This window comes from Ischnura elegans, chromosome 9, assembly GCF_921293095.1.
Source record: "Ischnura elegans chromosome 9, ioIscEleg1.1, whole genome shotgun sequence".
NCBI classification, from domain to species: Eukaryota; Metazoa; Arthropoda; class Insecta; order Odonata; family Coenagrionidae; genus Ischnura; species Ischnura elegans.
The window spans coordinates 14,066,590-14,138,678 of NC_060254.1; the positions used below are offsets into that span (position 1 = coordinate 14,066,590).

The 72,089-nt window shown below is 39.5% G+C and overlaps 1 protein-coding gene across 1 annotated transcript; it reads left to right on the forward strand.

Annotated features, from left to right (window-relative positions):
* The first annotated feature begins 46,413 nt into the window (after positions 1-46,413).
* On the forward strand, positions 46,414-50,694 carry LOC124165890 (uncharacterized protein K02A2.6-like). Its single transcript, XM_046543429.1, has 2 exons — positions 46,414-46,488; positions 46,841-50,694. The coding sequence occupies exons 1-2, from the start codon at positions 46,440-46,442 to the stop codon at positions 50,692-50,694; spliced, it is 3,903 nt and encodes a 1,300-aa protein (XP_046399385.1). The 5' UTR covers positions 46,414-46,439.
* Positions 50,695-72,089: the final 21,395 nt, after the last annotated feature.

The window sequence follows — 72,089 nt, forward strand, 5'->3', positions numbered from 1 at the left end:
GTAGAAGGTGTGTATATAGTTTTAAAATTAAATGAGAAACCATTATGTGGAAAAAAATTTGAAATACTTTAATTAAGACGTCTTCAAGTAGAGCTGGCCATATCCATACTCCAAGGCGCTTTGCGTTAATTTATTCGCGTCTCTATTCTCAAAATATCTGTGCTTTGCCGAGTTCATGGATATTTCATATGATGTCATATCATTTTTGTCATTAATATGAACTTATTACCAAATATTTCTGCGTAAATTATACTCAGTTCAAATATTTATTTAAAATTTAATGCCATCATTCAAAATTCCAAGCATATTCTAACCAAGATCATTTTACTAACATGATTTCCGGGTAATTTACTCCAAAACATAAAAATAAAGAATAATGTACGAGGATCATATGATTGACAATATGGTTTAATCCCTAAATTATTCTTTTTTCGATACATTGCATAAGAAGTGAAAAGTTATACATTTGAATGAAACGATAACGGTTCCATAAGCTTAAGCATACCAAATAGCGTGCAGGTTATCGACGTTTAGCACCTCGCAATGGAAACTGAAATCGCAGAAGAATTGAGGCAAGTTATTTCTACAAACACACGAGTTTTTGTGCTAGAAACATGGGGAAACTTGTGTGTCACCAAACTGAATCATTCTAACCAGCTGACAACGCGTAGAACCTAAAACGAATCACGAAACTTTAACTTATAAGCGGAGGTAACCCAAAAAGGAGGAAATGAGATGTGGTTGAAGTAAACACCAACGCCCCCTCAAGGCCGATATAAATAATTAGACATACAGTCACTGATAAAAAAATCCACCCGCGCAAAATCACCCGGGATGTGCCTTTAATTTATTTAATTAGCGACAGGGAAAACGCCGTTTCATTTTCAATCCGCTCTGTGGAGGCGATTGAGAGGTACTGAACTCGCCAGGAAAGGCGAGATTTATCACAAAACCCATATTTTGCATTAACTGGAATGGAAGCATGCGCAAATCTGAGAGGGTGTAAATATTTTCCGGGGGAGGCAGAAAACAAAAGAATTCCATTAAGGCATTTTCAATCCCATTTCATTGTCATTAGTGGCAACAGAAAATCAGAGCGAGAGAGGGCTATATATAACGTGAATTGGTTCCACGTACGAGTTCCATTGGTTTGTCACACCTACACGCAATCGGTCCCAAAAAGCCGTCTAATAAACAACTCTCCCTTCATCTCACTATATCGAGTTGGCCGGATTATACTCACGATTGATAATCATAGCATTCAAACTTGTCATACTTGGTCACGAAAAAATGTTGGGAATTACGCCATTATATGCACCAACGCTTTCCTTCTAGTGGGTGTGCGAACCATAACTCTATGAACCAGGTGGAAATAAATTGGTACATATACTCTTCACCCTAAATAATATCAAGATTATCAATAATTATACATTTTAGACCAAAAAGATATCATTCATTTCTTCCACATGCCCACGACTTGTGGAATTTATTTCGATGACGGCCACTTATATGTGAAAAATTAGTTTCATTAATGCCTAAATATCTACAGGAAGATTTAGAAACAGCTAGTGACGCTACGAAATATTAATTAGATGAAAAAAATGTATAGTTTTATTTAGCTCTCTTTTGTACCCCAAAAAAAACATCACAACATAATCATGGGTGAGCCTGATTTAAAAGTTTGCAAACATGGGTGACATCTATTTTGGTCATTAATGTATAATTATTAATGGCTGTTGGATTATTTAGGGTGAAAGAGTTCTTACACCTATTTATTTCCACCCTATTCTTAGACCTAATTGTGGATCCGCACCCATTGGAAAGAAAGCTTTGGTGATTTTAATCACGTAATATCGCGTGTTGAATGAACGTAGATTTGTGTGATGGGTCTCATTGGTAGGCTACGATGATTTTCGTTTCATATATTTATCGTCATTCCATAGTTAATTTCCATGTGATAAAATTCTCGTGAAGAAGTAGAATTATCTGAATTTAATACATTTCATTTATGAGCATGTAATCTGCCAACGTTATCCATAAACCCCAAAGTTGGGGGACCCGGTGTAGGCGTCAACTTTGGGCTATGCCGCAACCCCTTCATATCCGTTGAAAAATTCTGCCAGCTGTGTTTGAAGACCAATACCTCATCACGGGCAAATGGCAACAGTAAATCCCCCTCCCTAGCTCTTTTCGGTTGGCTTCTGGGGGTTCAAAGCGCTCGTTACCCGAAATAATTGTTAAAAGATATCGACTTTCCAACAGACTTCGTAAATAAATCATTAGCTGTTGTTTAACGACGAACTCCAGAGCATAAAGTCAGTCCAATCTGAACCGACATTCCGTCTGGTTCGTGGATTGGAAATAACAACTTATATTTACATCAATTTCTTACAATAATAACGAGTATTATATTATCAAACTTTATGTGGCTATTTTAAATGCATTTAGCTACAATATGAGGATAGAAGAATTGGATGTCTTGATCCCTTTTATCGCTGCCAAGTCATGAACGCGATGAATCAATGCGGCAACCAAAAAAATACGCTTAACCTCCGTTTATGAGCGCAATGTAAAATGAATATTATCATTAAAATGTTTTGCTTCTCACCAGTCGACGTAGAAATAATGGTGTGTATTTCTAAATTGCTTGAGCGGTCTTTAAGAAATTGGCCATCAAACTCGACGATATCAAGAGTCTCATTTCAAAAGAAGACTTGGTCAGCAAAAATAAGATTTACAAGAATAATATATGCAGATTTATACAGGAAACTCATAAAATATTAATAATAATTATTATTTTTATAAATTGTTACAAGTAGGCCAATGACCTGGTGGTTAAATGTACATATGATGCAAAAGCAATAGAAAACATTAGAAGAAACCCTTTGTCCCTACTTCTTCAACTGCTTTTTAAAAATATGTAAATTTTCGGGAAGGGCTCGAATAGCTTTGCTGGTAGGTCGTTCCAGTCCCTTATGGTCCTATTCAAGAAGGTGAACTGCTTTGTATTAGTCCTTTGTGATCGGCACTTTATCTTAAACTGGTGATCATTTTTTCAACAAAGCTGGGTTTTGAAATGTCCTTCCCAAATTTTTTCCATGCTTTTCCCCACTCATTATTCTAAACGTGCCACATAGCCTGCTTCTTTCTCTCCTCTCTTGTAAACTCTACCATGCTCGTAGACAAAGAATAATCAATGTTTCTTGAGTTTAAATTAATTACTGTGATAGTGTCATTCTTTCTCCATGTACACGGAAAAAAAAGATTTGTTTAAAACTATCGAACTGGTGTGATAGGGAGTATTTTTGTTAAATATACTTAAACTTTGATGCAAATTACTAAGCACTTCATTTATTTTACCAAACGCTAGCGTAAGCTCTTGATATATTTCATCAAACATTTTGATTATGCATAATTTGGTCAATTGTATGGAAGAGTTTCGTAAAAATAACCGAATTAGTTCAATAAGATTCTGAGTTTGCTAACTTTTATCGAAGTTATGCTTAATTTTACGAAGGTGATTGCTTGTTTGGTAAAAATTATCAAACTCTACATTGCTATGCAAATTTGGTTTGATAGAATTTACCAAGTGTTTCGTAATCTATCGAACGGTCTATCGTTCCTCTTATGTTTATACCAATACACATTTGTAGTTGAAAGATTCTTAAACAGGCCTTACATAAAAGATAGGTTGGTAGAAATGATTTTGTTTTCATTATTTGTGATGGCGATAACGTTTTAATTTTGTTTACGTTCATTTTTCTGTTTTTTCCTGCTTTAAATTGCAATACTATCCGTTAGCTGGTGCATCAAAGACATTGATTGAATAGCATATTATCTTAGATATTAATGCTGTAAGATGTTTGTGTATTTCGACACATAAAAACTTTAATAAGAGGTATTCCTGAGGTATAATAACTCGCGATCATGTTTAATAACATGTGATAAAAGTCGTCATACTAGACCCAACCCATGCTAAGGATATCACCCAGCACGTTAAAGCCATCTCTATATCGGATTAAAAAGCCTGCAAATAAAGTTTTCTTGCGCATCTGCACTGGATATTCATATGGAGTAACTACGTAATGCAATTGTGTGCATCAAGTATTCCTCTTAAGCATACAAAGGGAAACTGTAGTCACACCTTATTCACATTTCAAAACAAAGGTTAAATACTTACAATAATAATATATTACAGCGTTTAAATCAGCAATTATTATAGCAACCGATTTAGACTAGTTGTTAAAGTCCGTTGCTACCACGCGAGGGTCCCACGTTCAATGCTTCATGCAGGCTTGTTTTTATTCCACTTTTTTTTTTACTTCTTTTGCAGAAACTTACGTCAAACTCCTAACTTTATGATTTTCAATTAGAATAGTGTTTTCTGGGTTGAAAATCTTTCACATGTGCACGCTTCGTCGGTTTTATTACCCTTTCGATTTTGATTGTTTTTATCGAACTGCTGTGGCCATTTTGGTAACAATTACCAAATCAGTTTGATAGAATTTATGAAACTGGTTTGGTAATAATTACTGAATTTTTCAATGTGCCATATGAACCCAAAAGTTTGATAAATTTCATCAGAATTCGATAGTTCTAACTAAACTTTTTTTTCCGTGTACTTGGGTGACTGAGTTTTGCAACGGCGCACTACTGTACATAACTTGGGATCTACACTTCATTGCCATCGAGGTTTCTCCATCGCCACCATCCCCACCCCCTTACAACTCTCGTTCAACCACCCCATTCTACCACATCTGTCGCCTTCCACGTCGCCCCCGCGCGGGACAAAACACAACCAGAATGTAAACACGGCGATGGACCCTACACAAACACACACATATATCCACCCGCCTACCCACAGTCGGAAGCACTCGAAAAGTAATTCCTCCTGCCTTGCGGCCTCGTGGAGCACCACGGGAAGGGGTTGGGGGGTGGGAGAATATGAGCGAGGAGCATCACGGGAAGGTATGAAAGCACTATTGTGACTTTCCGCGTCGGAGCGGATACTCGTGTTATCAGCGCGGCCTTCCACGATAGCAGCGAGAGAGCTCCACTAAGCTTCGTCATTGGGATTGGACGAGGCAATTAGCGCAGTGGTGTCACACAAAGGGGGGAGGGATGAAGGAATGGGTGTCTACAAGGGGTGGACTCGCGGTTCGGAGTGTGGCAGGGGGTGCGAGGGGGACGGAAAGTAATGAAAATCTCACCGATTTAAACTCCATAAAAATTTGCAAATGTCATGTGCGTGAGAACATTACTAGTTACTTGTTTTAATCTGCAAACATTATTTAATTAGGCCCTTTTTTTTGACCGAGTATTCTCTTGAAAATGAGACAGTTGCTACGATGAGTGATTTCACTTTCAATATGCTATGTAATCGTCCAAAGGAACAGCATGTCATAGAACTTAAATGTATCTGCCAAAATTAAAATACCTACGCTGGCTGGGTGCTTCATCTTGCCCAAGTCCAAAAAACTGGCAAATCTCAGTATAAATAATGATGTACAAATTAGTAGAAATCCGAAATTCTTGTTACGTCACTAATGTGAATTCATTGCCTCTCTTGCTTCAGAGATTCTAGGCAGGAAATAGCTTTTGGGAGGGGGTAAGCAAGCTTTGATTGAGATAAAAAAATTCAGATGGCAAATAAAAGGTATTCCCTAAAAGGTTTTATAAAAAGGAACTCCAATAACGTCACCTAATCACGAAAATTGGGCCAAACTTTCACATTTTCTTATTTTAAACTTATAAGAGTATGGCTAAATTTTTTGTTCATCGCAACTTATCTTACCCTTCCATCTACTGAATTATTTTTATCAAAAGCGATTGCGAAGACATTTGATATTAAACCGAAATCGAAATTCATCTAAAGAATTAGATGGGTGGTACCGAAAAAATAGGAGACATAGAACCGGTCTTAGGATTATTAACCGGTGATGATGATGACCTCTTAATATTACTCTTGTTAATATAATCGGCCATTTTCATAAACGTAATTCAGAGAATTAGGTGAAGGAGCCCATTATAGCCTTTCTCAAACATATAACCCCACAAAGCCAGATAGGATCTGCATATATCACGTGACCGCATGACTCGGGCATTCCCACGACGCGTGTTCTTCGTTTGAGCGATTCAAGCCCGTTCGGGTGGCGACGGTGGCGTTGGAAGCAGCAGCGCGGCAGTGTCCTCGACCAGCAGGTACAGCTCTTGACCCTACGGTCGGCGGCGTCAAGAGATATCCCTCGCCGGCATGCACGGTGGCCGACACGAGGGCAGGGGTCAAATTTGCCCGTGGAGTGTGTTTGGAGTGGTTCGTTCCACCCGACACCGCCCCCTTCCGGCCAGGGCAACGGATCCTAGCGACTTCCTCTCCACTCCACTCAGAAATGCACCACCACTTCCGTCACTGCGGCAACGGACGAGAGAACAACAAACACTCGCAGCCAATCACTGTAATCGTCCTCCATTTCGTCGATTTAGGCCTCAGAGGAAACATTAACAAGACCGAGCATGATGGTTGCCCAGTGACGAGAAGCAGATGCCAGCTATGAAACCCAACTTCATTCTTAAATGCCAGTCGAATTCTTCGCTATGGAGGGGGATCTGATGCATAAATCCATTTACATAGATCTAATATTTTGATATGTTATTTGTATCAGTGCCTGAAATATAAAATTCAGATTTGCAACTCCGAAAGACCAGCGCGACCCTAGGGGAAGGGGGTGCAAAAACGGCGAAAATTTCAAAAAATGTTTGATATTAGCTTTTTTTCTCTCGAAATCTGCATTAGTTGAGGTACTTAGTTATTACATGTTTTAAATATTGTTTCAAATTGGAATAAAAACTTTAAAGTAAGAAAGAAATTCAATAGAAATTACATGAGGAGTATGCATCTTAATGATAGTGAGGCATGGATGATGACAACATTAAGGAAATGGGCAAAATCTTTCGATTTGTGGTGCTGCAGAATAATGAAGAGGACCTAAATGCTACATTATATGAGAGGCAGGAAAAAATGGAATTGTTTTAAAAACATTGGTAGCGCTACAACCTATCAGCGGCTTATGTCATGAGACACGATGGTCTAGTAAAAATTATCGTTGAAATACATGTGGGATGGAAGAACGACAAAGTGAGACCTCGAATGAGATGCACAGAGGAACCGATGAGGGATGCCAAACAACCCAGTGTTAATAGGCCTCAAACAATTGAGTGGAGAGCTGCATCAAACCAATCTTCAGTAACAATAACGAAAGGAAATAAATAGATTTAACTAATGCTATAACGCTTCCCCTTTAACGCAATTCCTTAAAAAAATATTGGAAATAAAGTTCCAAATTGAAATAAACAGCATGACAGCCAACGTAATCGTCGCAATCAGCTGATCGGATCCGTCATATGATCTAAGCATTGGTAATTTCAATCATGGTCCAATGCACACCAACCGAAGATCACTCAAGTATATATTTCCTCCTTTATTTCCGAAGGTGTACACACAAACCGCCCTCTCCTTTCCCCAGGGTAAGCACGGCTGATCTTTTGATACGGTTTTTATCGCAGACGAGAGACTTATTTCTATTTATAACAACACGTGAACGAAGAGCCAAAATTCAGCCTTCAACGGAGTTACCATCAAAATATTGCGAATATCTAGGATCAAAAACGCATATACAGTTACTTGATCCAAATAAAATCTGTGAGTGATGAGCACCACATAGTTAATGGAAATCTTGTCCTTCTCGGGAGCATAAATAAACGCTTAAAGTTGATATTTTCGACGAGATTTACCTATTTTAACTAGGTAAAACATTTTTCAAAAGATGTTTTTGGAGTCGTAAGAAGCTTGCGTAAACGGATTTAATAAAACATTAGGGAAGTAAAACCTGCGCGGACACTTTGCGTGAGATATCAATATCATGAAGTCAATGGTTCGTAGCATTTAAACCAATGTACGAGTAACTTAGATGAGTAAAAAAAACATAGATTGGGATTATCTCGAACTAGAATGGGTGTGCGATTTCTTGAGTGCATATTGCCGTAGTTGTTTGTTATAGCGCTTCTCTCCCGTTTTCCCTTAAAATATACCATGCATCACGGAAAAATGAAATCTACCGATAAAAAATAAGCCCCGTTGAAGAAAGCAAGAATGCAAATTCACTAATTCGTCTACTGATAAGGACAGTTAGAAACGGTTTTGCCGCCTCCATTTTATGTCATTTGCAAGTCGTCAAAACTGCATATACAGTGTAGAGTCCGCTTTGATTATTTTCCTACACGCCTTCTTAACAGGTTTTCCACTACGCATCCCTTCTGAGATTTGACATATCCGAATTTTGGAGCCTATCTCTGCTACATGTAAATCTTCAATCACTTCTCTCCCGATCCATTCCTTGCAGCAAAAAGACGACGGAATATGGAAGGCCCCGAGTCTTTCAGATGATCTCAAGAGTGACTGAGACATCGGTAGGAAAACCTAACTTTGACTTTGAAATTAAGGCAGTGCTATTGGAGTGGTGTTGATTAAATAAGAGAGCAGTATGCGTGGAGTGTTGTAGTCGCTTGTTTCGGCGTGCTTAAAATTTCCGTACATTTTGAGAAGGAGTTACCTCCGAATAATGAATAAGAATCTACTAGAATTTTTGAGGCCAGCTCAATTATAATTCTCACGAGTTCGGTAATTTTCTGCTACTGCCATTTCAGCTCATTATTAGTTTTAAGATAATAGATACCTACTGCAGTTTACGTAAATTCTTCTAATAATCAGTTATGCACCAAGTAAACGTAAATATTACATTTCATTTGAATTTATTAAACGGAATTATTTTCAATTTTTTTATATATGCATTACCCTAAGTAAGCAAGTAACCCTAAACCTCAGCACTTCTGAGACCTGCCCGAAGCCATTTCCGGAGCCGTCTCTCTGCCCTACACCTCCAATTACCTCCCTCTCACTTCATCCCTTCCGACAGGAAGACGACGGAAGAGGAGGATGGAAGTCCACGCGCCTTACAGATGGAAACTGCGAGACTCTAATATGGTACTAAGCGTGGGTTTTGTGTGTGGATAGAGGCAAGTTGCCTGAGACGTGGTGGAGGGTCCGCACGCTAATGAGGGCAAAGAGCGGGATAATTGGTCCGCTGGATAGGTTAAGGGCGGGCGGTGGCTGTCGGGCCTGGTTATGGGGGACGAGGGATATCTAGGGAAAGGGGGCGGGGGGGGGGGTAATTGGGGGATGGAGACACGGAAGTGGAGAGTTTGGGATTCCAGGGAAAGGAGGGTGAGTGGGAGGAGAAAGGGGTTGGGGGAGAATTCCCACGCAGGAGGAAGGTTGTTGCGGGTTGTCGTAAAATGTCCGGCTTGTCTGCGTCTCAGCCTATTAGTAAGGCGGCATACCGCTTGTGCCACGGGAAGTGTCAGAGCTTGTCTTTCGACGGTACCGAACGAAATGAAGCTAAACAGACTTTCTTGGGTTTTCCTTCCTTATTTTCCCGAGGGAAGAAAGAAAAGAAATATATCAAATGATCGCAAAATGCCTTTGTGGGTCACGATGCTAACAAATATCTCACACAGAAAACAAATAAAGAAAATATGATGTAAATAAAGGATACCAAGACCATGAAGAGGAAATATGTATACCTTTTGCATTGAAGGAATAACATTTACCCCCTTAAATCAGCATAGATGGTCAACAGTAGCTTTCCAATAATTGAAATTATAATTTCTTTCGTCATTAATTTTCTTAAGACGCTAAATGGTAAACTATATGAAGCTAAAGCTACTTTATCGAGGTTTTGCCCTCATTTTCTCCTAGTGGAAAGAAAATGATTATGAAAGTGCCAGGAAATAAGTCAAAAGACGTCTCAATATTGGAAATACTATACGTTCTACAAATAATATATTTAGCTGTATAGTTTGGCAAATCTAAAATACTAGGTTTTTCAAAAATTAATTCCTTTAGTATTGAAAATAATACTATTTTTCTTGTCATCACCTTCAGCTTTGAACTTCCTTTTCTTAAAAATAGCTTACTCAGTTCAGTGGCATAAAATAAGAAAAGAAACGCGATAAAAATTACAACAGTTGCTGCAGCTTATCACACAATACCCATATTAGCTACGCCATGCCCGCTATTGGCATGGCAGTAAACTATATTTTCACTAGCTGTGTAAGAACTTATCTTACGGACGAACGGAGCAATATAAAAATAAACAGATTTTCTCAGGTTTCATCCTTTGATATCCCCAGGATGTTGAGAAAAAGAATTTCTGCAAAATCTTTCTGTGATACACAAGCTAACAAATATTTCAAAAGCATGCTGAATAATGAAACATTAATTGTAACTAGGTATACGCGGTGACCAAATACGGAAATACACCTCATGAATTTTAAGCGAGGAGGAGGAGGATTTAGGTATTGACGTAAAATGTCCACCTTGGCGCTTCTAGTCCAATTAGAACGGTGGCGAACCGCCTGTGATAAAGGAACTGTCATATCTTTTATTTCGGTAGAAGGGAATGATATGAAGAGAAAATGACTTTCCAAGATCTCCTCCCATAATTTTCCCGGGAATAAGGAAAGTCATCATCGCAAAAATAAAATGATTTCCGCAAAGTAGGGTTGTTGCTGTTTGCCGTAAATGGCCCGGTTTGCAAGAGTCTCGTCCTATTAGAAGAACGGCATACCCCGTGTACCTCATACAGCATCAGAATTTTTCTTCCGATACAAGGGAACGACAAGAAGTTACATAGACTCTCAGGTTTTCTCCCTTATTTTGTACTGGATGGAAAGTAATCCATTTCGCAAAATTCACATACAAGTCGCAAAACTAACAAATATCTCAAATAACCTCCTCAGTTATGAGGATGAAATGTAAAAAAACGACAAGAAATATGTAAACAGCACATACTTATATACCACAAAGCTATATATTGACGGTATTTGGCTTCAAGGGAAAAACGAATTCAAATCAATAAGGACTGCCTAGCCCAGCTCTCTCGTTTGGATCTACTATACATAATTTCAAATAATAAAATTTTTGTAGCAAACAGTGAAACGAAAATATCTACCCTTTTTACCAACAAAGGTCCCCTTACGAAATAGTGTTAAACAAGCCAACTATGTTTGTGTTATGGAGACTTATGTCTTTCCCTGGAACCAAATGATTGAATGGTGAATGTAAGGCTTATACCCTCATTATCCGCAATATGAAAAGAAAAAAAGGAAGGAATATATAATACCTTACCAGTGACGGATCTATTAAGTTTCTATCGATTAGTTAAGGGGACTACTGGCCCCTTTTTGGGTATCCAATTTACACTAGATGGAATGGAAATGTTTCCCGACCCCCAATACTGCTGGAATTTCAACCCCCACTTAGCCCCTCTTGTCCCTATCCTGGTTCTATCACTGTACATTACTATGCATTTGTGAGTCTCAATGCAACCGAATTTATCTCAAATTGAATTTCAATGAAAATTCAATGACCATTAAAAAAATTACCCTCGAAATTATTATCATAAAGAGTACACAACTATTGAATAAATGGTACAACGAATTCTTCAATTGCACAGCTATGATAATGCCTAAGATCTATTGTCATCTAATTTTCTTTTGCACTTTCGGAGGAGTTGACAAGAAAATGATCGGCATTATGATCCACCGTTTAAAACAGGGTAGTATCAGATATTGCCTTTAGGTAGTACTAAACGAAATGAAGTTATGTGGAATTTGCTTATGTTTACTCCCTTTTTTCCCCCAATGAAGACTGGGGAAGACCCAAATCATTTGCGAATGTCTAAGATACCAAAACGATATATCAAAACAAAAAATAACTAGCAGTTATAAACGTGGAAAGTAAGAATTCGTTGACTTCATGAAACAAAGATTCCTTGAAAAAATCAGTCGTGACAGTTTAGACCAGTTGCCACCCTTGGAAGATTTACTAAGTTTTCCGCGCGTGTAAAGATACAATAACTAAACTAAATCACGGTCTTCCGCAACAGCACATCCAGCTCAAATTTTCCCAACGCTCTAAGAAGAGGAAAACAAACAATTAATCAATCCTTGATGCTAACAAAAATTTCATTGCAACCACGTACAAAATGGAAAAGTCACCAGTATTAAAAATATGCAATTTTGACCTCGATTGACCCTGAATACTTCGTTTGGAAGCCGAGTGATGAAATCGGTAGGTGATAAAGTACTCCAGTTCTTTCTCGCACTCTCTAATGAGACAATTAAATTGTGCACTAAGGGAATAACTTTTTCTAGCAAAACATTGTCCCAAACGGAACATCAAGGAATCCTACTCCTCACAGTCACTGCAAAGGATTTATGAAAGCAGATTCCACGGCGTGTGAAGCGGTAGAAAACATGATGACAAATCACACAAAAAGTCCTATATAGCAATTGAAATAAAAAACAACTGAGAACCCTGTTTGTAACACAGTGAAAACTTATTTTTTCATTAGTGAATAAATTATGCGTGGCCTGAGTCCTGAAGGGTAACATTCTGGGAATGTACCACACAGGAGGCGCACGGGCTACAACACGGTGATAAAAATTCAAGAAAACAACCTGAGATTTATTGCGTGCACTAATTGACAAACAAGCATGTTGTACTTGTACAAAAAAAACCTCGGAGAAATTTGTGAAGCAGAGAAAATTATATTAAAATGCCTAAAGTAAAATGAATGAAAACATGTGCATATTTTAAACGTAACCTTCTTTCCCCACGGTCATAAACAGCGTAGTCACAGAAAATCTTCCGCTACAGTCCGCAGTTTCAGTTCCGTACATGGCTGATAAAATAATCTAGACTGAACAGCGGGGAAAGGGAAATTTATTTTAAGATAAAAATGAAAAAAGCTACTTTGTTTCACGCAGACAAGGACACAAATGTTTCTTTCTACAAATTGGGCCGTAAAGAATTTTCAACAGCATAGACGCCACGGTAGAACTTTTTTGGTACCGCTGAGTAGGGCACTTTTTGTAAAATCTTAGCCAACTTATATTCCCACAGCATTATATTTTCCCACTCGGTGAAAGAACACAGAATAACGGACGGAGTGATGACGTGAGAAAAAAATCAGAACAGCACATATAGACGGCGGCGACTCTTTTGTCTCCCTCGTCGGATGTTGCGAAATCTGAATAAATTTTTCGTGTGTGACACATGAGGTTCAGCATGGAGGGAAGGCGGGAAAAAAAAAGGTTGTGAAGGGGTAGCGACGGAACACTATGTCATCGTTAGGGTCAATTACGAGTCAGCCCGCGAGAGGGCAGGCGCGAGAGCATGGTTCACAAGGGTCTTCAGGGGTCAGGATGACGCGGCCCTGTCAGGGTCTCTTGTTGACGGGGCATCGGACGTCGGCCGTCTCTAGGGGTAGGGGATGCTGCGACCGGACTGACAGTTTTGTGTGATCTGTGGTGCGAGGAAAGTGTGTAACGAGAATGAATGTTCCTCAGGACAAGTCCTTTGGACAAGTAGGACTTTTGGACCTACGCCCCACAAGAAATTTTGGATGCAAAAACAAAGGAGGGAAAAGATGAAAATAGCGCACCTTGAAAAAACAAAATCAAAGCGTAAGGTGTGAGCTAAAAGATACACCTTGGCACCTCGCTCTCAACGAACACCTTCTACGAATTATCTCTATTAATGCAATTGGTTGAGGTATAAGCTCTGAAAAGCAAACACCGATGGATTGTCTTAACAATAACTTTTTATGGCCCATTGAAAATGAAATGACATTTTTCATACTATTTCCCCAGGGGTAATTGGAAAAATTAATTCATGATACCCCTGAAATAAGCACTTGCGGACATTGAATTTGTGACTTCTTTTCAATTTCAATTCAAATTTCTAGGCAGAAAATTCATCCAGCCTAAGAAAATAAGGTAAGTACTTTGTCATCGAGCTTAATATTAGTACGTTACATTTCTCATGCCCATGGCATTATCAAATCATTTACACAGTTTAAGGAAGAGTACACATAAACAATCCAAAATTAGTTGATATTTTAAATTTTAAGAAACTTTGGGCATGCAACACTAAGCCAAGATAGTCAATTTATATTGGAATTTCGTTAATAATTTGAAGCAGCTAATTTAGCTGGCATTTTTTCTTTTTGACTTGACAGCAAAAAATAACGAATTTCTAAAAAAAAATGTCTGAAAAAGTACCCTGAATTTATCATGATGGGTCTCATTGCCTCCTTTCTTCCGAGAAGACATTAATCTTAATAATAGTATTTATTCCTTGTGAGCTTTGAAACCTAGAGTCATATGAGCACTTTCACCATCCCATTTCCAAAATGTAATTGGACGCATTTTAATTGGTTTTCATAATGTTCGAGCGCTATGGAGTACATTTACTCCCATTGCTTGCTTGACTATTTATTTAGAAATAAATAGCATCGAAAAGTTATGGATTTGATATTTTACATCACCATGAATATAAGTCACGTTCAACTCCCCAAATGATGTTTCTCAGTTAAATTCAAATCGCTCTAAACGCCATTGATGCTAGTTACGACATTTTTAGAATAATTTAAATGCACAATGAGTAAAATCACTTAAAAATGGTCGACTAGAGAATCCTATGTTGTATTATTACTGCATTCAAAAATCAAGTACAAAACTTTTTCAAAATTCATGGAATAGGTGCAAGCAAAACACATCATCTCTTCCGCGGGATTAGAACAGCATACACCACCATGTACAACTTCGTAAAGTGAAACCAACATCTCACCGAACGTATGGAGATTGTCGTCGCCGGACTGACCACTGTGTGTACAAGCGGACGGGTGCATTAGGACACGCGGGCGGAGGTGACGAATGGGCAAAATGAACCACAACAACACGAGGCGGGGGAGGGAGAAGATGGCGGTCACGTGGGTATCTCCAGGGCCGATGGACTCATCGCATGCAACAAGGCCGACGTCCGTGCACGTCAAAGCCTTCCTTATAACGTCCACACAGAACTATACTCGTCTTCCTCTCCTCCTCCATGCTCCCCTGGCCCCCTTCCTCAAGCAAGCATATCTGGTACGTTTCTTCTTAATCCTTTATCTGAATAGGGTGGTTTCAAATTATTTTTTTATTGCCTAAATTAAAAGATTATTACTTCTGAAGTACGAATATCACACTATTAGATTTTTAAATGACGATATCTATTTTGCACGATTAAATGAAAAGTGAAAGTTTTGAAGCGCGCGAAAACGCGACGGCCAAGTATGAATGCTGGGAAAATCCTTGGGGTGAGGATGTGTGCGCCGCTGAGATGCAGGCTGCTAGCAGGTAGCAGAGTACCCTGCTAGCAGGTAGCGCTTGGCTTAAATAAGGATTATTAATACCTTATCAAACGAAGAAAACTTTTCGACCATAGGCAGTTTTAATAGGTGATTATTAAGACATGTTTCCCTGAGCCCTGTGCCTCATGCATGCATTGGTAACCTCACACGATGTAAAACTCCTAGCTACTCGTATAGAAACTAGGTCCCAATGACTTCACGTGGAGTGGTATCGCATGGACGCCAAACTGGCCTTTTTCAAATGCGGTTAAAATTGACCATTGCCATTTGTCTAAACTGAGTTTTCTAAAACCAAATAATTCGTATATTATGGATACTATAATATTGGGTAACGAATCGCAACCAATGCCTTTCGTTTTCTTTGACGAAGGAAACTACCCTATTGAATATCAAGGTGAATATAATCATGTTTTAATAGCAGGATTTCGTCCTCCCATGTTTCGTCGACCCAACATTCTCGCATACTATCCCAGCTACGTATTATCTTTATGACACTAACTCCTCCTTTCTCGAGAGGGGCAGTAAGGAACTCCCTCATCTAACGCAAAAAGCAGCCACATCTGTCTTTATTCCCCATTACTTCGGTAATTTTCTCCCATCGATCAATTACACAAACAATTTGAATTAACATAGATAAATATTAACGGATTTTATTGGTATTTTGAATCGAATGAAACAAAGAATTACAAAAAAACGTATTACAGCACATAATCATAAATACCCGCTGGCTAAAAATTTGATCGATTTTCTTGAATAAACACTAACCCGCCCCTTAATAACCACAGCCTTCTGTGTGAAACCTCAATCAAAGAGACGAGAGGAGACTACAAGGGATTTGTACTTGGTTTTCTCCACTGAGAGACATGTCTCCTTCCAGTAGTATTTGCTCACACTGGAAGACGGGTGATAAAGTTCTGCAGTCGAATGGTTATGCCACTATGCCTTATGTAACACTGGAAATTCCTTTACGGTGAAAAATTACGTAACTCTCACATTCTGATACCAAAATTTACATAAATTTTTCAATAATTATTTTGATCAATTTTTAATGGGGAATTACTTTTTTAGCATTTAAAACTCTGTCAAAATAAGAAATGTGAATAGAAAGGAATGCATGGTGTAACTGAGAAAAACAAAAATTTTTACATTGAATGGCTCACAGGAGTACAAACAGCCAATAACCACGCGAGACTGATGCAAAACGAGGTCGAGTAGCTCATAAGCAGAGATCAGCCTCTTAGCAGCGCGTGACGACATTAACTCATCTCCGAAAGGGCGAAGGACGTTCATTAATTTCTCGTGTATAACTCAAAGAGAGGGCTACAAATCAATAAATGGAAAACATTTAGGTCTCTTTATTTTTATAACTTTAACACAATCAGCCAAAGAAATCGTGAACGACCGCATGGACACACATCCCTCACAGACTTAAATTCCTTCGCATTTTGGTGCATTGGATTGAAAAATCTCTAGCTATAACGTCAAAATTATTTTAAAATTTATGTAACTTAAACAATGGAACGCCACCAGATATCAAGTTATACTAGAAAATCTATCTCAGTTATATGACTAAATCTATCTTGGTGTAATATGATAATTATGTATTTATATTCCGCCTAATTACAAGAAAAATCAGTGCTTCACTGAAAATTTTTTTAATTGTAGTTTTATAATGAAACAAGCAAATTCCCCTTCACTCCTAGAAAATATTTTTTATATTTAGAGGAATAGAAAAAAATTATGATGCAGAGGATGAAAGAGATTTATCGGAGAAAACTGGGTCTGCATCAAGATATGACCATGAATTCAGAATATCGGTGAACAAAGATAATGATGCTGTATTTTCATTTAATTCCCCGCTGTTTCATCATGGATACATGCATTTGCAACCGTTACAGCTGAAATGGTTAGCCTCCACATCTGTCAGAGCCACTACAACGCGGCCACAGCCGCTTCACAGAGGGAGCACGGGGCATGGAGGGCACACCGTCGTGGGGACACGCCATTCCTAGTGGTCAGCGGCGGTCGGGCTGCTCGGGGGCATCATCGCCTGCCTGCCTATTGCACGAGCGTGTGAGATGCTGCCACCGCCCACCGCCGCGCCGCGGCAGGCGCTGCCTCCTCGACAGGAGGAGGTTTGCGGTTCGCGCCTGAGGGAGAGGCTGCTCGCTGGCTTTTGAAGTAATTCACGTTGCGGACGTTCACGGGGTAAGGACAGCATGTCCCATCGCGCGGAAGAGACACTGGCGAGTCCAGATGTGTCCGGCAGGAATGAGGGTGGAGTGGGCAAGGATGTTTGATTGGGAATGAATGGATACCGAGAGACAAGTCGCAAGAGGTCATAGTCCGTGTAGGGCCCCCGCCATTGTGGTGATGTACCTGTCACGAATCTCCATTAGTTCGACAAGACGCGAACTGCGACCGCGTTAGTTCAAACAGGGTAGTGTCAGGAATATGGGTCTTTGAATTAATGCAAAACTCTGTAAAATTGTCTGCACGTTTATTGATGATCATAAATCCATATTAGGGGATATATGACCAATATTTAAAACAAAATGGGCATATTAACATTAGGAGCTATTATTGATTCCTTTCCTCGTAATATGAACTGATTGCATACATTATTGAGACAAGTGGCCTGCAAAGATGTTGTCACGCATCTCCATAATTGCCTGCTTATTGACTGATAACCGTGAGGACGAAACCAACATCTGCGATACAAAACCATAATTTAGGACCAGAAGTAGTCAAATATTTGTAGCTGTTACTAATTTCATCCCTTGCAAGATGAAATAAATGCATGTATTATTAGAGAGAAGTGGCTACAAAAGTAACTAAAGCTTGAAACGAAAAAGACCGTATGCGTCGCAGTTAATTTTTTATTTGTGGCGCTCTACAGCCCTAAGGTAATATTTTACGAGCAATTCTCAGGTAAATTTGTAGTTAGGGAGATAAATAAGACTCTTCAAAGAGAAAAGTGACTTGAGTTAAAATGAAAGAGCATCATCTTCCCCAGGGCACTTAATAATTTTTTCCGGAAAAAATTAATTTATAATAGCAATAAATATTAAAATAGGCATAAAAACAGAAAATGAAATACAAGGACTTAAATTATCGGTTATACGAGATTCCACTCGTATTCCATTTTCCAGATCAAATTACTTCCCCCTGCCAAATGACAAAAATTAGAGATGTCTCTCTTTATTGCAAATATCCAGGAAACTATTTGACAACTATCTATTTTTCCTTTCTATACTTTATATTAATTTTATATTTCTATGAACAGAGTGTTGTAACTCTAAATTGGCTTAATTTATTATGAGGCCTCATTATAAAGGCCTTCATTACCTCAAGGCGTAGTTCGAGAAAATTCAGTCCATCCGCCTTCAGTGTGGTAGTTCTAACTCAACCACTCAACACACGCAAACCAAGGGCACCACCTAGCTTGCTACGTCCTTTTTATCATAAAGCAAGAATTATATGCAGAGAACAATAAAGATACTGAATGCTGAACTCGCCTCTATGTGTTATTACATCAGTGCGACACGGAGGGGACTATTTCTATTATATTCTAAATGGATGAATTCTCGCGGTTAACGGTTCTCTAAGAAAAAAGTTAATAATGCGGTGTCATGAGTTTTGACGGTGACTAATCAGTGCTGACTTTCGAAAATACCTCTCGGCGTGAAAGGTACTCTCTTCGTCTCAATGAAATAAGACCGCATTTCATAGTTAAAATATTCAAAGTGAAGCGCATTTTCTCTGAAATTCTATGATCCTGCATATTCTCAAAATAGACAAAAATGAGTAAACGGCTCAGTTATTTTTGATACACAAGAAATGCATTACTTATCAGTATTAGCTGACATTTTACACGGTGAACTAATAATTATTATTCGTTTTCACTGGACATCGTATCCGTTGGTGTTCCGTGCAATTATTACCTGTCTTCTGATGCATTCTACTGTTCATTCTACCATATGTATCTATTGGAAATTTCAATCATCCCCACTATCCTACCCACACCGTATCACTAGTGGCAACTTCTATAATATCCAATCCTAACTTCTCTTCCAAGAAAGAACTTTTCCTCGTATCGGAATTTTTCTTTCCTCACCACCATATTCTTCCTGCCTCCTTCAATATCCTTCCTTCCTCTCAATGGCATCCCTCAACCCAACTCTTGTCACTTCCCTGCCTGGTCGACATTCTGGACAGAGACGCTAAACGCGTTTACTGTCGTAATCCTTTATCGTCTCTACTTTTCTTTTTCCATGTTCATTTTTTCCGCATAAGGGTTCTTTCCACCTAGAAAACTGAAATGCGGTGATTACGCCTTGAGTTTCACGGCTATACTACATAAACTGTCGCAGAGTTTTTTCTGAAGTAATAGATCAGCTTTGCTTTGATAATATGAACTCGTTATTGGAGTTAGTGCCCTAGCACAGCTCAACAATACTCGGATATTTGTTCGTTTTTTTCCTATAAATTTCAATCGGGGAACGACAAAAGTAATGAAGGATAATTTGAGAGATTTTCTTTTCTCACGCGCGATTAAATTAAAAAGTTAAGAAACAGAAGCATAAAAAAATAATTAAACAGGCCAAAAGAGAGACAATCTTTTCGCGTAAAACTGTTACGAATTGACTCTTTCTTTATATGTAGCGTTGAAATACTCGTACAAAATAGACCTATACGATGTTAAAATAGATGACTCGTTTTAGCGACTTGGGTTTCTACGTGAGTTTACCGATTGAAATATAGTTTAGATGTTTAACTTTTCATTTACAATAAGGGAATAAGCAATCCTAAAATGTCTGAACTGCGGTTAATAAATATCTACCGAGACATTAAAAGACTATATTATTTTTTATGCCAATAATTCAACAAGTGTTTTCAAAATTGAAAATTGGACTCGTTAAGAGGGAAGGATACTTATTAATTACCATAAAATTAATGAATATTTGATCTCTATCATGATAAAATAAAACTTTCTATAAATTATACATAATAATAATACATCTTCATACATTCGCTACCTTTTCATTTTGCAACCATTGAGAATTTGTTTGAGAAGAAATTTTAAATTTCTTAAAATATTTAGAACCATGGTTTAACCAACTTTCACTAAGACTCGACAGGTGTCCCATGCACAGGAGAGCTGGCGCTTGGCGGAGCTAAATTGAGCCAAGAAAGTGCATGCATGCAGTGGCTATTTACAACTGAATCAATATATGAGCAACGTATAACAGTTACTGTAATAATAATGAATCGGTAGTAATTAGGATGATTGATACCAGGCAACTCCAAAAGAGGAATACGAAAATTGAACAACTAGTTTACTAGTTAATAATGGCCAATCAAAGGTTTCAGAACAAAATATTTTATTTTTCTAACATTATCCAAAATTAGCTAATTTTATAGTGCCTGGTAAGTTCTACCCTTGACACCACAAAGCCATAAGATAGACGGTAAGGAAGTTTGGATGTAATTGAGAAGCGAAATAGTCCTCAATAGCGTGTAATTATAGACACTAATAGTAACACACAATAAATTCCGTTAAAATCATTTTTCACTCCCCGCAATATTTTAACTAGATATAACTAAGTAAGCGCAGAGGGGATAAAACGTTCACATAATTTCTCTCTCAGTAAAATATTCACCCTTTGTCATCGTTGCGTCCAACCGGTTACGTAAATCTCCGATGAAAACGCACTACCACCTCGTGAACGTTCAATTTTTTTTCTTTCCGAAATAACTCCTGCAGAATTTCCTCCCCTGCTCTTCCCCGCTCACCCTTTCTCATCTTCCGCCCTTTTCATCCCTTTTCCGACATCTCGCAGCGTTCCTTGCTTTCGTCTCTCTCACTCTGCCACCAGACAGGCATCGTCCAACTCACAGGCACTTCCAACGACATAAAAACGCTTTCAATTACGACCCTGAGTTTTTTCTCACTCTCCCACTACCATTCTCACATCCCTTTTGCGTGGAAACATCTCACCATCATTTAAAGAAGAGGAAAAAAAGAAGAGAACGCCCTGACGCGTACATGAGAACAAGAGGGAGAGAGACACTTCCGCCACTTAGGGAAAGTGCCTTGGACACTTATCGCGGTCGATTTACATTGTTCCCTGTGAGTAATAAACGAGCTCAATACTCTCTCGTACACGAGTTAAGCTTCGTTTGAATAGCTATCTGCGTAATAACCCCGTAAGGGTTTATTTAATTCGCTTATGGTGGATGTTCATTTCCATCAACAAGATACCCTGCAAGCCGCCTTAATAGGCTTGTGGCGGGGGTCTTTAGGACAAGAGTCGTGTATAAAAAGAAGAGCTTATTTTGACCACCGAAAACTTTGTACGAGCATTTACTGAATTCCGCAATTGTTCGGAGAAAAGTCCCTACACCTAACCGTACGACAAAATATACCATAACATATAGTTAGGTTCTAATATCATGTTCTCCGTCTCAGTCTGAAAGATATTTTGTTAATAACTCAATTACTGTAAGCCTAGCACGCAGCCTCCGTGTCTCTAGCGGCACCCAGCCTCATTCGTGCATAACCTATTGAGCTCTCTGTTCGCACGTATCAGTTTTAGATGAATAGCGAAGGTTTATAATTTATTCTTTTCACGAAATGACTCGTTACGCGCTGGATATCTTATACTCAAAGCAAAAATTAGATATGACCTGACGACTGTAAATTAGTAGCTATCTTTAACTATTTTACCCGACATCGAGTGCAGCCCGAGTGCATTTCCAAACAGGCGCGTAAACAAAGATTGTGCGTCAGAATGAAGCTGACGATGTAGTAATCAACCCCTCGCGCCGTTAGATGCCACTTGAAATTTAGACCTTGTGGGCGAAGGGAGGAAGAGCCAAACATGAGATGGGTAAACATCAACGTCCTATCTCCTTACCCCAAAAACCAATCTACATCATCTGTTACTTCATACACATATTTTTTTCCTAATTAGAGCAACGCTCAATACGCCTAATCAGTAACCAGAAATTTATCATAGATCATGAGCCAAGAATAACAGCTCATTCTTTGAATGATATGCAGCCACTTACGTGTATCTACACTCGAATAGCACGAAGACGTGATCGCAAAAGTAATGATTGAAGAGGAATTGACGGCAACAAGGCCATAAAAATTATTTCCTCTGTGTAACATGGTTTTGTTCTTTCCCGGCATATGATACAGGTGAGATCATCTCGGGGTTTCTGGATGAGTTGCTTGTAGCTTGCATACCCTGAGGTTGATGGTAGAGGCAGCCCACGAAACGTAGGTCTTCCAGCAACCCACCTGGTGAAAAATCCGAGAACACTTCACCAACCTCTCTGTACATATACTGCGTGTTTCTGATTGCTAGCAGCATTCGATACAATCAAGTCGCAAGATGTCGTCGTATCCCCACATCCTATCCCCAGCCACTCACATTAAAAGTGGTTAGCAGGTTCCTACAGTATATAAGAGACTGAAATGTATTACCATCCTTCCCAAGATTTTCCGACACCATTTCCTCCCTTTCATAAATATCTGCCCAACGCTGCACTCAAACCAACTCGATCTGCTCTGCCATTCAATCATTCCCCCTTCCCTCCCGCTGTGAGCTCCAAACCCACGCCAATCTATTCCATTTCACCCCATGGAATGCTCCTACGTTCCCCCGCCTCCACTTCCCCTCTTTTAGCAACCAAGGAACCCTCGCATTGCCACCAGTATTCCATCCGTGGACATACTTAGACTAAAAATCTGATGTAACACATCCTCCTCCTACATCCATTACGTCGAAACTTCGTAGTCTCATTCCATTTAGAATACATTGCCAAGGCAGCCTTTGTTCCGATATCCTTACTTGAGGGTCATTCGCATGGAAATGACATGTTATTTGGAGGAGTTAACCAACAGCATAAATATGTGGGAAAAGGAAGGTAGCAGAGAAAACCGGCTTCTGAATTAGTCTAGTCTTAGCAAAAGGCAAAGAAGGGACCACGGCTTAACGTTCCATCCAACGGACTGTTTTATGTACTTAAAATGTCCTCCACACAGTCATCAATCAGAGAGCGGACGGTCTATGAAAATTCAACACCGCCGCACTTTCAAGATGTGAGAAATAAGAGCAAAGTGAGCTAGGGGTCCAAACCTCAGAAATATATGGGAGATACAGTGCTAGGTGCACCTGCCTCATTCTGAAATGGTATCGTCCTTCAAATAATTGTCTCCTAAATCATTTACAGACTGTTACCTATGAATAGAATACACTTCCCTAGTATTCAAAATACGAGTATATTCTTGTCTAAATTTAAGCTTTTGCTAGGCAACGAAAATGAGCTGATGGATAAAATATACCGACTCATTAAGGAAAGAAGGAGACTGAAGTTTTGAATGGAACGGATACCCAGTGGATTTGGTGAAGCTGTTACAGCGAAGAAATAAGAAAATAATCATGTATGGAATGGATTCCAACAAGCCAAATTGCGATTAGTAGAGTTATATCCTGGTTCACAAGCGAAATGTTCCATTCACACCAACCTCAACCAACATATTACCAACGATCATCAACATTCGGTAAATTCACGAATCTATTTTATCTATTATTCTTTGGAATGGGATCCACATGCCTTAGGTTTATTGTAACTAAGGATTTAAAATAGAACGCCTCCATTTTCAATGAATATTTCAAAAACAGAATGCATTTTCTAACCCCTCAAAATAAACGCTGACAGCACAATGTTTGGGTATAATGATTTCCAGATTCACCTACCACCCATTGGAAGCATCCGTGATATCCGCGCTTCAACATCGGATTCCTTGCCTGCCTTTCCCTCTGTTCCCTAGTTTTAGCCCTCTTTCCGCACTCTTCCTCAGAATCCACCTTTTCCCCGCCCTTCCCATGCTGTCTGTCCCTCATCATATGCAACACTCCCTACACGGGCCTTCTCATCACGCTAAGAGTAAATCCCTCACATTTCTCTCTCTCTCTCTCTCATCTCGCTGATTTCCCCAGCTCACATAAATCCCCCACCGCCTTTCTCCGCTCCACCGCCACTCCCATTATCGCTTTACACATTCCTCCCGCGTCATTTTCCCGCGCTGGGCCCACGACTGCCCAACCGAGTCGCATTTCATTTCCGATGATCACCTCCTTCCTTCGGACGGAAAATTCTCACCTCCTGTCGCTCCTTTTTCATCAAGCCATTCACCTCACGGAAGGCACTCTCTGCATCAGGGTTCCAAGAGGTAATTTTATAATTACGCAAAAATAAATTCAGGAAACAGCTTTCACACTATCAGTAATAAATATCAACCAAGTTAAAGTGGGAAAAAAATTTCTGTTTGTTTAACTCGCAAAATCACGAATACGCTGTCCTGTACTATATTTAACACGTTGCACAATTACATATGCCCATACACTGGGTGGTATGGACTCACCCTGACTTCTCCCTGCCGTTACCGAGGTCAGCAAAAAAGTGCTTCCATATAGCTTCGATACCGGGTCACGGCTCAGGAGTAGGCTATCGCAGCCGCGGTAGTCTGTTCAATTATTTAATTATTTGATGTGGAAATTACAGATATTTCTGTGTCAGTCCCACTTCATATGTGACACTTCCAACAATTTTTAGCCTCATTCAAATAGGAGGTTAATTTGCGAGAGTTTCATGTTAGACGCCGTTGCTAATTGGTACTGTACGGCTGCTGACCTTTTCTTAAGTAGAAGTTAATTCCACAGCTTAAAAGTTTAATTAAATTTATCTTTCAATATGCAGGGTATTCCCGCAGAGTTGCCCTTTGTAATACCGTAAATATTGATTGGAATTGCATGCTTTATGAAATAATTACTTGCCACATTTATCGGTAAAAAATGACGCAATATGAAGCTATAACTATCTCGGTGGTAATATTTTCTCGGATAAAATCTGCCGATACATGCTGAACTGGTGTTTTGATTTAGTTTAACAATGTTTCCGAGTAGTTAGCTCCAAATATTCAAATAACAATCAAACTCCTTTGATTTTTTGTAAATTCCTCGTGTATTTTATATGAAGTACATTACACTAATATAGCATTCGCATTCATCACTGGTATGATTTTCCTTGGCTCCACATTCAATGCCATATTATCTTGGAATCATCTCAAGATCCAACTCTCACCAGGAATTTCAATAAATGAACTTTCCAAACAGTACACAAATCTACTCATAAAATGTCGACCGACTTGTATCAACTGCCTGCACATCTCAACAAGGCCGAATAATTAATCGGCGTCGCCAAGGCCGCGAAGAGATTAGGAAGTGTTGAAACAGGCAGTTGGTTAGTGGGGCACTTGGAGGAGTTTGTCTCCGAGAGAAACGTTGTATAATTGATTATGATTGATGAAAATAACATTGCCCGCGAGTTCACCCTCTTCGTCGCAGACCTCATCGTCAAACACAGCGCGTTAATTCCGGCGACAAGACGCCATCCTCCCCACAGTTTCATTTCCAAACCAACTCCGCACAAACACACAAACTCCGCGCCCGCACCTGATAATAATCCACCCCCTCCCCTACCAACCGCCATCCTTCTCTAACGACTCGTTTTCTCCGCTTCCAGTCCCATCATCGCCGACGCAATATCTTCCCGAAATAATCTGTCAGAATGCCTATATTTCCTCTCGCTCCCGCCTCGAGAAACCTTCACACTCCGGCCATGCCTCAATCTCGCGTCACATTAACCCCTCATCCGACGTCGCTGTACCCTGAAACATTTTTCCACCCTCAGGAACACAACGGTTCGCCCCACCTTCTTCCATTCGCCCACCTCTACACCACCCAAATCAACCCACATCCCATTTCCACGACATCAACAACACACATACAAACCACGGATCCTTTCACCAACGCCTCTCATCACACTCGCCCAAGTTCCCACTTTCCCCGCCGACGTCGCTCATGTGCCCCATTATCTTCCCCTCCCCTTTCCTCCCTCACCATGGCAACGCCCTCGACCCACACTCGCATTTAAAGTTGCATTCAAAATCTATTACGCATGAAATTCACTGCGGTGTACACATGAACACTTGAACTTTCACTTATGGGCTTAAATTCATTTTTACCTATTAGCTTCAGTTTTGAAACTTCAACTATATTATCATCATCAACAGTCATTATACGCGGGATTAAGGAAGTTAAGTCCATTTTTACCGACTAACTCTGGTTTTTAAACTTTAGCCACATTATCATATATTTCAATAGTCACCTATCCTGAGATTGCTTCGACGTAGGCCTTCATTCAAATCTACTCTTGGCTTATCTTTTAGTACCAACAAAAATCTGTTTTACATCCTTCATCATCTGCTATTTTTATTTCATCCAAGGCCTACCTCTGCCAGTTTTCCTCCCATTCATCCCTCGATGACAATTCCAATTATTCTATCATATCTCATGATAAATCCGATTAGATAGTCCATTCCGTTACTCAAGTTTTTCAAAAGAGTCCGCTTCTCTTCTCTCTTCCTAGAGCTTCTGCATTACTGTAGTATTAGAGACTTATTAATTTGTTTTTCTCTAATTTTCACTTTTCTTCAACCACAACCACACTTGGAACCACTCGAGGCTCGTCAGGAATAACGTTATGATGCCCAGAAGAAATTCAGATAATAATTACATATGTTTGGACCAGCTCTTTAAAAAAACCTAATGATTGATATACCGAAAAATGAGATGAAGAATATCCTGATCTAACGCATCAATTCCCAAAAGAAACACAGAAAGACTCTAACTTCCTTGAAAAAAGAACACCGTGAAGCTAAATATTTGGTGTATGGTATGTCGTAATAAAAGACATATGAGAATTTAAAGTCCGCCCAGCTCATCACATTTTTTTAATAATTCAAAATAACTTGTAAGTATTAATTTTTATGAGTAGCAGAAAAATCTTGACTACGCGAGCACAATTCAATCGTTTACACTTAGAGCATTTTATATCATGAATAAATGACTGATTTACGATTAAAATAAATCGATTAATCAAGTACCTACTTTGAAAAAAATACAAATTAAAAATTAAAACTAATGGTAGGGAGGCAGACAGCAGTAGCTGAAAGCATGAGCCAGAAGTAAGTAACTCTGCCATCAGCTTATGCGTTCAATTCAATTCTTCAAAAATCTAGCACCCGCGCACACACAGGTATAAACCCATCCCACAAAGCACACTCAGCTTTCCCTCCTTGAAATCCCTCATCTGGACCCTCAAACCTCCCTCTCATTTCCCAGCTTAAGCCTAATCCCTCCCTCAAATCCAATACACAGCCATGCCACTTCCCTGCACATACCCACGCGTCATAATTTTATGCTAGTAACATTACCAATCATTTCATATTTTTGCATTTTTTCACTAAATGAATTTCGTGATTAAATTTTTCTAATTTAATTCCTCGACTTTTCTAGGTTTTCGAAGTCTTCGGCCAGGAATGCGAGGCCTTTAAAAAAGCAATATTGTTCGTAAAAAACAAAAATTAGACATCAATATTTACCTTGAGGGGAAGAGATTTTTTGGTGCAAGATTCTATTTTCCTCCACGTACATGGAAAATTTATTTTATCACTTATTAGGATTTTTAAAGGAAAATTTAAGTTAATAGCTGAAGTCTTGACAACTAGATAACTGGTAAAATTGCTCTTCATTCGGTAAAAGAAATGTAATGCGCAATATTATTTATTCCCGTTATTACGATTTCCGCGGGATACGTTAGATAACCACCGGGTATTTCAAGCTAGAGGTCAGAAATATAAGAATACAAAAAGAATAAACCAACATAGTCAAACAATGAGCAGCAAAAAGCTGTACAAAAAAGGCTTCCCGATTTTCTGGGCATAAGAAATGTGTGAATAAGTATATGAAATAGATAAATACTAGCTGATAGGTGCATTGAGAGGAAAGCTGAGTAAAACCAACAAACCTTAGAAACACTGACCACTGATGATGAAAAAAAAATACTTATTTTGAAACACATTGACGCGGCCCTACATTTTTCCATCCTCAAAAATATCTCAAAACGCACGACTTTTTCCCCTCCAATTCCGCATTCTGAGGATTCAAACTTATCCCACCTCTCTTGAATCCAACAGACAACGCCACTTCCCTCTCTGGAGTTCTCGTAACCGCCAACCCAATCCTGTTTCCCAGGATCACGGGCTATCTCCTTCCCCCGACTCCCCTCCCTTTCCCCAATACACTTCCCCATTATGTCCTCATACTCTCGCGTCGTCACTGTCCGTGGCAGACCAACTGCAGCGGTGCGGAGCCCGTCCCTCCATCTCCTTTCGGAGACCAATCAAATTACGATGTGCGACCGGAATTGCTTCCGAGGTTTGACGGTGAGTGTGTCACATCAAAATAATCCCAACCCCTACTCCACGGAAAGTAATTATGCCATTCTGAATGATTTACCTACTGAATATACCCGCTCTTTTTCTCATTGCACAAATTTGAAGGAAGGATGGACTTTTTTTCTGAAGTTGTTTTATCACATTCACAGCCTGGAAGCAAATTCGTAGCGGTAAATAATTACCGATAGAAATTGTATTAACGAATGTATAAGTGGATAAATGTATTGCTGCAGGGTATGTAGCCTCTCTTGAAAGAGTTATTATAAAATACAGGGGTTCGCGAGAGTGAAACTGGAATATTTCGGTACCTGAGAATTTGCTATAGCTATAATTAAAACATAACGTAAAAATTATGATTACTCGGCTAATTTATACTTTTAGCGCCCAAAACACTTGAGCAACTTCTTCGTTCGCGAGCGCAAAAAGTAAAACTAGAGTGCAAGGTTTTATAAGCAATAATGAGCAAACTAAGGAAAAGTTCTGTGTTACCTCACCGGGGATTATTGAAACAAGTCACGAAGTTTAAAAGAATGTGTGCTGCTGTCATGACAATAAAAATTCATTCATACCTATTTAATCACTTGATCATTGTACTCTTGAGGTCAATGACAGATTTGTCCTTTGTGATAACTGCGTCAAATTTCAACGGTACTCTGCGGGGAATCCGAGATATTTTCCTGCAATTATTACACTGGAAAAATCAATAATATTTCAATTGGATATGGTAGCATAAATGCTCGTAATAGGAACAAATTAAATCAGCGTCCTCATTTACGAGTAACGTTTTCACTAAAAAAAAAACAATTTTTTTATTTCAAGGGAAATGTTTATTTTGTGCATTCTTAATGCTAAAAAATGGTATTAGCTTTATTAAAACAAGGCTTAAATATATATCCTTGTGCATCAAGCATCACTCTTCTTTTAAATATTTCAGTATGGAAGAATTGGGGAGTTAAAAATTCCCATATCTGTGAACTAACTGGTTACCACTATCACTTATGAACGGATCGATTTCGATGGTGTTGCATTATATGAGTGACGGTTTTATTACATTATTAAATGCTAGTATTTACGGGATTAAAATTATATCGCAGGAATGCAACACAGCATATTCCCGTGCGTAAACGGGAGATGAATACTCCCACCGCAGTAATTTGATCGGACAGGAAGCTTCAAATTACTGCGGCGGGCTATAAACTGCATATTTTACAATGAAAAGCACCCTTCGGAAATTATAATAGGTGGCCACGCATAATAATGCATGAATTAGGACGTATATTATTTTTTATTCCAATAGCCGTGGTCGGGACGATCAGTAATAGCATTAAAATACTTAAAATGCTTAATTTAATGCAAACAGCTACCTATCCAAGACGAAAAAAACTCAATGATATTCACCAGCTTAAGGGCATGATTCCCTAGCACATAAGCTAAATCACATTATTAGCCATATTCGGAACATAAAATACAAACAGATCAAACAACAAAGACTTTTGGGGTCCCTAATAAATAGAATAACACTTGCTTCCAAACAATTCGACAGAAATGTAAAACCACGGCTTGATGAAACTATTACAGTAATTTCGCACATCACGGAATCCTCATGGATTATCAGTTTTAATCTACGACCACAGCACAAAGATTAACATCCAATGACGTCCAGATGAAGGGTATAAGGAAATACCGGGAAGAGAGTAGCGCTATAAAACGCGTAAGAGCTGATTTCTCAGGGAATTTGATATTACTAAAGGTGGAAACTCAAATCATAACGATTAGGTAGCACCGTGGATTGCAATTAGTAACCATCAAAATACAATAAACCCCAGATTCATTAACTCAAAGAGGACAGTTTGGTAGGTCTGCGCGACGTAGTAATATTATAATTTCTTTCATGAATTAAGGTTTTGATGACTTTTAGGCACCTGAATATATGGAACTAATTTACCTGATCATACAACAAATTATTCAGTACGAAGATAGAAAGTGTAAATTTTCCTTATGACGAAAAAAGAAAGCTAACTTAAGGCTTGTAACAGTGTTCATAAGTACAGATTGGAATGCTTACGCTACTTTTGGGTAAAAATTGCAGGTTCTATATTTGACTCATCTACATTTATAATGATAAACAGGTGAATCACGGTCGTCAATTATACTTTGAGAATTTAAATTTGAGGTATTTCTTTGTTGAAACTACTAGTTTAAAAAAAGAAAACTGCCAAACTGAATAAATTTAAACATTTTTTGAGGAAAGGTGAAGGTAGGCCTCTCCTAATTCAATATACATATCCTTCACCCAAGATTAAACTTCGGATCCACTAGATTAAACTTCGGATCCACTATCATTCAAACAGCTGCGAAATGAAGCTTTAAAAAAAACAAACTAGCCAAAATCGTACCATTTCATAGTAATCACTCCGTAGTCAAACTAAGAGTGCCATAATGTTTCGTTCAAGACTGGTATAATATAGAGAAAGCATTTCATTCTCTGAAGTAGTGGTCATTTACTGAAGCTCATTTTTTAAGGAAAACGCGCAGCAAAATTTACATTAGTAGTCAAGTCCCAGGATAGAAGCCTGGAAGTATAAAGGATTGGTAATTATGTTAGTTAACACCAATATTTTATATATCAGAAGGGCTTTATAACAAAAAATATGAACAAATTAAATGATATTCACGTATGACAAAAAATGTTAAATTTACATTTAGTAATTTTCAGTATAGAATTAAAAGATACTACGTTCTCAACCGAAGACTTTACGGAGCGTGATCGTATGTAAATAAAGAGTAGAGAAAAAAATAACCTAGCAGGTCATGAGTTGTAGTTACTTATACAGGAGTTGATATGAGCGGAGAGAATAAAAGAGTAAGTTATGAACATAGTTGTTGAGGTACCTACTAAGAGGGAGACAGAACGTGACCGAGGTGAGTTCTGAGGAAAGCGGGGATGATGAAAACAGCACTAGATAGAAGGATATTGCTATGGTATTTGAAAAAGGCGACCAACATCTTAGGCCATTTGCATCGCAGGGAAGGAAAGGTGGAGATAAACCCAGGCGTCGGAATTAGCACACTCTTATGGTCGTTTTACACGGGGCACGTAATTTCGCAGGCTAGAACTACATTTATTTCTCATTATGGCGTGAAATTCTGCGAATGCACGAACGATATTAGAACAGGTGCTATTTAGTCATCTTACGTACATACATTCTCGTATGCGTTCTAGCATGTCACCGCTTTACACAACGCAATATTGGCAGCGTCTTCGTACTCACGTCAGATTGCGCAATTCCGTGCCCCGTGTAAAACTGCCTTTACAACGAGAAGCGCCGGCGGAATCTTGGCTTACCGTCTTCAAAAATCAATAAAGAAGGACATTCACAAACGCCCATGTCCTGGATAAGTGCAAATTAAACAAGTAGGGCTCGAACCCGCGACCTTTGGTTTGGAAGGTGAGGACTTTACCCCGAGGCCGGCGATGTACTAAGAGAAGAGGACAGACCGGGGTTATGAGAAACCTCTATAAATTATATCTACTCTAAACTGTAGATGAAAATTAATATACCTAATGATGCATGAACAATGGAGATAACAAATTGGATAAACATGAAGAGAATACTGCATGTAGGGGTAAAAATTTTGAGGTAAGGACGAAAGAAGAGTTAGGGAGCAAACGACGTCGTTCTAGCTTCTAGTATCTCATACTTCACTCCCTCGCCCTAATTTCCGGAGCATGATGATAACATGATAGCTAGTAGAGAAGCGTTTGTTTGTGGGGCTCCGATCTCGTTGAGCGGTTCTCAGGAATATTCTTCCTGAGCACTCAACACCCACAGCCAAGAAAAACATAATGCCCTACATTACCCAATATGCATTTTAAAAATTACATCGAGATAAGAGATACCATTTCTAAGTAGATATAGAGCCTTTAGAGCTTCCACGCACGGGAGAAAAATAAACATTGGCGTTTCATTAGCTTATGCCTGAATCTTAAGCACACTTTATAAGTTCACTCCCACAGTATTCATTATCATATCTCTTTTATTGAGAATTAAAAATTTCTCCAGCAAGACTGAGAATACGAAACTTCCTGACAAAGTCAAAAAGAAATTGTCATTTTCCCCAAATTTTACACAAATACATTGATAAAAATTCGTGAAAATCCACATAATGTCTGACATTATGCCAGGATTCTAAAGAAAAATATTACGATCAAAAGTAAAAAATGATTACGTACGCCTTATGAAAACAAAAACATTTTCTGAACAACATATTCCTATTGCTTGAATTTAAGAGAAGATAGTTGACTGAAATGTGAGTGGTGAAATTATGTACTGTATTTTTTTGTTTACATACAAAATAATATTTATTTTTCTATATACTACTATATTTTTGAGAATTCTATATTCTTACTAAGCCAAAACTAATTCCTTCTAGACTTATCCTCCAAAAATTTGGTGGGTAAAAGAATATATACTCTATGTTGGAATATAGTTTCCTTTGGAGGCATTTCTAACTTCAGGACCTAGGAAAAATTTTTTCGACAAAATCCATATAGTTACTTTGAAAATATTCCCTTCCGACTAAGTTCCTAGCGGGATCATATGCTTAGAATATATCGCAAGTACTAATTTAAGAAAGGCATAGCATCATCTTTGAACTTATCGATTTACGAATTTTTTTTTCAGTTTGACCGCGGAGCGTATCCGGAAATTAGAGAGGAAAAAATGGGTATCTTGACTCTTACAAGAGAGTAGGGATGATAGCTATTTTTTCTCTCCTCCAGGCAGTACAACCGATAGGTCAGACTCCATTGGCTATCGGCCACAGCCGCGCAAACAGTAAAGGGTGCACTGAGCACACACACCGCAGGGAAAAAAAGGTCACCGGCAACTCCATCTACTGAGGTCGCATAGTACTAACAACTAACTATCCCTCTGGTACGAGGGAAAGGGGTTGGAGGCACAAACCCATGCTCAAGCGATAGCTCCCTCCAGCGGAGAGATGGGAGTCTTCCTTTCAGGACCAAACAGCGCGAGCGTTGCCTTCGGCGACCAGGGTGATTACAAGCACAGGAAATTGCTCGGGAACAGGGGCAGGAGGAGGAGTTGTTGAGGAAAGTCAGAGTAAAGAGTACAGGAATGGGAAAAAATAAAACTGGGGAGGGTGAATAAAGGAAGAAAATTGTCTGAGCTAGAGGTGCGCGCAGATAGCAAAAATCGATAGCGGCGATGTCTGAAGATCTTTCAAATTAAAATAATATGCAGAGTCAAGAGGTAATTCTTATTTTTTTGCTAGCCAAATTTATTTTTTAAATATTCCTAATGTTAGAATAATTTACACTGAACTCCTATGAATATGTCGGCGTTCACAATGATCGTCTCAACGATAACTAACTGTCACTAACGATTAAAAATTGATTTCCAAGAATAATAGTCCAAAATTAAGGAAAAATATTAAAAGTGAATCCTAGTGTTGAGTATATTTTAGGATATTCAGGATGTTGGACTACTAGTTTGAATTAATAAACGGTATAATTTTATTAGCATGACGCTCGAGTTTCCTTGCGCCAAAAGTAGGGGAGTTATGGTAACTGCTACTAATTGCAAGAAAAACTATAAATCTATATATATATAAAAGAAAGTCGAAAATCGTGTTAGTTAGAACACTTATAACTCGAGAACGGCTGCATCGATTTTAGTGAAATTATGCTCTTTGGATTCGTCTCAGCCCCGGAAAACATATAGGACATTAAAAAATAGGAGAAGTTAAAAAAAAATTCAACTTTATCTTAGAGATATGTTTTTAGGAGTTGATTGTTAAGACGGTCAAAAAAATAAGATTTCTTTTCGTTTTTACTAATGTATTGGCTGATCTTTTAAACAATATAAAAAAATTAAATATTCAAACATGTTAAAAATATTAAAGTAATATTAAAATAGTATTAAAATAATTTAATTAGAGGTAAGCTTAACTCGAATTGAGTTGTCAACCAACACATAACTACCGTGTGTGTAAACAAATCTCCAAGCAATTGTTGATTATCAGTAATGTCCGTGTAATCTGCATGAATTCAAATCTTTTTACTTTTTAATAAATGAATACGAAGTCACCAACTATCTATCTGAATATTTAAAGTCCTTGGACGCACCTGGCTTACCACGACACGATTTACAGCTAAAGGTAGGCTCGGTGTTCATGATCTTCCGAAACCTAAACCAACCAAAACTATCCAACGGAACGTGTTTGGTAATTAAAAAAACTGATAATGAAAGTGATTCACGCCACTATATTCAAAGGAAAATTCATAGATGAGGAAGTTCTCAATCCGAAGATTCCATGATCCCAACTTATATGCCCTTTTGAGCTTAAACGTATTCAATTTCCAATACGTGTTGCATTCGTGATAACGATTAACAAATTGTATGGTCAGTCTTTCAGTTTTTGTGATGTTTGTTCTCATGTGTCAGTGAAAACCCATGATTTTCTCATGGTAAATAATATGTGGTATGTTTACGAGTCGGTAAACCATCCGCTGTATTCCTTCCTTCGCTTCAAGGGCGCAGCTAGGAATTAAGGGTAGGCGCAGTTAATACTGGCGGGTCTGTAGGGTATAGAAAACTCGCCAAGGTAAGCGAGAGGTGTGGGGGCCCTCCCCAGACATTTTTTAGGATAAAAGGTTCAAAATGGTAGGTTTTGCGGCTGTGTGACAAGTTAAATGTTTTGTGACTCATCCGTTCCCCTAATATTAATAACCAAATGTTTTATAAAAAGATTCTCTGAGCTTCTGGGGGGGTTTTAACCCCCAAGAAAAACCCCTCGCTGCGTCCCTGCTTCACTTCGCTATTTTTATTTAGCTTCATTCGCTTTATCTTGCGCCTGATAACAAAACAAAAACTGTTGTTTATCAGAAGGCGCTTGACGCAAGACATGTGTGGGGCACCCGAATGTATAGGGCACACCGTGGTGTGTCTACGCATGCAGCACGTTACGCAGTGTATTTTTTCCAAACAGAGATACTATAACTGGCGCGCCTAAAGCCATTTGATACGAATGCTGCTTCATAGGAGCTTTTCTTACACTATTTTGAGCATCAGTCAAGCGTCGGTCTAGCGTTGCGTTAACCTGCCCCGTGAACGAGCCAAGTTTACGCTACGGACTTAGACCTAAAAACATTTTTTTAACGGTTAATAACACAAATAGCCAACAACAGAATGCGTATAATTTTTATTTCATCAATGTTTTCTCATTTAATTTATAAAAAATCAAATATGATTAAAACGATACAGCCGCTCTTTATTTATAAATGGTGCAACTAAACTATCAGTTCATTGAATGTTAGGCGGTACGAAGTTCGCCGGGTCAGCTAGTAGGAAATATAAATGGCACAGCTCTGAAGAAGTATGCGTGCTATGGGGAGGTCCTTGAATGAAAAAGTGAAAAACAGACTTATTTAAGTATACCGGGACTAGCCACGGTGATAATTAGTCTCGCTAGAGCAGTCTAGAGCGAACACCTCTCGTGTTCAAAGTTCGGGCTTTGCTCTCCGGCTGTGGCGCCATGCGCTCAACCTGGACAACTAGTCGCATAATATGCTCAGCAATCCATACCACCTTGTCCGGTATAGCCCACAAATATCCACAGGGGAAAATGACGCCTCGGTAGCTTAACTGGTTAAAGTACTAGGTCGGAAATCGAGGGATCCGGGTTCGAATCCCGGTCATGGCGAATGATTTTTTCCTCTGAGGATTTTTCGCACTGAAAATCAGACGTTAGTTAGAAATTCATCAGGCCCCAAATCACATAAGCATCAAGCACGTAGGGTACAGCGTAGGAAGACTAAACCGTTTAAAAAACAAAATACAAAGGAAAACAGCAACATGCGTCAAAACGTGATGCTATTGAACAGGTAGCATTACTCTTCTTTACAAGCATCAGGATAGGGGCCACTAGAAACTCGGAACCAGTTGCTTGGCTTATACGGCTTGAGAAATTAAGATCAGATTTCAGAGAAACAAAAGGAACCTTCTTGGACCTTCAAAGGAAGGTCTTGGACCTTCAAAATTTTCCACGTCCAACATAGAGGAAATTATAAGAGAGATATTTTGCCCAAAAGATACGTTTAGGAATTTATTTCCCCCCAAACAGTAATGTACTGTATGCCGTAGCCAAATCATTCACTATAAAAACCTTAATTTGATAGCACATTCATTGACTTTTAGGTAACGGCTTACCTATGGAATACATCTCTCACCGAAAGCATACAAAGGAGGCACGCGGGTAGGCATGGACGAATGGATGTGAGATATTTATAATAAAAAAAGCTCTCCCTATTCTTTTAGAGCGTTTTTTACCTCAGGCCAAACCATTGGAGTAAATTAATTTCACTTTACCCTGCAATTTTCCTCTGGATGTACCATGGGTATAAGCATCAGCCGAGCGCAGTTGAGGTTCTAATCCTTCCTCGCTATGCGTCGGTGAAAGTAAACTCTTTTATTGTTCGGATTTCAACGATCAAGTTTCATTGCGTAAAATAAGCGGAAATAAGATGCGAAACAATTCCTGGAAAGTAACCGATGAATGATTAATTATTTAATGACCAAGCGAACTGACTAAAATAACTCCTGCAAAACTTTGCGTAAAGATGCTACCGGATGAATTGATAATGAAGAATTTCTATCCCAAAAACAGAATAACAAACCGATTTACCACTTTAAGGGCAAGCGAAGGAATATTTTAGCCAACGTAGCATGTATTAGAGAAAGGAAACGGAAGTTTCTACGAATTTCATAATCAAAGAGGAATATATTTTACATGTTACTTTAAGAAAAACTTGAAATAAATTTTACCACTTCATAAAGCTTGAGATATTTCACTTTCCATAAAAATTGAAATGAAAAATGACTAATTCTTGAATTTATAAGAAGCTGACATTGCATTACTTTGTCATTGGCCCCACCAGCCAGTATTTTATTTCAATTCTTTCTGGCCAAGAGAGCTTATTACGATGGCGAATTCAACATTATTTATTAACAGCTTTCAGAAGTGTATGGGCCACTGACTTTTATTAACGCGACGGTAATAAAACATGTGTATTGGTAAATAACTGCCAAACGAGAGCGACGGAAAGATATATTTGCTTCTTGAATGCGAATTCCTCACTTTCATGGGCTGAAATCGAGCAGGAGACAGGCCGGCACGCGTGGAGCGCACTATTCGACCAGATATATTTACCCGCGTGATTGCACCCCCATATAAAATATAAAGCGTCCCCTCTGTACCTCTACCCTCCTCCCTTCCCTTTCCGCCTCGTGGATTTTCTCTCCCTCACAAAACTCCTCTCTTTAAACTTTCGCATCATTACCGGTTGGTTCTTCTTAAACCTCCTTCCTGCCCCCCAACTCTCGCTTCCTTTCACCCCAAAGGTATCCCCTTCCCCACATCCTGATTCCATAGGGGGGGTTTAGTGCCCCCCCCCCTTTAACCTCGTCCCGCGACCAAGTCCCTTTCCGTTTCCTTCTATGGGACAGGGAGCGACTCTTCACCCTCCAGCGGCAGCCAATAGGTACCTTCTCCACCTTCCCTTGATGCCTGAAACCCGCATAGTCATCGAAATGTATGTACAGGAGACCTTTTTGAAGAGCCCCACCCCCTCCCTCAGAAACACGACCCCCTATTGAGTTGAGGCGATCTTTTTACCCTCTTAGCCCCTTCTATTTTTTTACTCTTCAGTTATTATCGATCATCGTTCATACTATATAATGGGAGATGGAATAAAATATGCTGAAAACTACATACATATAAAATCTGACGAGAGGCTAGGAATGGGCTATCAAATATAGGCACTGAATTTTTGCAAGTATCCATTATGAACAGTTAATTGAACAGTTTTTCCTAATTTTAATATAGTCTAATATTATAAATTACTTGTACATAGTTTTTGTAGCTTTATGAAGATTATAGAGACGAACATTGTTACTGAAACGAACTCAATTCAGTAACACCACTCGCAAAAAGTCCCAATACGGTGCTAAGTACCTATCTCCCTGTTTTTAATATTTCCTTCCGGATCTAAAAAGGTAGAGAGTTTCAAAAAAGATGCTATTCGATGAGTTCAAAGGCAGCTCCGTAATAATTTGTCAAGAGTCGTGTGAATTTCTCACTTTTACGCAAAGAAATCACTTAACAACGCCAGAATTTCAATTTTAACGTGCCTGAAAATTTTACCCGTTTAAACCAAAAATTATGCTGAATTCTCAAAGTAATCATGTAAAAATGCTTTGAAACTTTTGAACTATATCGCTTCCAATTAATGAAGCAAAGATAATAACAATACATCAATGTCATATTAGTTGTAACCAGGCTGAGACTTCGTGGGCTACCTAGGAGCTAGTGAGACATGACAGACAGGTATTAATTATGGTGTGGCTTTCGTTCCATGAAAAAAAGGACGTAATCGCTGCAGAAAAATCAATTTTTTTGACCCTGTGAAAAAGAGATAATAACCACTCATCCTCCTCTACCAATTTCACTCATTACAAAATTTCATAGAATTCCTAGCAGGATTAAAGGAGTAAAATGATTAAGAAATAAAAAATCAGTTATTGTTTAGTTAAAGGAGGAACTTAAAACTTGAATTACCACATCAGTCATGTAAAAACGAATATTCAAACTTAAGAATGCATCATTTCATTTAATTATACCAATCTATTATGCCTAACATCTTTTCCGGTTGCATGACCCACGTTTCACAGGTTTCTCGGAGGCTCATGGGATATTTTACATGCTAATACTCATGGTTTAGCGTCCAATGCAAGAAAGCGCTTCGAAAAACCTCAACGCTCTTCGACCGTTCGAAGTACCCACTGCCCATCCCACTGTACCAGCTTCACCGATTGCGGGGAAGACACGTTTTATTTGCATTCCTCGGAGTGGAAAATTGGCCGCCTTCGCTCACCCGCGGCTGGGCACACAAAAGCAGACGCGTGCGCCGACACGCCTTCTTTTTTTTCTTAGGAGACTTCCGCCGTCGTCTGAACGGCGACGTGTGTTTAAACAAAGATGTGCGGGTGCTCTCGGTGTTCCTCCCCATAAGGCTGGGGAGATCTCGAATCGCAGGGGAGGCAGGAATTTAACCTACCGCGAGTCACATGCAGTAACTTCATTCTCGCGAAAAAAATACTTCAAGTAAATTACATGATTATTTATCTTCCTAACTAGTTTTTAACAAATATAGGTAGTCACTATCAAGAGATACGAAAAATTCATCTTGAAATAATCAATTACAAAGATGACAAGCTAAATTTATTAAAGCATAGGTAGGAAAATAGAAAAGTGTGGAATTGAAGAGCAGAATTATTTTTCGCTACAATGCAGACATCATAATCCCAACCAAGATACGCCGCCTGTTCTATTCTTGTATTCGCATGCAGTAATATGTGCCCATGAAATTTGGAATCGAGAAAATAGCAATAATAGTAGCACCACGAGGATTTTAATAAATGGGGTATTTTATGTAGAATTTAAAAAGTACCATTTTCCTCGGTATTGAAAAAAGAAGACTTTTGCCCGTGAATTCCATAGAAACACATAATTTACATGCTAAATTTCTATGTTTGGATAAGGTTCTTATGTTACTTGCTTGAAGGAGAGGAAAGCCTACACGCACACGTTTTCCAAGTTCACGTATTCACTGCAAATGTTTTCAGCGAACAAGTTCAACACCACCAATTAAGACAGAAGAGGAAGGGTGAGCTCTACAGCCTCAATAGGAAACAGAAAATTAGTCTCTCGGCCATAACGTTATGGTAACGCCTGACTCTCATTTAGGCTGTCCAGGTGGGAAACATGAAACCCACAGACGTGAAGATGGAAAAGAACCATATCAGAGTTCCTCCACACGACTGCAGGTTTAATTTTTGTTGTTGTGCAATTCATGTTGTAGCAACAACTTCATAGTGGATGTAGCCGCCGAGAGGGAAATATTTACCAATAATATTTTTACCCATACGCAGCGCTAAGAAAAAGTAGAGAAAGAATATTGGCATAGTATATTATACTGCTTCTACTAATATAAAATGGACCTTGTGCGAACCTAGACGAAAGATAAATACGGTAATTTTAGTTTGCAGAACAAGTGTATGTAAAAAGCTATAAAGGTAATATGTGTCAAATAAACAGCATTATTTCTCAGACGAGGATCTTATATCATTTCGTAAATATTGATACCATTACTCGTAATATTCACAGAAACAATACAAAATCACGGAAACCTGCGGTAAAGCGGCCACTTTGCGGTCAAACATTTTTATTCCCTCGATAATCTGTGGAAGATTCCGATTTTTAGCCGCCAGATGTGATAAACTTAGCAAGGATTTTCGAATAGTGTATGAATCCATGACTGAGAGAAAACGCAACGTCCGACGACTTTTAAGACTAAACACATAAAGACATCGGGGAAATATCAATGTAAGGACACCATGGTTATTTATAGATGATGCATCTTTTAACTGCACAAATAATTATATATTTTGCTAAATATATTAACTTATCTTTTGATTGCTCAAATGAGATAATGACGAGCTACGCAGTGCGGGAAAATATTATAGCAAGCGAATCGCATGCTGGATATAACTTATCCGCTGGCAAGCAACATAGGAACGGGTACCATGTAGCTGAAGATGAGAACTTCCACCCTTACTCCTTTCACCAATTTCACGACGGCAAAGTCCTCGGGAGGAAACGGCCGGGACAAACAACGCGGAACAAACTCACAGGAGGAGCATATCAACAGTTCTCGGGCAAAAACACGGGCACGGAATTAAGATGTGCTCTTGCAGATGCGTTCCTTAGGGGACCATTCGTGCCCACGTAGCGACGGGAGAGGGCAAAAGTGCGGGGAAGGGTGGAGGGAGGCGGGTGGAAAAGTAGCGGGTGATATGACTGCATGGGCAAAGACGCTCCCGTGAGGAAAACCTCCACTGCAACGACCGACTTAGCCCCTTCCAAATGTAAAACTTGGAACTTGACCTAGTCTATCTATAGAAGCAGGATAGATATGCATTGCCAGTATTCATCGCTCGCTACTTTCCTAAAAAAATCTGAGAATCTTCCCACGTTTAAGTAATCTAAATTATCCCGCGCCAAATAAAAATTACGGGTTTACTCAAGCACTCCCCGCTATACTAAAAAAAATCAGAGAATCTTCCGACGCTTAAAAATTAACCTAAATTATGCAGCTCCAACGGATTTACGCAAGAAAAATGACAAAGGAAGTAATACACTAATGTGGTTAGTCTACTCTAGTCATGTATGTGCAAGTAGTGAAATATAATTTCAATATAACCATTCCCATTCCTATTTCTTCCGGAGCAGGGGTGAAAATTTCGTCAAATATTTTAATGGACAATTGGAAGGCACTCAATATATGCGTCCATTTTGATGGATACATGAGTGTAATAATGAGTACAGATGATTAGGTTGGTGTTCTACTGGGGAGGTATCGTTGTTTTGTATTAAAAAATCCACTTTCAGACTTTAAGAGCGAAATTTAATTTTTACACAAAAACAATAATTATATTGAACACTAGAGTGACTCATAACCACATATGGGCCCTACATGGTGCCTTATCTGGTCCACATTCGGGGACCAAATCGACTTCACTCAAGGAATATATCTATTTTATGCAGGGAATAGCATACATGGGGAATAGGTGAATATGTTCATGAAAAACGGTATTAAAAGCGAGAATGATCTATGTAAATAGCTAGAGAACACCGGTAGGTAAAGGGGGCGCGAATCCAGTGCAATAAGAGAAGGTAAGAAGGAAAATGTGAAGAAAGAGACGGTGTGCAGCGGAGTGGTGCGGCGTATGGCAGGGGATGCGGAAGGAAGAGAAGGGAAGGCCACTCTGCGGTTTAAAGGTTGCAGTGAGGGCACGGGATCGGAAGAAGAGGGAAGGAGGGTGGCGGGTGGTACCTGCAGGAGAGACCGGGACGGATGGGAAAAACGTGTAGACACGGGAGGCCGTGGGAATTGACGGCGGAGGGCGTGGGAAGCGACAGCATCCCTGAGAATTGGGAAGAGAGTGGGAAAGTTAGACCGGGAGAGGACAAAAATAGAACGGAAAAAACGACGTGGAGGTCAAAGGACATCAACCAAGGGGACAGAAGTGCATTTTAAGATGGCTGGAACGTTAAGAGGGGATAGCGCATCTTACAAGCCCCTAACAACGCTAAAGAAATATTATGGTAATATTTTTGCACAGCTTTTTAAATACAGTTCAACTAATCTTGATGTTACATAATCACATATGCACTAATATTGCATGTTCCACAAATGTTTTAGTTAGTGCCTTTGATGATGACGCAGTATAGAGTGTCAAAACCTGAGTCAGACTAATAAGTATTTCGGAATATATAGAAATAATATATAGAAATAATAAGTATTAGTGGAACATCCAATATTAGAATATCTGTGATTATAAATATTACATGTTACATAGGTCCATCAAATAACGCAATCCCCCAGTAAGATGGTAATCTTCATGGAATAGATGGAAAAATTTCATATCACATATTTAGTATTAATCGGTGCAAGCAATGACGCAGATAGACTCTTGAGAGAGACAGTAGTTAATTTTAAGATGGCTGGAGGATTGAGAGGGGATCGCGAATTTCACAAGTCCTGAACAACGCTAACGGGATGCAGTGGTAACAATTTACAAATAAACACATTTTTAAAAGCAGCGCAATTCATCTTCATAGAATAGATGATAAATTTAAAACTGCATATGTTGCATTCATCGGCGCATGCAATGATGCAGATAGACAATATTCTAGAATGCTTTAAGATTCTTTTGAAATTATATCACGTATTTTTGATACATTCATTGATTGTTAGAGAAAACACGGAAACTAAGTACAGCTACTTTACAAAAAATAAAGAAAAATAACGGAGAAATATCAAAACGAGGGTGACACGCTCTGTGTATCACGAATAGCATAGCATAAAATATTGTAACTCGAATACATTATTTTGTACGGAAATTATGTGGGACCGAAAATATTATATTATGTGAAGCGCTCTTTTAATAAAACCAATCTCAAAGCATCTTAGAGATGGTACCATGTAGCTGAAGGAGATACCTTACTTCCACCGTTTTTTTCTATAGTCCTTTTGGTGGTTCACTACGTCTCAGTCCTTCCCAAAAAAATGTATGAAAAAATATTTACACTAAATATGTTGTCTTACTTTGTACGCACAAAGAAGTATACTTGGTGATATTTAAAACACATCATTGTTCTTTTATCGATTATGAAATCCAAATTTTTTGACCTACCTGATAGCATAAAAATATATACCAAAATAAAGAGTTTTCATTAAAAAAATGCTTTTCTCAGAATGCATGTATATAGACGCACTTAAGCCTGAATCACACTATCATTTTTTCCGTCGCGAAAAGTGATCACTCTAGTGATCATTTTTCTGAATCACACGGTCCCTCCCTGCGTTGGCTTTCATATCACTACATATATCACAGCTCGTTGTCATGGGACCCGCATAACGAAAATATACAGCGTGTTTGTTTATCTATTCCGTTCCCACGATTGTCAAAAGTTGCGCGGGAATCGCTCCATACGGGCATGCGTCCTGATTGGCTGATATGGGGTTTTAGAGACGGTTTTAGCGACGGAAAAAGCTACCGGACGAGTGATGAAAAATAGCGATGGGAATCCTCATCGCGATCGCGAAAAACGATTCCCGGCGACGATCATGTTGCGAGTGATCACTCTAGTGATCGCGATAGTGATCAGTTTACGCGGCGAAAAAATGATCGTGTGATTCAGGCTTTAGGCAGCGGTAAGGGATGCGATGACCGACGATAAGCCCCCAAGGTTAGTTAAATCAAGAATGACAAAGTACAGAATTATTATCTTCTCTTTTTAAGTCATAATATTCATTTGATTAATGCTTGCTAAATATCCCAGGTGGGGGCCTCATATTAACGGTTTTCTGTCCCTACTAATGGAAGAAAGTTCCATATAATTCCTCAATTGCGTTTCATTGTCGGAGATTATTCCCTAAAAAAGAAGTTGCCCCGAATGTCCACGGGTCTAAAGAATTGAAATCTGCTGTACTGTAAATGAAATTCATACTGTAAATTGGAAGAAAACTCTTAGATGCGCAATGTAAGGCCAATCTTGTGATATCTCTTTCAGGCAGGGACCTGGAGCAGCAGTGGAGCGGAGCGAATTTTCATTGTTGCTCCGGGGTGCTCCACTCCGCTCCGGCCGGAGCGGAGCGGAGTAGGTCGGAGCAATGTCGGAGCGGAGCACTCGGGTGGAGGGCATGTCGGAGCTCCTCGGAGCGGAGCGAATTGCTATGATGCTGCTCCGCTCCGGTATTAATTTTGTGTTAATTTTGTTTCATAAATTCTTTTGCCACCTGGAAGTGCGTATTTTCCAAAGAGAATTAACCATAATTAATTATTAATAGAAATACCCACAATAAAACTTAATTAAATATAATGAAGGGTTACCCGCACGTGATGGCACAGCGATATTTAATAGCAATTCTCTTCGTGACATTTTTATTTAGAATACATCATTTTGTAAAGAAATATCGGATTCTTAGCATAATGATACCCTTGTAAAATTTGGCTAATATTCATCAATATGTCCATAGCCAAATCAACCATTATAACGAAAATTTAATTGGAAATCAAAATTAAGTGATGCACTAGTTTCCGCTATGTTTCAAATTTTAAGCATACGTTTAAGAATACGTAGGTAAAACCTTTCAACATATTATATAATGTCTTCACAGCAATTACGCCAACTGCGATTTTTATCTTTCACGTGTATAATGTAGATTTTTTCCTGGCCGCAACAATAATTCACAATGATTATTATTTATGCGGGTTTTAATGGCATTGGAGAAACATAATAAACTAATAAAATAATTTAATTTTGTGAACATGATTTTTATAGTTGATTATTACATGTTTTACATACTATTCTTAGCTATCAATAAAATTCAGAGATGATAGATGGAATATTTGACAATACTGCCATATACCTGGCCTTAACTAACTGGCCTTGTAGGGTATAAATAGATATTTTATCTTGTTTTTTGTTGATGTTTTTCACACTTATGAGCAAGAAAAAGAGCGTATTCCGAAGTTATGCGCTCGTGAATCTAAACTTTATTTTATTGTGATCCTCTCTGTTGAGTAAAAAATCAACAACTGATGGTTACCAAGGCCGTTTCATGCCATAATTTTTACGATATTTTCATGAATAAAAGTCGTCTGAAATTATGAAATTATGCTATTATTTTTCTATAGTTATAAATATCAATTTTCCATCAATTTACAATCTAAATATTATAATTAAAATTAATTAAAGATTTATTACAAAGGTATTGAAAATTTGTGTTTCCCTTGTATTTTGCCTTTTTATTACAACTGAATTGCGAATCATCTGTATACAAAAAGTTTAAATACAACTTGTGGCGGGTTCGTCGCGGAGGCCCCATTTAATGACAACCCCGGATAGACAGCGGGCGCCGAGGTCGCGGAGCTGCGGGAGCGACGGATATAAAAGGCCGTGTCTTGCGGCAGACGGGGGTTATTTTGCTGTAAAACCAGACAGTGTAAAGTTGCTTGGTGGCTACTGAATAAAAAGGCCGAAACCCGGATCGGAGTGTACTTATTTCTACGGCAACAACACATGGTGTCAGGTGTGTTATTATGTCGAATAAGCAAGTCGAAGGGATAGGAGGTCCTACCTGGTCCATACCCCAGCAGTGCGAAAAATCCACAGGGAAAAAATCATTCGCCTTGACCGGGATTCGAACCCGGATCCCTCGATTTCCGGCCGAGTGCTTTAGCCAGTTAAGCTACCGAGGCGTCATTCTTCCCTGTGGAAATTTGTGGACTATTCCGGTATAGTCCACAAATTTCCACAGGGAAGAATGACGCCTCGGTAGCTTAACTGGCTAAAGCACTCGGCCGGAAATCGAGGGATCCGGGTTCGATTCCCGGTCAAGGCGAATGATTTTTTCCCTGTGGATTTTTCGCACAATTGTGCATTGCGGGTGACTCCCGTAAAGTTATCACCGTGGCTAGTCCCGGTATACTTAAATTCATACCCCAGCAGTTTTCCTTCGTGGCGGAAGATTGGCCAAGATGGAGTCGACGGTTCGAGAGGTACAGACGAGCTTCTGGACTCGCCAAAAAGCCAGAAGATGAGCAAGTCGACGCATTGATTTATGCAATGGGTGACGACGCGGACGATATACTATCATCCTTCAACCTATCGGCGGAAGAAGAAAAGAAGTACAGTATCGTGTTTGGAAAGTTTGAAGAGCATTTTGTCCCGAAGGTAAATATAATTTACGAACGTGCCCGTTTCAACAAGCGACTGCAAGGAGAGACCGAAAAGGTGGAAGAATTCGTTCGTAATCTGCATATTCTCGCTAAAAACTGTAAATTTGGCACCCTGCGTGAAGAATTGGTGAGGGACCGTCTGGTAGTTGGTTTACGGAACGCCAAGTTGTCCGAAGCCCTACAATTGGATCCGGAGCTTACGCTGGAGAGAGCCGTTACAAAGGCGAGGCAAGCAGAAGACGTGCACAGGCAACAGACGCTGATAAGGAGTAACTCAGGGGAAGATAAAACAGTCCACTCGCAGGCACGAGGATCTGAGGTGGACGTGGTGCGGAAGAAGGCTCCACGGCACCAGAAGGCATCGACGTCAACAGCCGCCCTACCCGACCAAATGAAGGTGAGTGGTCGCAAATGTCCACGGTGCGGGAAAACGCCGCAGCACGCTTTCGCACGATGTCCGGCGCGTCAATCTGCGTGCGCCCTTTGTAAAAAGAAAGGACATTGGGCAGCAGTTTGCAGAACGAAGGCGGTTGCTGAAATTGACAAGCGGCTACCGGGTGAAGACGACCATTTCTTTTTGGGAAGCATTTCGACGGGAGAAGAACCATGGAGGGTCTCACTCGTCATCGGTAACCAAGAAATCCCCTTCAAAGTCGACACAGGCGCGGATGTCACTGTCATCGGCGCCGAATTATTTAAAACGTTGAAGGGAATACAACTCGAAAACACCACAACATTCCTCCGCGGCCCAAATCGAAGCAGATTGCAGGCCAAAGGAAAATTCCGGTCACTTCTACGTTGGAAGGATCGCGTGTACGAGGACGAGATTTTCGTGGTGAATGGAGTTGAAGATGCGCTCTTGGGACGTCCAGCTATATCATCCCTGGGAATTTTGACTTGGCTGCGAGAAATAACAACTGGCCATCCGGAAGAAAATTACCAGGAACTTTTTCGTGGGCTAGGAAGAATGCCGAAACCTTACGTCATTCGCATCAAGGATGAAGCCGTGCCCTATGCGGTATCTACGCCGAGAAGAGTGCCCTTGCCATTGAGAGATAAGGTTGAGAAAGAAATCAAGAAAATGGTGGGGGAAGGAATAATAACGGCGGTAGAAGAGCCGACGGAGTGGTGCGCGCCCATGGTAGTAGTGCCTAAAGCAGACGGAGGAGTTCGAATATGTGTAGATTTCACTAAATTAAATAAATGCATTCGGAAAGAACAGCACGAACTGCCAACCGTGGATGAATGTCTAACACTGATGAAGGCTTCAGAAGCGAAAATTTTCACAAAATTGGATGCTTGCAGAGGATACTACCAAATACCGCTAGAGAGGGAATGCCGTCCGCTGACTACTTTCATTACCCCTTTTGGAAGGTATTGTTTTAACCGGATGCCGATGGGATTATCTTCAGCTGGAGAGCATTTTCAAAGACGAATGTCTGAAGCATTGACGGGGTTAAAGGGAGTAGTCAACGTTATGGATGACATACTCGTATTTGCAGCGACGCAGCCGGAGCACGACGTGAGATTGAACGCCGTCCTCCAGCGTCTTAGAGAAAATGGGATCACGTTGAATCGCGAGAAATGCCGATTTCGGGTCGCAGAGACAAAATTCTTAGGTCATGTCATATCGGCCGAGGATGGAATCAAGCCAGATCCTGAAAAAATTACGGCAATAGAGAAATTGCCGCAGCCCGAAACGGTAGCAGAAATACGTCGATTTCTTGGAATTGTGCATTATCATCTGAAATTTCTCCCTCACTTGGCGGATGTTACCCAACCGTTGAGAGAGCTGATGAGGGAAAAAGAGCCTTTGCCATGGGCTGCTACGCACACCAAAGCTTTCCAAGAAATCAAGCAAAGATTAACTAGTGCCACATCATTAGCCATGTACGAGACAAATCGACCGACAAGAGTATTAGCCGACTCATCGTCATATGGATTGGGAGCTACACTAGAGCAGCGGCAGTCAGATGGTGATTGGAGAGCGGTATGTTTTGCGTCACGGACGTTGACAGATACCGAAAGACGCTACGCCCAATTGGAAAAGGAGGTATTAGCGCTTACCTGGGCGTGTGAAAAATTAGCAAATTATTTAGTAGGCAAGAAATTTCTTCTATGTACGGATCATAAACCACTCGTGGCACTATTGGGAGCAAAACCCCTCAGCGAATTGTCCGCCAGAGTGCAGCGTTTCCGTATGCGCCTCATGCGTTTCGACTATGAGGTAATTTATGTTCCCGGAAAGAAATTGTATACGCCAGATGCTCTCTCACTATCACCAATCTCCAAAACCCCAAAAGAAGGCGATATTCTCACCGATGAAGACGTGGAATTGTACGTCGAAGCTGTGAAAGCGGATTTACCAATGAGCGACAAACTCATGAAGGAAGTGTTGAAAGCGCAACGAGAAGATGAAAGAACTCGACGAATAACTAAGTATGTGAAAGAAGGCTGGCCACGTAAAGAGAAACTGCTGTTGGAGGATACCAGCTTCTACCACGAACGAGCAAATCTTTCCCTCCTTGACGGGCTACTAGTCAAGGGGACCAGGGTTTACATCCCGGAATCATGGAGGAAAGAGATATTGAGCCGTATCCACGAAGGTCATCTAGGTATTTCAAAGTGCCGGAGGCGGATGCAGCAGTCGGTGTGGTGGCCAGGAGCATCCCATCAAATACTGGAAATGATAAGCAAGTGCCCGGAATGTCTCGAACGTCGTCCATCGCGAGTAGAGCCGTTGAGACCTACGGAGACACCGGCACGGCCCTGGCAGATGGTGGGAATGGATATTTTTCATAGCAGAGGGCGTGAGTACTTAGTCATCGTAGACTACTTTTCAAAATACCCTGAAGTCGCGTATTTGGAAAATACGCGGGCCACGAACGTGATAGCGAAAATAAAATCAATATTCGCACGTCACGGAATCCCACAAGTAGTCCGAACGGACAATGGGCCACCGTTTGGAGGAAGAGAGTTCCAGGAATTCGCGAACAAATACGGAATGGAGGTCGTAACTAGCAGTCCCTACTACCCAAAGAGTAATGGACTAGCGGAAGCAGCGGTGAAAACGGTAAAAAACATACTGGCGAAAGAAAGAGACCCGTGGTTGGGGTTTCTTGCATACCGTGCATCGCCCATGGAGTCGGGGTATTCCCCAGCGGAACTACTAATGGGACGTAAGCTGAGAACGACTTTGCCATTTCATCCTACGAAGTTGAATCCCAAATGGCCCAGCCTCACGGTCCTACGGGATAAGAATAAGGTCATCGCGGAGAGACAGAAGAGGAACTACGACCGACGACACCGGACGAAAGAACTACCCCTATTGCCTGCGGGAGCCACCGTTTGGGTGAGAGATCGTCGGGAGTATGGAACGGTTGTCGGAGAGTCGGGCCATCCCCGGTCCTATCTCATTGAGACGGGTAGTGGAGTCATCAGGAGGAATTGGGTGGCGCTGACATTAGCTGAACGGCAGCCGAGTATTTCGAGTGATTATGAAGCATTTTTTCCAGACCTCGAGTCTACAGCGAAGAGCCACAGCCCACCAGGGACGGGAGTATTCAGGACGAGATACGGACGACTTGTGCGTCCCCCTCAACGATACACTCCTTAGACCCGTTTCCCTGTTCCTTTCCCTGTTTTATTCAGTGTTTTTTCAGAAGGAGAGATGTGGCGGGTTCGTCGCGGAGGCCCCATTTAATGACAACCCCGGATAGACAGCGGGCGCCGAGGTCGCGGAGCTGCGGGAGCGACGGATATAAAAGGCCGTGTCTTGCGGCAGACGGGGGTTATTTTGCTGTAAAACCAGACAGTGTAAAGTTCCTTGGTGGCTACTGAATAAAAAGGCCGAAACCCGGATCGGAGTTTACTTATTTCTACGGCAACAACACACAACTGTTATGCAATTGTATCACAAAAATCGGTACATTTGTAAATGTACAAAAGATATACCATTTGTAAATAAATGCTTGCATTGTTTGGGAAAGAAAGACTACATTTCAAAATAGGTGTTATCGCGGAATTCAGTTTAACAGACAGACATAGCTCAGAAGAACCTCTAATTACAAAGCATGTTATTCGGAAAAAAATCATGGGCTTTGGTTAAAATATATATTACTTTTAAATCCAAGTACTTATGTATTGTAAAATTTCATTAGAAATGCTCTTTCCACCCAACGAAGGGCCACATCCTTAATATTTTAAACGTACTACGTTATGGCATCGTAAAAAAAAAGATATCCCAGAATTTTGAAAATATTATTTATTTTTTAAAATTAATTATTTTTATTAAATATTTTAGATAAATAATTTAGATTAAATATTTTTATTTTTTAATATCGCCCGACAAAGTATTTTATTCTGCGATAATACAATTAATAAATTATTAAAATGGCGACACAAAGCCTGTCAAATTATAAAACAACATAGATAGCGATTATCGATTATCGTATTGTATTAATCCTTAAGATTATCACTATCATTATTTATTATTCAAAAGTATCTAACACAAGGTATTTTAGTAGAACACATATTGGACTGCCCAATTTGAAAATTATTTTTTACATAATGAAAAGTAAAGAAAACTTTTTAATTCCGCATAAATATTTAATTTACGACCTAGGTTTCGACGTGGCACGTCATCGTCTGGTACAAATGCACGGAAGACAGAATAAACAGCCGCACAAAATTTTTTTTTTTAAATCTCTACTTTTCATCGTGTGAAGAAGGTTCCATTAAGTCACGCCTGAAACAAATACTTTTTTTTACTTAATACTATTTGTAAATTGAAATGTATTGGTATTAAATGATACCGCTAATCACGTAGAATGTGGACTAATAACTCAACATAAAAATAGCCGCAGGGAATATCCGATGCATTCCACGGCTGCAGAAGCGTGCATACGTCGATTTCCCGCCAAGAAGCGAAGCATTGATGTTTGTGTTCTGCTCCGCTATGCTCCGGCTCCATTGTCGGAGCGGAGCAGTTCCATTCCTGCTGGAGTGGAGTTCTCGCAAGAAATGCTCCGCTCCGGAGTGGAGCACCTAAGTCCCATTGTCGTCGCTCCGCTCCGGAGCGGAGCAGTAGGAATTGAACTGCTCCGCTCCGACAATGGAGCCGGAGTATAGCGGAGCGGAGGAGCGCTCCAGGTCCCTGCTTTCAGCACACCGAAAGGAGAACTCGATGTATTCTTCCCCTACATCATCATGACTATCGCTGGCTCTTCTACTCTGCCACGGGCTGATGCATAAACCTCCTCGTGTAAACCTTCTCCTGCTATTCCTGCTATTTCCCATCAAATTTCTGATGTACTAGTTATTCACGACTCTTCATTACGATCAAAAAGGAATACCACGCCCATTTATTTTCGAACCGCGAACGGTTCCTTGGCAATGACGAGATCAAAGGGGAGACACTCAGCCCCACCACGAGGGGCTTCTGAATAACTATTGAAGGCTTGATTAGGAACCAAAGGACTCTTTCAAATGCACTCCTGTTACTACAGGCTGAGAAAAAAAATAAAGAGCATAATATCAAGTCAGTCGCGAAAAAATTGATTTAATGGACGCAAATATTGTCCTCCATTAGCTCTATTCCATGGTAAACATCACTTGTCTCTTATTGAGAGGCAAATTCTTTGAAGTAAGCAGGTACGGGAAACGTTTCTCTAATGAAGGATAAAATTTGCTAAACTACAAACACGAATATTGACCTTGAATGAAGATCAGTGGAAATTAATGTGAAAAACATAACCTCCAATTCAAACTATGCTCTTATAAAAGGTGGATCTTAATATGAGGCAAAGTCTTAAATTTTTATAGTAGAAATAGCTAATCACGCAGTAGTGAAAATGCCTTCATAAAAGGAATTAACAAAGTAAGAAAGACATCCTAAAGCATACCTATGATTTTCTCTACTATTTTTCTCGAAAGAAAGTGAAAAATCATCCAAATTTACATATTACATTAAAAATAGAAAATATGAGAAAATTCTGCTATTTACTCACTCAGTCAAGTGAAGATTGTAGAGCCTGGGCAAATATTGTATCATACGGAATGAAGCGCGGATGTAGAGGCGCAAAGATCAACCTAATTGTAATTACTGGCGTATATCCCTATAAGAAATTAAAGAAAATTATATAAATTAAGCATTTTAAAACGATTTTTATAATAATTATGAAGTACCAGTATTGACAGCAAGAAACATTTACATGGATATATCATGATTATGTGCTGAAATTGGTATTCTTAGAATTTTTTCTTCAGTTCTTAACTAATTTGATTCCACTACTCCATGAACATTAATAAAATTTGGTTTTGGTGCATATTTACAGAGACTCTTCACATTTGCACTATTTATCTGAGTTACGCATAGATAGGAGCAAAAAATAGGTTTTAAGAAGGAAGGTACCTAAATATCTGAGTTAAAGGTTAGGTAATAGGCATCACAGCCTGGACCAAAACTATGATAACTAATTTCAACCCTTAAATTCAACTTTTAAAATACCGGGATGAAGCCAAACATAGCAGTATGACGCTATGAGAACAAAAATTATATTTTATCTGTCACAGGAAAGGAGGAGAGTCTCGGAAAATATTTACCTTAACGAAATATTTAGGCTCATGGAAATTATTGGAAGCAAACTAGTTAAAAGCTGAAGAAAGTGTAAAACAACTGTTAATTTCAACACATAATCAATATAATATATCAATGTAAAAGTTTGTTTTTTTTACATTAGACAAGCTTTATCTAAAATTCCCGGATATTTTTAATGATTCACTCATTTTCAGCCAGTAATTTCAAACTCACTAACGATGACTAGACTGATACGAAATAGTTCGCGAGCGCGTAAGATGGTCAAAACTACACTAAAAGGGCGGTAGCGATTCATTCTTTGACTCTGTGTCACACAAATTAGTCAATGCCATGTGGAGCAGAAGGAGTAAAAAAATATCTCTCGATAGCCAGTCTCCTCTCTCTCTCTACGCTGAAGGGCACGGACAGCAGGAAATAGCAAGGTGCGTATTTTTTTAGGCGGTACCCTTATGGAGTCGGCAGGTACCTACACGAGATGGAAAGCATGAAACGGAAAAAATAAAGGGATCATAGGAGGAAAAAAAGAGACATCCCATTTCAAAAAGCAAGGGAGCGAAAAAGGTGTAGAGATGCGGAATGAATGAGCAGACAGCGGATACGTTCTAATTGGGAGGGTGAGGATGGGGGAAGGGTTCCGATAGGGAAAGGAGTGGATAGGTATGATATTGGGAGATATAGTGGGGGGGGGGAAGCGAATTGACGAAGAAGACGACGGGGTGAGATGCCGATGAATTATAAACAACCCCTCGCCGAGGCAATCTGCATTTCCTCTGGATGAAAAAATATTCCTATCGTGCCCACAACCCTTCCTCATTTTTTATAGCTGCTCCCTGCAACCCTACCCGTGGTTGCGAGCTGCACAGGATCCATAAGATAGCGTTTATCACACTCAGAACCTATGATTGAAATAAGGCCTATATAAAGAAACCAATAGTTAAGAAAAAAGTCGACGAAATTTATCTAACTCAACCGCTTTTGACACTTACTGACCGATTCTCAGAAGTACAACATGAATTGTTCGCACTCTTTCGAAGGATGACCCTAGAGGATCCAAAACCGTCCAACGAACGCTGTGTGGAAAATTACTATATCGTTTTCAATCCCATTAACGCATGACTATATTCCACAAAGTTTAATTGTTTGTCCGCATCTATTGACCACATAATCTATTGACCGGAAATCGGAAGATCCGGGTTCTAATTCCAGCTAAGTCAAATGATTTTTTCATGGGGAATTCAATATTTGGTATACATCTGTAAAACCTTGCTCCTGTGCTCATTACTGCGTAGAAAGTCACTTGTTATACTAACGGAAAAACGAATATAAAACGTTACCGAAAACTTAATAGAAATAGAAAATTAATTGGACCTCAAAAATCTGTTATTTGAGTTTTCTGCCCATTTCCGACAAATTCGCCCCCACAAACACTGATAACAACTATAAATAACCAAGTGACTCGAAGAGAATCAATAAATATTGGGCTATACATTAATAAAAATGTATTTAAATGAGAAAAAAGTGTTAAAACAAAACCTGGTGGCAAATACACAGTAATATGATTCTAATGAAAAAAATGGTGAAGGGAGAGAAAATTCCACAAAAACCTGGAATTGAAACAAGATCTCCACTCCCATTCCTATTTCTATTCTTTCATACGTGCGTTTCTAGCAGCCCGAACTTATTTTTTGCCATGCTCTAAAGGGCAATGCGGGCTCGCTCTTCTCCCGCAGTGACTTTCACTTTCATTTCCTCTTTAACTCATCTTCTCGTACGCCTCAGTAACCCTCGGTATATCATCTCCTAACAAAGAGAATCATACAGAATCACTTTCAAGGATACTCTTACATTCATTCCCAAAGCAATATGATATGCCAGCAGATTAAACAGTTTTTTTTCGTCACTGCTCGAGAATAATTGCATAATAAAACAGGAGTTAGGAGCATATTTTTAGAGACAGTTTTTTAATGACGCCTTGGAGAATATTTCTTTGTTGTAATTTTCATGGCAAAAGATTTGAAACACTTCTTTATATTTGAATTTTAAGAGAAAAACCGAAAGAAAAATCTATAAATCTTGATACTGTCTATTGACTAAAATCACTCAATATGTTTCACTCCAAGGTCAGTGTGAATAGGTGATGGTAGAGCTCCACCCCAACCAATCCGAAGGTGTGACAAACCCACACATGAGTCGGGGTTAGGGGGGGGCATTTTACCACGAAACGCACCTCTCACTTTTAGGATTTTTTCTAAGGGTGTGCGAAGGCTTCATGTTGCCTTTAAATTATTGAAGGCCTTACGAAACAGAATTCATACTCAAATGCAAAGAGGTACTATAATGTTTATATTTCCCTAAGCACAAGCGAAGAACTTGTTTTTCATACTCGGCCGAACAGTAAACAAGCACTAAGAGAAAATGCCAAAAGCATCATAATATCCTCGCATTTCAACAGACATGTCCATTCCTCATTCATCTTGCTCAGGGCGAAACTACTCCTGACAGCCTCTTCTGATGCCAGCTGCTTTATGAGCACCACGTTTCTTCGCTTTTTCCCCATCTCCAGTTTTTTTATGCCTTTCAAACACTTCTTCCCTTCCGGGCCTTATTCGGCTAAGTTTACGGAAACCCGAAAACCGAGATAATATTCGAAATTTTGGAAAAGATGGGTCACCATGAAGGCGGGGAAAGATGTAAGGCAGATGGAGTTAACAAGGGTGGAATGGGAAGGAGGTATAAATGTGGAGTGAAGGGGGAAGAGGTGGGCGTGGTCGAGTCGTGAGGAAGTTTTTGGACAAATGAGCGCGTGTAAAAGGAAAGAAAATGAAGCAAGAGGTGAGGGATGATGCAGTAAACGGAGGATGGGGGGAGAACAACTTACTCTAGCGAAAGGGTCGGTGGTGGCGGTAAGAAGGGAGGGTCAACTGTCGGCAAAACGAGGAATAATAATAATAAAATAGCAAGACCTCGCAAGGCAAATAAAAACTATCTGGAAACAGGACGTGGTCAACCCCGTAGTAATATCATCAACAGGAATAACACATTCACCTCTTACATTTGGAATTAAAAATTAAAATAAATACAATATATAACATTCAAAAATGAGTAATACTGGATACATGTAGAACCGTTAGATTGTTTTTAAATGAATTGTAACCTGAGGCAGTGTCTTGGCAAGGCCCGACACTAGCAGACCTCCAAGTAAATCTTGTGGAAAAATAAATAATAATAATACGTCCTTATTAATACAAAATGAAGTTGCTCATGAAATTACATGCAGAGAATTAACATAAAAAGGAATAGAAGGTCCATTTTCAATTAACAGATAAAATTATAAGTTAACAAAGTTACCATTGACCAAGTGTAAAAAGATGTTAGTGAACGTGGGAAAAACCTAAGGATATTGACTGTCGTCCTTATTGGAAAAAACCTACTGCAGGAAATGCCCACAATAGATGGGGGGCGTGAAAACCTGCGAACAGAGTCCTCTAGATTGCTCTCTCAACACTACTCTCTCATCATGTCGAGTCGTCGCATAGGCTTCCACTTCGTAGTTATTATATGGCAATATAGAGGACTCTGCCTGCGAAAAGGAACAGCAAAGAGGAGAGGAAGGAAGATGTTCCGACGGTTATAAGCTCGCTACGTTTGCACCTACAAAATGTAAAATGCACATCTGATTAGCATACATTGCTTTCGATGTAACTTGGTGATCACGGATAAACACATTCCTTGAGAACCTAATGAAGAATATGATTTTGGCTTTCTTCAGTAATTGTCCACTGGACATGATAAAATACTTAATTCCATGGCGTCTATTACATTAAATATGAATTTAATATAAACTAGCGCAAATTTGTAACAGACTTTTAATCACACGGATTGGTTCCCAGGATCATTGACCCAAAGATTTGAAACTGGCCAGGTTTTAAGCTGTTGAATACTGTTAATTATTTTAAAATAATGAATATCTTCTTCCCAAAGGATTGGACTTATATTTCGACATTTCGGATGCTCTCCGCATAAAATGGAGGGATATTCTTTGAATGAAACATCGTCCATCATTACTTACAGTAATTTCGATGTGAGAAGAACGGCACAGTCATGACATTGTGAAATGCGGCTGCAATCGCTCACTAAAGACTTTCATTGAGTACCAAATGAAGAATATAATTTTCCCATATTTCTTTTAGGCCTTCTAAACGCGATAAAATACCTAAGGAAAATGATAAACAAGGAAATATTAGAAACTGGCTAAAATACAGAGATATCTGGAGAGCATGCGAACAAAAAGCTTATTTGTTTTACGAACGCAGGGATAAAATTTGAATGCAAATAATTTCCGCATATTGCAACTTCAATAACGCCAATATTCTACATGATGGCACGTTTTATTCTTGTTTTTTCATGGCATGTTAGTCAGTGTACAGTAACAGTAGCAAAAAATGAAAAACTCCAACCATTTTGCACAAAATCAATGCAAAAACCTAAATGTAGCCTACAATTTGTTTATAAATTATGCAAAACTAGATGTTATATCATTTAAAATGGCCTTGATGCTGAATTACAGGAGAGACTAAAGTACAACACTTAATTTATTAATTATAAATGGGATACCTGAGATACCCCACACAGCCGTTCGCGTAAGTTTTCCAGGCACAGTCACGGAAGGGTTGAAGAAGAAGCCCGAGACAGTGCGAATTCGACAATGACGTGTATGTGTGAGTAGTGTATACCATATATATTTTTCTATTTATTTTTTAATTATTAATTTCTCGATGCCTGAACAGCCTATACCACATACCTCCGAAGTGGTTTACGAGATACAAACTTTATGGAGATGAGCCAGCGCTTAACTAGCGACAAACATAGATTTATTTGAACTGTCCGCACTGACCAAATTGTCATTCGGCCAAGGAAAGATGCATTAGTACTTGGGTAGCAGGCTCTGCAAATGCTCAATTAATTTCTCCATGATGGTGGTCTTCGGTGACAGCCATATTGACCTGGATAATTTAGTATGAGTTTGTAAATTATATGAACCAGTCATTATTAATGCTCAAAACATATCATTATTAATACTGAAATTGATATTTTCTTGGAGAGAACTCAGAAATGTACAACGTGCACTAGCGATTTCGACGATAGTAAAACGTTAATTCTATCAAATTCGGTGAATAAAAATTGTTTTGTTTCATTTTATCACATTATTAAGGTGTATTAATTCGGATCCTACTCCCAAATAAGCTCTGTGGCCGTCATAATTTGTCCACGAAAATAAAAACACAATTCCTCCTAATTTCACTCAGCTACCCCTCATTTCCCAATTTTTATTTCACCTCAGGATCCCCTCCTCCCGCTCATCCAATCCTTCGCATCCTGTCCTCATTTTTTCCTCCATTTCCGCATTTTTCATTCTCTTTCGCCCCGTCTCTCATCCAATGCGTTCCCAAATATACTAGCTCGGCTTGCCCTGAAGGAGAGCCGAAGGACAACACCATCTGTTGGTGAACAAGGGAAAGTGGAAAAACATTTGCGAGAGCACACGCGTGGAGTTTCATTTCCTTTGGCAAGTTTTTTTTGCCTTATCCCATCCGGCTCTAATTATGACCAATTCGTCATCCGTGTTAGTTCCTCTCCTCTCAGGCAACGAATTTTTGACCAAACCCTACATAATTCGGAAGGGAAAAATAATATAAACCCTTTTCCACATCGTCCTGTTTATCTCAAATGACTGAAATTCTGTTGACGATGATGGATTCGGTAGACATGATTTTGATAAAAGGCTTCTGTCTCACTCACAAGCTCTTTTTTGCATTGTTATTTGTGATTTCCAAGGCAATAGATCACAAACAAGACTAAATCTAGTCGCCGGAATCATAGATATCATCATCATCATCATCATAGGAATCATAGATATCCAAAATGAAAGAAAAAGATCGAAAGGCTCACGAACCCTATTAGCCGACAATTAATTGCATGACATTTCAAACGGTAGCTCGTAAACCGTAGCTTTCTTCTTCGGTTGGGCTGATATAAAAATTCCACTACTTCCTCACAAGCACAAGCTGAATTGAACCTATTCAATAATTACATCTATTTCTCTTGCCTCTCTAATTATCCTGGACACAATTGCCTCCTCACTAGTGCAATCAATTGAGAAAATAAGAGCCTCATTTCCTTAAGAGCATCAATGAAACCAGAAAATAAACCTTATTTAAGTTCAAATGATCCAAGCGTGACATAGGGGGCAGTTCGACATATTGAAATAAAATATAGTTGCACTTTTCCACAGTTCTTTAATGCGTACGACGCGTTTCGGCTCACGGAGCTATCATCTTGTACCAGATCCGATCCAGATCAGATTTGTGAGCCGAAAAGCGTCCTAAGCATTAAATTGTTGTAAAAAGGTACAACCACCTTTTACAAAAAAAAACTAATTTCTCTTTTATTCCAGTTTTCCGAGATATTTTCTTCGATTTTCTTGCATTGTTCTGCCTATCACATAATTTTGGGGGCAAGTGATTCTAGGCTCAAGGTTTGGTACTTTTTGCATCTCTCAGTCCGTGCTCTCTTTGATAAGTAATATGATCTATTGCGATTTCTGATTGGTCCCCTCCAGCTTCCCATCCGGCCCCTTTGCAATGCCAAGCAGTGACGATATGATCGTCATAGCAAGGGGAGAGACAAGGTATTAGAAGGAGAAGAGGGTTGAAGAGGAGAGGTGTGGAACAAGGGGAAGGGAGGGGTCGGAAGATCAAACGATCGTCGTCAAGGAAACGAGGAAAGGCGCGCGCAGAAGAAACCCAATTTCGCTCGCATGACGAGGAAATCTAGAGGGCCCTCAATCAAGGACCCTAAAGGAGAATCCATATGTATGCATGCAAGACCCCCCTCCCGTGTGCCATGATGCCCGATTCCGTGACGTCATTCAATGCCAACTGGTGACAGTCTAGCGAACCCTCACACCCACACGGATTTGCCTTATTACGACGGCTGACTCCATGTCACCCTCTGATATGGCCACACCCTTCCCACTACGACTCCCCCCCCCACCCCCCCATCAAATCCAGGGTCGGCAAGTGAAACGAAAATCAAAAACAGTAAAATTTCAATAGTTTCGTTCCAGGAAGCGGAATGTGGAAATTAAACGAATTGGATTTTAACCCAGGGAGCTAAACTCAGGGTCGAAACGAAATCGGAGTCGAAACTACTTCGGGTCGAAACTAAACTAAAACTCTGGGACGTAACGAAACGCAGATAATGTTTTGCCCTGGAGGGACCACGTGCTTAACCTTCAAGAATTTTAGTTTCGACCCACCCACCGAGCACGAAGTACGGTTGAATAAAGTAGAGGTTCGGTATACCGTCGTTAAACGCAAGGGGCATTGGGGCACTCATATTAATACCCCTAACGATAGAACGGTGAACGCAAACTGGCCATACCCCTTTTAAGCTCAATTTTTTAACCTCTCTACACGTGTGTCAAACGTAATGGGTCGAAACTATTACCTCTTATCCCCCTCCACTCAACTTCTGGTATCGAAGCTTAACTATGAGCAGCGGAGTTTCGATTGATTTAGTTCTGTTCCCGAGAGTAAAATTTCGTACCGTGGCAAAAATAAACTCCTTGGTGATTTTAATTTCGCGCGGGAGCGAAACTACACCTAGGCCTCACATTTTCGTTTCCCTCCGTGTCGAAACGAAACATTTTAATTTCGTTTCACTTGCCAATCCTCGTCAAATCTTCGCTTAAAATAATAAATCGCAGGTACTCCTGAAATACCTGCCATCCGATAGTTCTTTTTACGATTTTTCCGCTGTTTTCAGCCGTCAGGCGGTGTACGATGGTTTTCGTGCATTGTAATTTCAGAAAAGCACTATTCATGGATAAGTCGCAGTGTGACGGAAAGGTAAATTAGGGGGATGGGATATGATGGGTAGCGAAAGCATGTTTGGTGGTTTTACGCATGTCACTATCATTTGGTTAAAAAACCGGAGATCCGAAATGGTACTGCTACTGATAAATACGAGAGAATTTTCAAACTTGACAAGGTTTGATTTTTACTCAGTCAGGACTGGAGTGATTCGCAGGTCCTTTTTAAAGTCTCGAATTCAAATTAACCAGAGAGCCGCAGCAATTTTCCTTATCAGAAAATTTTCCGTCATTTGAATTCTATTTAGCTGGGAAATTCGTTTATATGAAGCATTTCCTTTCATAGTTAATATTGAAAGACACGTTGATTTTTCTGTCCATATTTCTCTCGCTATGATTTAAAATAATTGCAATATGTTTCATTGGTAGGTTTTCTATAGGTTATAGTAGATTTGAGTGGCAAGTATATTTTGACTATCACTTTACCCAGTTCCTTTTTCCACACTGAATTTCCCTTTAAAAAATAATGTTCTTTAACCCGTGATTCAATGGAGAATTCAACGTGCTCATGTTCAAATACTCCTAATGTCATTCATCATTCCTGTTCCTTTACTACCCCTTGATCCACGTTTACCCACTGTATTACGGTTCCCTGCACCATCTCTTCACCATAGTATACACTCCAATAACACCTTTACTACCTCCTTGATTCCTCATGACGTAATTTTACAACTCTATGATCTCTAAAACGTACTTCTTTGCAATCCTCTCTGTCATTACTCCTTTATCACTCTCAAGCTAAATTAAGTTACGACTGTTTTCCAAATTTGTTAAGACCGTATTTGGAAGCAATATTTTATTTAAAAGAACAGAAATTATTCCCTTTTTAACTCCTGATCATCAATATGTCAAAGCTATCCAATACTCCGGTATCCCATTAGTCGGCATCTGAAGAATTCTTACTCCTCTGAGATACGGTTGTTACAAACTGTCCACCATGTTTGAAATCTATTATCAGTACTTTAACGTAGGGATTTACTATTTATTTCAAGCCTGCCGCGTAAACGGCAGTGAAATTCCCATTAGGAGAAATTTTTGGGGCTTTAGCAAAAGTTCCGCGGAAAGCCATAGAACTGTGATCCAGGATAACTTTTTCCATTGAAATTCTTTTGAAAAAGGCTTTGTAATGCCCATTAATTTCAGTACAGCATAGAGTAACATGATGACTAATTAAATGTAATGATAATGAATTAATTTACAAATTCCTTTCGACCATTTAGACTGGGGTGCAGCTGAATTTAATTTGGATAGGAAGCGGTGTGAAAAGAGGCAGCATTACGTCTCCGCACAGCAATCAGCATCCCATCACCCCAAACGGTCTCCATTCCACTTTTCATAAAGAACAATCACGTCCGCTTCACTTGACGCCAAAGAGGGCATCCAATGCGTCCCATTCTCATCATGGCCTTTTATCCACACATTTTCAGAATGAATATCAACTTAACCAAGAATAATGAAATCGACGAGATATCTTTAGACAAATACAACGGTTTCATGGGTAATTTTGTGAAATTTTTCCATGGTGGAAATGAAACTACTGTATTTCCCTGAATGAATTTTACTTATAACACAACTTAGGTTTCAATACTTTGCATTAGCTTGAAGTAAAATTATAGAGTTCCAATACGAAATGTCTCTACCTCATCCAATCAATCAACTACTCGTATACTTCTCCTCCCTCGACTCTGCTACCTTCATTTCCACCGCCTTTTACCAGCAACATTTTAATATATACATTGTATTATTACTCTGTAATGTTTACCAGGAGATGATTATAAGTAATGAAACCTGGGTCGTGTTTTAATATAAATGTATAATGTGAAATTCCCAAGTCTTATGTTTCCATCAAGGAGACATCGCAAATGTATAACCATTTCGTTATCGCACCTAACTAGTTGATATTTAGGTATCGATCGCTGAGCCTGAACTACAGAACATGTGAATTTAATAAATTAAATATTTTACTATTATACTTAGATCGTTTTTCCTCTCCAAATTTAAACTACACAATGTCTTGGATTGACGAATTATTGGGCTTAAAACATTGGGTTGGCTTGGCTTGTTTAGCTTTTAGACAAAATAGAATTAACGAGTGAGGTTTTTATCATAGGTGAAGAAGTTATTTTCCCCTAAGATATAAAGATAAAATACTGCTGATACTGCAATGAGACAAAGATTCAGGAACCAGGTGAAGTACTGCAAAAGTTATCCAGGGGCAGATATCAAGAATAACCATAACTTAGTTATGATGAAATCCCATCTTAAATTTTAAAAATTGAAGAAAGCCGTGAAAAATATATGGCAGGTTGAAAAATTGTAGGAGGTTCAGCATCAACTGGCTTTTAAAGAAGCTGTAGAAAAGAGAATAGGGAAGGATAGACCAATAAACCAGTGGAAGAGAGTTAGGAAACCATGAAAAGTGGTGGAAATGGAACAAGTGAAGAAGGATGCAAAAGAGAATAAATACGTTGGTAACAATTTATAAGAACCTACATATGGAGTATGCTCCTATACGGAAGTGAGGCATGGACAATGACCGCAGCGGAGAAAGCAAGGATAGAGGCCTTTTAAATGTGGTGCTACAGAAGAATGATGGAAATCAAATGGATCGACCGAGTTAGTAACGAGGAATTCCTATGAAGGGTAGGAGAGAAGAGAGGCCTCATGAAAACCTTAATAAGAAGACGGAACAACCTTATAGGCCACATCTTAAGACATGATGGCCTGATGAAGACAATCTTCGAAGGACAAGTGGAAGGCTAGAAAGGAAAAGGAAGACCTCGAACAAAATATATGGAACAAGTAAAGAGAGATGTGAAAGAGAAGAAATACGTAGGTGTGAAAAGATTAGCTGATAGGAGAATAGAGTGGAGAGCTGCGTCAAACCAATCCTAGGATTGTTGACCAGTGATGATGATGATACCTGCTGATTATTTTTTATTCATGGAAAAGAGTTCACTTTTCGATGAGAAAGTTACCAGCAATGGTAATGAAACCGTTTCACGAAACCGTGCCAAATCTCGAAGTGCATTACGCGGAATTCACCCGTGTGTCACTTTTGTCATTGTGAACCCCTATAGTTACAATAAAGGAATAGAATTTATCTTATTTACACGGCTAAAAAGGATTTATTAGTCACCGACGGTTTTTCGAGCACAATTATACACATGTAGGGAATTAGATGTAGTTCCGACGGGAGGTGATGTTGATCATGTGCCTGTTATGTAAAATTGACGAAAAGATCAGAAAAAGGGACAAATCACAGATAATATGGCTATTGGATTTAGATTATGTAAATTTTCTGCATGCACATTCAGCAATACATAAAATCTGTTAGTAAAAATAAGGTGGATAGGGTTAACATAGGGTAAGGGGTAGGAATGGTAGACATTGTCCGTTTAATTGTGCGTGCTTTAAAACCAGTCTAAGAACAAAATTTTATTTGGTATTTTTCGGAAAAATAATATTGGGTCAACATCAGGAGTGACATAATTCCGATAATTTGATGGTCGTTGATTATTCAGGAACTTTACGAGAGAAATTACTTTGACGAATCTACAAACCTATCAACTACCGACCTCCCAACTCACTTGCCTGATATTAGCCGCCTATATTCGAATATTGCAATATTTTTAAAAAATTGTCATTATCGCTCAGAGAGAAAATACCTGGCTTTTAACCCCACGAATAAATTTCTGGAAACAAGAGATGGCAAACACGAGTACGCAAACTATCACCATCGCCTAGAATTTATAAAACATGTCACTCCCATATGACTGAATACGACGGCCCAGGACCACCTAGACACAGTCATGACCAGCCCTCGTTATGACTCCGGCTAAATAGTAGTAGTAGATACGCACGAATTCAGTAAAACGACCAAAATGTTTCTCTTTTCCCATCGTCCGAGTCCCATACACACACACTCCAGCGAAAACGCTGCGCTGTTGCAATATTAAAACTCCACCCATCCAATCCAAACGGGGCAGGCTATACGTATCTCTTTTTTTTGCTCGTTAATTACCTCATAGCTCATTTTGTTCGAGAATACTTGATTAATCTCCGCTTACGAGCGAACGTCGACGTGAAAATCCATCCGTCTTGGTTTACTATTTTCAGCGTAAAAGAGAAAGAGGGCGATAGGTACGGGAAAAAGAGAAGGAAATAAACAAGCCATTTCGTTGTTTTTTTTTTATTTTGAAAATTGTCCGCGAGAGGGAATTTCGAAGAGGACGTATTAAAGCCCTTGCTTTGAAGTTTCATGTTCTGTCATCCATTTACAGGTAACGACGGGCTCTTCAAAGAGGGATTGAGAGAACCCTGCCCGTACACACTCAGCTGGCCCTCTTTTTGAATTCGCTGACGGCGCCCTTCTTTTTTTTAACGAAATCTCATTTATGGGTTCATCAACGACCTATAAAAATATCACTTCGTTTATTCCACTGGAAAGTTTGATAATGCAGTCACTCGCAATGCCTTTCCCGATCAGTCTACTAAGTCAACTCCAGCCATCAGGGAAAGATTAAAAAAAGGAGCTTTCTTAGCGCATTAATGAACTATTTATACGCAAATTTCTCGAAACTAGGGATTTTGCTATGGCGTCTAGCGAACCAAGAGCGTCTGGTTCCTACGCGCGAACGAGTACAAACTATCAAGACTAGATGCTTGGCTGAAATGATCTTTCCTTTTATTTTCCTACTCTCATTATAAACTCTTGCTAAAATGCTTTCCTTACGCCCTTCAATGGAGTCATTAATGGAGGAACAAAAAGGTTAGAGCAACTTGTCATCTCATAAGCTGTTACCGGTTTTTCATTTTTTATGTTAATTACCTTTCCGCATGTTAAAAGCCCGTATAACACATTATACTGAAATCATGCTTGAAGTATTCCATCCCCTTGCAAATGGCTTTACGGGCACAACATAAAAATTAACTTAACAATGATGAGATTGCGCAAAAGCATTCCTTCCGATGGTGAAAGGAAATGTTTCGTCATAAAGACGCAGTTGATGGCGTTCGAGAAGAATCAGGTGGTTAGATTTTAAGTGACGATTTGAGCCCAGCCTATGATCCGATTCCTAGTGAAGCATCGCCAAATTAATTTGGGAGGTAGGTGCGATTCCACGGTAATGTTACTCTAAACAATGAATAATCATTATATGCAATGAATAATATCTATGAACGAATCAATACGGTAATTATTTTTAAAAGGGCAATTGTTCACAGATGAAAACTTTCTTGTGGATTGAGCAGTGCTTAAATGGTTGGTGGCCATGATATCTGAAAATGCACAAGAGTCTAAGAGATAAATCATTATAAATTCGTAGAAGAGGAAATGGCATTATGGGAAAGCAAGGCACAAAATTGAAACGGGCAACGGAGAATGACATAAAGAAATATAAAAATAATATAGAGAACTATAAAAATAATATAGACTGGGGCAAATGGGCTGGTTATATAGAGAAGTATGATATTGAACTATTTTGAAATTACAGCAAGTCAAATAAGAAAGTACAGTAGTAAACGACAAATAAGAAAGCAAGTCTTGGATAAGAATAATGATCGAATTCGGATAACAATGAACTCTACAGTCCTCTTCGACTTTCCAATTGTTAGCGCTCGGCCACCGAATTATTTGGTTACCTCCAATTATTAGTGCAACAATGATCTACCTCATAGCACAGCTAGCAGACAAGGTGTTTGCTAAATAAGCACCCTTGATACAATTAAAAAAAAGCAAGTAAGCCATCGATAAATTACTCGTAATACAGTCCAAACTAGCAGAGAGCGAGTCCATTCAAAAGAGGTGGTCCACAGCAATGCGCGGAAAAAATAAAGGAGAATATCCACTCTACTTTGAACGTAGCCCGAATGGTGCGGGTCCATGCGAGCTAGCCGGCCCTGAATATTGCACGCACCGCCGACGAAGCGCAAGGGAGATCCTGCCGCACTAATAACGGACCTGGGTTGGTGAGTGCAGGAGCAAATTAAGGGCAGGGCAAAGGGATAGGGTATAAAATGGAGAGAAGGAAAAAAGTGATATAGTTCCCGAAAAAGCTTACGGTGTTGCTAAGTAGACGAATTTATGATTGTTAATCTACGTATATTAATGTTGTAGTACATCAGTCAGTCATCTCCACATATTTACCGTATCATTCAGTCATTCTGTTTCTATTTTGTTCTTCCTCTCTATGTTTTTAAGCTATAGATGTACGATTTAATGCCTTTAATGTGGATTCTCTGTATTTATGTTTACCGTTCAACGTATTGATGAAAATATGGTACAAAAGTAGTGAAGAAACATAATGTATTACAATGGGACATTCTTATAGCACGCCACACTGTGTACCTGTTTGCTACTCTGTATCTAATAATCGGTTATCGTAGGTGGCAAGATGATCTAACACCGTTAGGCTCTTGCTAACGCACTTCTTTGCCAACTTAGATTTTTTTAAATTTTCCCTCGACGTATTTACGTTCCACTTAACTGTTTGTCACCATGGGTATGGAGGAGGCCCTGGTCCCTTCACGCACAACGTCTGCGATTAGATATCTTTCTTTTTTGGGCCCAAATCTGTATGAAAGCATATTCAAATCGAAAATAAGCTAATTTAGCTCTTTATTCATAAAATTAACGCTAATAGACTCATAATATAGTAATGATTGCATATACCTATGCTTTCCTAATTGTTTCTTGAAATACTGAAAATCTTCAGCAACCAAAGCGATGTCAAGAGATAACAGTTACGACGGCTGCAACCGAGTCTTTCTGCTGATGTATATCCCTCTCAAATATGTCCCGTAACGATGAATTAACAACACTAGCACCTGTAGTAAGATACAGACAATCTAGAAGAGCTTGCAAACAAGGTTATACAGTTACAGCAACCAAAACCTAAGTTAGAGAAAATAAAAAATAGATGAAATGTCAATTTACATATTTTTAGTCAAAACCCTACACATCAACATTGAAATGGACATGGCTCCATATTTACACCACTGGTTCATTCTTCCCTCTATTTCTGCAGAAATATCTAAGGGTACCAGCACTGACGCATGGCTACGGAATAGAGCAAGTATTGTGACGGTCTACATCGACGGTAGTGCAACACCGGAATGATATCCCACAGGGATGTATCAGAAACCCTACCGCCTCACCTAAAAGAAGGTCATCTCCACTAGATGAGAAAAAGAATCCACCATAAATATTTTATTTCTCAACTTTAGTGGTAAAAGTGGATTGAGCTCTGCTGCTCGATTAGAAACTAGAGGCTTCCCATTTCGTGGGCCCAGTTGCTAGTACCGGCGCGTCGCCGCCACCAGGTGACGCAGTATTTCCAGAGTCTACCCAATACCTGCATCAGTATTTTGAGGAGGGCTATTTACGTGAAGCATTATTTACATATCTCGAATGGTACGCTTAGCACTGGTACCTTTGGCGCCTGGAAGAGCATGCTAATTCCAAAGCCGGGTTTCTCTCCACCCTTCCTCACCTTTCCCTTCCCTTATTCGAATGATATCAGCTACCCATCACCTCCTCCACATATCATAATATATGAATTGGGTTGCGAGGAACATAATCGAAAAATGACAAAAATTTCATTTGTTTGTTTTTCCTGTACATGAACACTAACCATTGCAAGTGAGGCTATACAAATTCATTCTTTCCTAAATACTTGCTAGCTTAAGTGACCCAGCACCTTTATAAACGAAAAATTATTTTGCTACGCGTATGGTGACGATTTGAACCGAGATGTATCAAGAAAGACTGCAACTTAAATACTGAATAAGAGCAATAGCAATTACATAGACGAAATGCTTTAATTTTCATTTGTATGTTTTTCCTGAATATGAACCGGAAAAATATCCTATATGGCTACACTACTCAATTATTTCCTTAATAATTACTAAGTTAAGTGCCCCAACACCCAGAAAAAGCAGGCCACATTTTCACAGCGTATGAAATAAGACTAAAACTTAAATAGTTAACAAGAACAATAGCCTTTACATAGAAAAAACTAGATGAAAGTCTTAATTTTCATTTTGTATGTTTCTCTTGAACATGAGCAGGAAAAATATCCTATATGGCTAAACCATTCCATTATTTCCTTAATAATTACTAAGTTCTCCAACACCCACGTTTTACTTAGAAAAAAAGATAATGTCACGGGATGCAGGGAAGCTATTCGCGTGGTAATAGTTTTTCCCTTGCATACGTCCCAGAGGGATGAGTAAAAACACCAGCAAAGCCATCTGGATTCACAGCAACTCTATCGTCACCCCTTAAAACTGAAAAGAAGGATGGCCTGGCAAAGGGTAGAGGGAGCCGGTATCGTTCAACCCTTTCCTCTCGTTTCACTCACCCCGGGACGAAAACACTCTAATAGCGACCACCCCGAAACCTTATTTTTTTCATTCCCATCATCACACGCTCACAATGCGCAAGGGATACCCTCTCTAAGGGTCGACCCGTGCACGAGTAACGGGCGAATCCCTTAACTTGATCCCGAGCGTCGAATCATCATGTGCCTTTCCCTTCGGTCGCGCGGCGTCGGCGTAAGGGCACAACCTCCTAGGGGGGTGAACCTCCCCACACCCGTTGCGTTAAAAAAGACCACCTTATTGTCACCTTTACAACGATTGCCTGCTAGATGTAGCGGGCAGTCGCACTTGTTGAGCGTTGCAGTCACAGGGAATGCTTAACAAGGGAAAATGCGTATTTTTCCTATTTATTTTTCAATTTTCACTCGCGAAAAGGATACCGCATGCTTCTATATGCTTTACCTTTCAACTGTAGTAATTTCAAAAATGACTTCCACACACAAGTTACGTTAAGTGATCCACGTGTACTTTTTGAACACCCCTATGCACAGCTCGAATCTCACATACTCCAGGAATGAATTCTTTCCAAACTAGTTCAAACGATTGAACCTAAACCTTAATGAAAGGTAGTTGAAGTTTTCCAAGAAAATTAAGTATTGCTGAAAACTGCACCTACCCTCCGATTCAATATTAGCAAACTATTATAATTTTTTAACACAGGTAATAAAAAGTGAAAAATAATCATCAAATTGGTGAACATAACTGACATATATTTCAACATTTACTACAACAGTGCTTATAAGGGTCCATGAGAAGTCCGTTGCCACAACTTACAACGCCTCACGTTCCCTCGTTTGCAAAGTGACTAGAGCCCTGCAAAGCGCCTCACAAAACTCACCAATTTTCATTCTACTAGCGGTGAAATTGAAAGTAAACTGGAGCCTCTCATTAACGGATGTGAGTGTGGCTGCGCTCGACGATCACTCGACTCAAGTCCACGGTCAACCACCAAGTATGAAAGCATTCGGCTGACGCGAATTCCATGTCGCCCAAACCTCCTGTGACAATTTTTCGCAATTGGCCCATGATTATAATGATTGAGACATGACAAGCAACAAGGAAGCTCAGCAAGATAAACCTGGGTGCAGAGCACACAGGTGGGCACTGCTAGTATGTTACTAAGAGAATATTGAGGAGTTGCGAGAAAAATGAGGCACGATTTCTCGGCTGTTTGGGTGAGTAAGACTGTCGCAGACGATTCTTGGCCGATCGTGACCGCACGAGGCCGCAGAAAAGTGATTACTCCGACAGAGTGCGGACCATTTGCCCATTTCTCCATCCACAAATATTACAAAACAATATTAAAAAAAGGAGAACGACGAGAATCATACACCACGGTTAATTTCCATGAGCACGAATATTACAAAATAAGATCATTATGTTGGCCTCTAAATGTGTTGTCACCCACCAAGCACTTAAATGGGTTTAGAAATGCCGCCACTCGCGTCATTGACGGACTCCGCGTTCCGAGTGCTCCGGAGTTTCACGAAAAAATAAGGTATAATTAGGGGTTGAACCGAAATGTATAAAAATGATGATTTTATCTATCAAATTCATAAAAGTTTAATACTATTCCTCGCAGCGAAACATTATAATGTAATGTATAGGAAAAAAAAGGATCGCATGACACTCATCAGTGCGCCACGGACATTTTTGAAAACATTAAAATGCGACCGAAGTGGCCATAGAAATCAGCCTTCTTATATGTACTTGGGTCTACTCTATTCAGTCCCCTGGCTATAAAGAGAGTTCTGAGGAGTTGTGATAGTTGAGGTACGATGTTTCGGACGGTAGGGCTATGTATGACTATTTTGGTCAATTCTTCGTCGAGTGGGGATCGGGTTGGTGTGGCTACAGTGTTGGTTTCCCACCCCGTGGGCTCGGGTTCAAATCCCTGCAGTGGCAGTGAATATTCAGAGGTTTCCTTATCCCTGCTTGAATGTAGTGTGGAGGATATAGCGAGCGAAGCACTCCGTCCGTCGGATGGGACGTTAAGTCGTGGTCCCCTTGGCGCCTTTCGCCTGAAGCGGGCTAATGCCGATGCCGGGATTCTCTCCACTATTCCTTGCGCACCATTCCAACATGGCGCAAATGACCT

What these genes read in the sequence shown, in the direction of transcription:
- LOC124165890 (XM_046543429.1), top strand. Translation starts at nt 46,440, where the DNA reads ATGTCGAATAAGCAAGTCGAAGGGATAGGAGGTCCTACCTGGTCCATA. An exon ending in AGGTCCTACCTGGTCCATAC is followed by an intron (nt 46,489 to 46,840) that starts CCCAGCAGTGCG and finishes TTAAATTCATAC; the next exon opens with CCCAGCAGTTTTCCTTCGTG.